The sequence below is a fragment of the Schistocerca nitens genome, chromosome 12 (assembly GCF_023898315.1).
Source record: "Schistocerca nitens isolate TAMUIC-IGC-003100 chromosome 12, iqSchNite1.1, whole genome shotgun sequence".
NCBI classification, from domain to species: domain Eukaryota; kingdom Metazoa; phylum Arthropoda; class Insecta; order Orthoptera; family Acrididae; genus Schistocerca; species Schistocerca nitens.
Window position 1 is genome coordinate 92,921,484 of NC_064625.1, and position 72,089 is coordinate 92,993,572.

The window sequence follows — 72,089 nt, forward strand, 5'->3', positions numbered from 1 at the left end:
AGGTGATAAAAGACGCGCGATACCTCCTAATATTTTGTCGGACTGCCTTTTGTCCGGCGTAGTGCAGCAACTCGACATAGCATGGCTTCAAACGAGTCGTTAGAAGTCATCACCATCATTTAACAGTTCCAGTTTCCCAGGTACTGGTAATGAACCTCTTCCACTTCGTCCTGTCCAAATACACCTTTTCACGGAGAACATCATCCACTGTCTATCCTCTGGTCACTAGATCAGCCTTAAGTCCATCCATCGGGTTCGAGGTCTTCCTTGGGGTCTTTCCCCATCAGCAAGTCGTTAGAAGTCATCATCATCATTTAACAGTTCCAGTTTCCCAGGTACTGGTAATGAACCTCTTCCACTTCGTCCTGTCCAAATACACCTGTTCACGGAGAACATCATCCACTGTCTATCCTCTGGTCACTAGATCAGCCTTAAGTCCATCCATCGGGTTCGAGGCCTTCCTTGAGGTCTTTCCCCATCCGCAAGTCGTTAGAAGTCATCATCATCATTTAATCATTTAACAGTTCCAGTTTCCCAGGTACTGGTAATGAACCTCTTCCATTTCGTCCTGTCCAAATACACCTGTTCACGAAGAACATCATCCACTGTCTATCCTCTGGTCACTAGATCAGCCTTAAGTCCATCCATCGGATTCGAGGTCTTCCTTGAGGTCTTTCCCCATCAGCAAGTCATCATCATCATTTAACAGTTCCAGTTTCCTGGGTACTGATAATGAGTCTCTTCCACTTTGTCCAGTCCAAACACACCTGTTCACAGAGAACATCATCCGCTGTCTATCCTCTGGTCACTAGATGAGCCTTAATCAAGTCCATCCATCGGGTTCGAGGTCTTCCTTGAGGTCTTTCACCATCAGCAAATCGTTAGAAGTCAACATCATCATTTAACAGTTCCAGTTTCCTGGGTACTGATAATGAGCGACTTCGTCCAGTCCAAATACACCTGTTCATGGAGAACATCATCCACTGTCCATCCTCTGGTCACTAGATCAGCCATAATCAAGTCCATCCATAGGGTTCGAGGCCTTCCTTGAGGTCTTTCCCCAACACCAAATCGTTAGAAGTCATCATCATCATTTAGCAGTTCCAGTTTCCCAGGTACTGGTACTGGGCCTCTTCCACTTCGTCCTGTCCAAATACACCTGTTCACAGAGAACATCATCCACTGTCCATCCTCTGGTCACTAGATGAGCCTTAATCAAGTCCATCCATCGGGTTCGAGGTCTTCCTTGAGGTCTTTCACCATCAGCAAATCGTTAGAAGTCAACATCATCATTTAACAGTTCCAGTTTCCTGGGTACTGATAATGAGTGACTTCGTCCAGTCCAAATACACCTGTTCATGGAGAACATCATCCACTGTCCATCCTCTGGTCACTAGATCAGCCATAATCAAGTCCATCCATAGGGTTCGAGGCCTTCCTTGAGGTCTTTCCCCAACACCAAATCGTTAGAAGTCATCATCATCATTTAACAGTTCCAGTTTCCCAGGTACTGGTACTGAGCCTCTTCCACTTCGTCCTGTCCAAATACACCTGTTCACAGAGAACACCATCCACTGTCCATCCTCTGGTCACTAGATCAGCCTTAATCAAGTCCAGCCATCGGGTTCGAGGTCGTCCTTGAGGTCTTTCCCCACCCACCTGTCTTTCCAAATTTATTTTGGCTGTTCTAGTTGAATCCGGTCCCCTCACATGCCAGTACCATCCAAGTCTAGATGCGCCAATTCGATCAAATAGGGATTGTCTTTATTCCGGCTTCTTTCCTTACCTCCTCATTCCTTAACTTGCCCATCTTGGTCATCTGGATGGTGGATCTAAGAAATTTCATCTCTGATTCTTGCATCCTTGACGATTCTCTTTTTGCGAGGGTACATGATGCAATACCATAGGTCAGTATTGGTATGAAATACTGTAGCTATTAAATATCATCAGTTTGGCCGGTTTTGGAATCAAGCCATCGCATAAAATACTGAGCCATGCTGCCTCCATAGCCATCAATAATTGAGAAAGTATTGCTGGTGCAAGATGTCATGCACGAACTGACCTCCGGATTATGTCCCATAAAGGTACGATGCGAGTCCTATCGGGCGATATACACTCCTGGAAATGGAAAAAAGAACGCATTGACACCGGTGTGTCAGACCCACCATACTTGCTCCGGACACTGCGAGAGGGCTGTACAAGCAATGAGCACACGCACGGCACAGCGGACACACCAGGAACCGCGGTGTTGGCCGTCGAATGGCGCTAGCTGCGCAGCATTTGTGCACCGCCGCCGTCAGTGTCAGCCAGTTTGCCGTGGCATACGGAGCTCCATCGCAGTCTTTAACACTGGTAGCATGCCGCGACAGCGTGGACGTGAACCGTATGTGCAGTTGACGGACTTTGAGCGAGGGCGTATAGTGGGCATGCGGGAGGCCGGGTGGACGTACCGCCGAATTGCTCAACACGTGGGGCGTGAGGTCTCCACAGTACATCGATGTTGTCGCCAGTGGTCGGCGGAAGGTGCACGTGCCCGTCGACCTGGGACCGGACCGCAGCGACGCACGGATGCACGCCAAGACCGTAGGATCCTACGCAGTGCCGTAGGGGACCGCACCGCCACTTCCCAGCAAATTAGGGACACTGTTGCTCCTGGGGTATCGGCGAGGACCATTCGCAACCGTCTCCATGAAGCTGGGCTACGGTCCCGCACACCGTTAGGCCGTCTTCCGCTCACGCCCCAACATCGTGCAGCCCGCCTCCAGTGGTGTCGCGACAGGCGTGAATGGAGGGACGAATGGAGACGTGTCGTCTTCAGCGATGAGAGTCGCTTCTGCCTTGGTGCCAATGATGGTCGTATGCGTGTTTGGCGCCGTGCAGGTGAGCGCCACAATCAGGACTGCATACGACCGAGGCACACAGGGCCAACACCCGGCGTCATGGTGTGGGGAGCGATCTCCTACACTGGCCGTACACCACTGGTGATCGTCGAAGGGACACTGAATAGTGCACGGTACATCCAAACCGTCATCGAACCCATCGTTCTACCATTCCTAGACCGGCAAGGGAACATGCTGTTCCAACAGGACAATGCACGTCCGCATGTATCCCGTGCCACCCAACGTGCTCTAGAAGGTGTAAGTCAACTACCCTGGCCAGCAAGATCTCCGGATCTGTCCCCCATTGAGCATGTTTGGGACTGGATGAAGCGTCGTCTCACGCGGTCTGCACGTCCGGCACGAACGCTGGTCCAACTGAGGCGCCAGGTGGAAATGGCATGGCAAGCCGTTCCACAGGACTACATCCAGCATCTCTACGATCGTCTCCATGGGAGAATAGCAGCCTGCATTGCTGCGAAAGGTGGATATACACTGTACTAGTGCCGACATTGTGCATGCTCTGTTGCCTGTGTCTATGTGCCTGTGGTTCTGTCAGTGTGATCATGTGATGTATCTGACCCCAGGAATGTGTCAATAAAGTTTCCCCTTCCTGGGACAATGAATTCACGGTGTTCTTATTTCAATTTCCAGGAGTGTAGGTGGTCAAATCATTCGCTCGAAATGTCTAGAATGTTGCAACAAATCTTGAACAACTGTGGCCCGGTGTCATGCGGGCTTTCCATCCACAGAAGTTCCATAGTTGTTTGGGAACATGAAGTTCATAAATGTCTGCAAATGGTCTCCAGGTAGCAGAACATAGCCACTTCCTGTCGATCATGGGTTCAGTTGGACCAGAGGACACAGTCAATTCAATGTAGACACAGGCCACACCATTATGGAACCACCACCAGCATGGAAATTGCTGTTTCGACAACTTTGGTCTATGGCTTCATGGGGTCCACGCCACACTCGAACCCTACCATCAGCTCTTACGAACTGAAATCGGAAGTCATCTGGTCAGGTCACAGTTTTTCAGTTGTCTAGGTTCTACATCTACATCCATACTTCGCAAGCCACCTGACGATGTGTGGCAGAGGGTACCCTGAGTACCTCTATCGGTTCTCCCTTCTATTCCAGTCTCGTATTGTTCGTGGAAAGGATTGTCGGTATGCATCTGTGTGGGCTCTAGTCTCTCTGATTTTATTCTCATAGTCTCTTCGCGAGATATACGTAGGAGGGAGCAATATACTACTTGACTCTTCGGTGAAGGTATGTTCTCGAAACTTTAACAAAAGCCCGTACCGAGCTACTGAGCGTCTCTCCTGCAGAGTCATCCACTGGAGTTTATCTATCATCTCCGTAACGCTTTCGCGATTACTAAATGATCCTGTAACGAAGCGCGCTGCTCTCCGTTGGACCTTCTCTATCTCTTCTATCAACCCTATCTGGTATGGATCCCGCACTGCTGAGCAGTATTCAAGCAGTGGGCGAACAAGCGTACTGTAACCTACTTCCTTTGTTTTCGGATTGCATTTCCTTAGGATTCTTCCAATGAATCTCAGTCTGGCATCTGCTTTACCGACGATCAACTTTATATGGTCATTCCATTTTAAATCACTCCTAATGCGTACTCCCAGATAATTTATGGAATTAACTGCTTCCAGCTGCTGACCTGCTATTTTGTAGCTAAATGATAAGGGATCTATCTTTCTATGTATTCGCAGCACATTACACTTGTCTACATTGAGATTCAATTGCCATTCCCTGCACCATGCGTCAATTCGCTGCAGATCCTCCTGCATTTCAGTACAATTTTCCATTGTTACAACCTCTAGATACACCACAGCATCATCTGCAAAAAGCCTCAGTGAACTTCCGATGTCATCCACCAAGTCATTTATGTATATTGTGAATAGCAACGGTCCTATGACACTCCCCTGCGGCACACCTGAAATCACTCTTACTTCGGATGACTTCTCTCCATTGAGAATGACATGCTGCGTTCTGTTATCTAGGAACTCCTCAATCCAATCACACAATTGGTCTGATAGTCCATATGCTCTTACTTTGTTCATTAAACGACTGTGGGGAACTGTATCGAACGCCTTGCGGAAGTCAAGAAACACGGCATCTACCTGGGAACCGGTGTCTATGGCCCTATGAGTCTCGTGGACGAATAGCGCGAGCTGGGTTTCACATGACCGTCTTTTTCGAAACCCTTGCTGATTCCTACAGAGTAGATTTCTAGTCTCCAGAAAAGTCATTACGCTCGAACATAATACGTGTTGCCACCGGTATGGTCATGAGCCTGCAAGCAAGGCAAGGGCAAGGGCAAGGGCAAGGGCAAGGGCTCTGAGCACTATGGGACTTAACATCTGAGGTCATCAGTCCCCTATAACTTAGAACTACTTAAGGGGCTCCGGAACGCCCTATACTTGCAATGTTAAAATAACGCTTATAAATTACATCTTTCCTCACAAAGTATTTGAGGTAGGAAGTTGAACTTTTTACAGATTATTTATTGGAATATGGGCTACAACTTAACACAGGGATTTTACAAAATTTTAGTTCAGTTATTAAAGATGATTTTTTTTAATTGTAATGAAAATTCACAACATTTTTTTTTGCAATTTTTTATTTATATATTCAAAAATATTCAGTTTTTTGGAAAAAGGCTGTGTTAAATTATGCAGAAGGCACTGTGTAGCATTTACTGAAAGTTTGAAACAAATATGTTTGGAAGATCCTTAGAAAACATGTAATTAGTATGAGAAAATAAAAGTTTTGGGAATCGAGCGACAAAGATTGGATTAACTTTTTAGTGCATTCCAGGTCCATAGGATGGATTATCTTCATCCTCTGCAAACTCCTCCTCCAGCTTCCTCTGGTTCCTCCTCCTGTTTACTCTTGCTTGTATTTCTAGACTCTTTACAGCCCTGTCTGCAGCCCGAAGGCGTTCCTTGTCTAAAGCAAGCATCGCTCGTTGTTGTGTTCGTAGATTTTGCTACCATTTGCTTCAGTTGCAGTTACTGCAACACTGTTCCAAAAGGTGGTCATGTATGAACACTTATCACATTTCAGTTGTATTTCACTAGCAAGTCCTACGTGCTTTATTATGGAGAGTTCCAGACCAACTTCACTACAATGAATACATCTTACACAGTTTGAAAAAATTCCTTTGAGAACCGACGTATCAAATATTTCATTCACATCCGATTCGCCCATAAAACATTCATAGTTTTCACTCATTGACCCAAGCTTCTTCTGTGAAGTATTTTCTTTCCCACTTTGACTGCTATGGGCAGGTGTACTTGAGAGGTTAGGTTCACCCACTTGGTTATCGTCTTTATTGTTTACAGCAATACCTTTGACTTTCCAACATTTCTCCTTTTCTTAAAAGCCTTCAGAGGATTTCTAATAACTTTACTTTTACTCATTATTATACTTCAACAAAACAGAGACTCAAGAAACAGAATTAATTACGAATATTTTCGAGATAACGACAGAGTAAATAAACATGGAACAATCAACAATCACACCAGCGATATATATTGAACCATCACAGGTTAGCCACAACACATACTTTATCTCACATCACTAAAATGTACCTGATGAACACTGACGTTAATAATAACACCATTTGACAGCAGTTGAACAGCGCCACAGTGGGTCACGCCCATGTAGAACATGTTTCAAAAAAAAATTAAAAATAGTTGTAGTCTTCGGAATTGAATAAATTATATATCTATTAAAAGGTAATAGTCTGCAGATTCAGAAAACGCAAAAAAGTAAAAATTGAACTTTTCATGATTTTGAGCCTTTCCGGATCCCCTTAAAGCTAACTAACCTAAGGACTTCACACACATTCATGCCCAAGGCAGGATTCGAACCTGCGACCGTAGCGGTCGCGCGGTTCCAGACTGAAGCGCCTCGAACCGCTCGGTCACAACGGCCGGCAAGGGCAAGGGCACTCGCATCGGACGTCTACTGCCATAGCCCATCAACAACAAATTTCAACCACACTCTCCTAAGGATACGTTCATCGAAATTCTCTCATTGATTTCTGCGCTTATTTCTCGCAGTGTTGCTTGTCTGTTAGCACTTACAACACTACGCAAACGCCGCTGCTGTCGGTCGTTAAGTGAAGGCCGTCGGCCACTGCGTTGCTCATGGTGAGAGGTAATGACTGAAAATTCGTATTCTCGGCGCAGACACTGTGAATCTCAGGATATTGAATTATCTAACGATATCCGAAACACAGTGTCTCATGCGTCTAGCTCCATTCGGCGTTCCAAGTCTGTTAATTGGCGTCGTGTGGACGAAATTACGTCGAACACCTTCCTACAATAATCACCGAGTATGACAGCATCGCCAATGCGCTGCCCTTTTATACCTTGTGTATGCGGTGCTGCCGACAGCTGCATAAGTGCATTTCGCTACCCGATAACTTTTGTCACCCCAATGAATTCCTTTGAGTCTAGTGCTACAGAAACCTGGACGCTAGATGAACCGCCGCAGAGCGCCAGACACCACGCTGATTGGTGGCGCAACCATGGCGACACCCGGCACTTGGTGTGATTCGGAAAATCACCTCCGGTGTGCACCCATTGCGACATGTCGACTGCCGTACAATGACGCAAAGGCCTGTTTGTCTTGCGGCCAAGGCCGATGCAACTTGAGAGGCGCGCGCCTCTATCCGGGACCAAATACCTGAGTGGCCGGCTTATCTCTCGGGATTTCCTACCCTGCATCGCCGGCGCAACTGTATTCTCTGGTAGGCGCGAGTCCTGAAGCCGAGATTCAAAGAAATCATAATAATTCTTTGTCAATGCCACTCTGAGTCTTAGCCATCCTTCGAAACACGCAAGTGATTAAAATTATTATTTTTTTCGGTAGTAAAAAATTAAATACTTCAAAAAAATGGTTCTGAGCACTATGGGACTTAACATCTGAGGTCATCAGTCCCCTAGAACTTAGAACTACTTAAAGCTAACTAACCTAAGGACATCACACACGTCCATGCCCGAGGCAGGATTCGAACCTGTGACCGTAGCGGTCGCGCGGTTCCAGACTGAAGTGCCTAGAACCGCTCGGCCACACAGGCCTGCTAAATACTTACAGCCGTCGGTTTGATGTTATTTTATTGTATTGCGACTAGTTTCGGTATCTAAATACACTGTTTCCAAGACTGTATTCATAAACAGTAATAATAGCATCATCTATTTACTAACCGTGCAGAATCGAAGACAGATTAAAAACAGAATAAAAAGTCAAGGACAATACTATATAAATGAAAGAGAACAATCGTTTGACAAAAACAAACAGATATATCCATTGTAACATACTTAAAACAGAATTGATTTTAGTAGACCGGAACGAATTTCCACTCTATACGTTGAACAAATGTGATACTTATTAATAAAACAATTAATTAAATATTTCTGGTCAAAAATTGGTCATTTACATGACTGAAATGCAAAATTCTGAATAACCTAGTAAACTACAAAAATAACTATCGAAAATGATAAATATACAGGGTGGTCCATTGATCGTGACCGGGCCAAATATCTCACGAAATAAGCGTCAAACGGAAAAACTACAAAGAACGAAACTTCTATAACTTGAAGGGGGAAACCAGATGGCGCTATGGTTGGCCCGCTAGATGGCGCTGCCATAGGTCAAACGGATATCAACTGCGCTTTTTCAAATAGGAACCCCCATTTTTATTACATATTCGTGTAGTACGTAAAGAAATATGGATGTTTTAGTTGGATCACTTTTTTCGCTTTGTGATAGGTGGCGCTGTAATAGTCACAAACATATGGTTCACAATTTTAGACGAACAGTTGGTAACATTTTAAATTAAAATACAGAACGTAGGTACGTTTGACATTTTATTTCGGTGTTCCAATGTGATACATGTACCTTTGTGAACTTATCATTTCTGAGAACGCGTGCAGTTACAGCGTCATTACCTGTAAATACCACATTAATGCAATAAATGCTCAAAATGATGTCCGTCAACCTCAATGCATTTGGCAATACGTGTAACGACATTCCTCTCAACAGCGAGTAGTTCTCCTTCCGTAATGTTCGCATATGCATTGACAATGCGCTGACGCATGTTGTCAGTCGTTGTTGGTGGATCACGATAGCAAATATCCTTCAACTTTCCCTACAGAACGAAATCCGGGGACGTCAGATCCGGTGAACGTGCTGGCCATGGTACGGTGCTTCGACGACCAATCCACCTGTCATGAAATATGCTATTCAATACCGCTTCAACTAGACGCGAGCTATGTGCCGGACATTCATCATGTAGGAAGTATATCACCATTCTGTCATGCAGTGAAACATCTTGTAGTAACATTGGTGGAACACTACGTGGGAAATCAGCATACATTGCACCATTTAGATTGCCATCGATAAAATGGGGGCCAATTACCCTTCCTCCCATAATGCCGCACCATACATTAACCCGCCAAGGTCGCTGATGTTCCACTGCACACGACGGTCAAAGTCGTCGCCATGTAATTCCTGGTGCATAGAAATATGGTACGGCTACAATCGATGTTGATGTAGCATTCTCAACACCGACGTTTTTGAGATTCCCGATTCTCGGGCAGTTTGTCTGCGGATTAGACGCGACAGCCCCTAAAACACCTACTTGGGCATCATCATTTGTTGCAGGTCCTGGTTGACGTTTCACATGCGGCTGAACACTTCCTGTTTCCTTAAAGAACGCAACTATCCGGCGAACGGTGCAGACATTTGGATGATGTCGTTCAGGATACCGAGCAGCATACATAGCACCCGCCCGTCGGGCATTTTGATCAGAATAGCTATACATCAACTCGATATCGACCTTCTCAGCAATTGGTAAATGGACCATTTTAACACGGGTAACGTATCACGAAGCAAATACCGTCCGCACTGGCGGAATGTTACGTGATACCACGTACTTATACGTTTGTGACTATTACAGCGCCATCTATCACAAAGAGAAAAAAGTGGTCCAACTAAAACATTCATATTTCTTTACGTACTACACGAGTATGTAATAAAAAATGTGGGTTCCTATTTAAAAAAAACGCAGTTGATATCCGTTTGACCTATGGGAGCGCCATCTAGCGGGCCAACCATAGCATCTGGTTTCCCCCTTCAGGCTAGACGAGTTTCGTTCTTTGTAGTTTGATGCTTATTTCGTGAGATATTTGGCCCGGTCAATATCAATGGACGACCCTGTATATAAAAGAAACAACAACATCATAAGTAAAAGGAACCAAAGGCATATACAATGAAGAGCCAAACAAACTGGTACACCTGCCTAATATTGTGTAGGCCCCCTGCGAGCACGCAGAAGTGCCGCAACACAACCTGGCAAGGACTCGACTAAAGTAGTGATGGAGGGAACTGACACTATGAATCCTGCAGGGCTGTCCGTAAATCCGTAAGAGTACGAGGGGGTGGAGATCTCTTCTGAACAACACGTCGCAAAGCATCCCTGGTATGCTCAATAATGTTCATGTCTGGGGAGTTTGGTGGCCGGCGGAAGTGTTCAAACCCAGAAGAGTGTTCCTGGAGCCACTATGTAGCAAGGTGTCACATTGTCCTGCTGGAATTGCCCAAGTATGTCAGAATGCACAGTGGACATGAATGGATGCAGTTGATCAGACAGGATGCTTACGTACATGTCACCTGTCAGGGACGTACCTAGATGTGTCAGGGGTCCAATATCACTCCAAGTGCACAAGCCCCACATCTTTCATAGCCTCAACCAGCTTGAACCGTTGTATCCTGCCTAGTTGTCAAAGATGAGGTGTCTAAGAAACCTGCTTCTCTGATCGCTAGACAAAAGTTCAAGCAAATCGTATTAATGAGTTTTTATTACAATCAGATAAATAATGGTACTCAACTTTGAGAAGTACAGATGTGTCGCGAGCAAAGGGTGACAGACAACAAGAAAGCTCTTCAGTATATACAATTCCTACTACAAGTGTGGTAATACAGTTCACGGTACTATCCAGGTTGCTGGTCTTGAAGCTTCTCTAGAACGCGTAGAACTGGCAGCAGCGGTCGGCCGCTGTGGCCGAGCGGTTCTAGGCGCTTCAGTCCCGAACCCCGCTGCTGCTACGGTCGCAGGTTCGAATCCTGCCTCGGGCATGGGTGTGTGTGATGACCTCAGATGTTAAGTCCCATAGAGCTTAGAGCCATTTGACCCATTTTGAACCGCTACCATCGCGTTGTCATCCTAGGGAGGGGTAGATGTGTGTGCAATTGGTTGACGTCTTCTTCACAGTCCTCTATGCTCTAACGTTCCCGACCGGCATACCGGTTCTTGACTTTACGCAGGAAAATGAACAGTCCCCTGCTGACATGCAGGGTCAATAGATTCATGAGGTCTTCTCCCTACCTGTACACGTCCGACCGCCCGATATAATTTCAAACGAGACTCGTCCGAACAGGCTACATGTTTCCACTCATCAACAGTCCAATGTTGATGCTGACGGGCCCAGGCGAGGCGTGCAGTTATCAAGGGGACTCGAATGGGCCTTCGGCTCTGAAAGCTCATATCGATGATGTGTCGTTGAATGGTTCACACACTAACACTTGTTGAGGCCTAGCATTGATATGTGGAGCAGTTTGCGGAAGGTTTGCACTTCTATCACGTCCTCTTCAGTCGTCGTTGGTCCAGTTCTTCCACGATGTTTTTCCGGCCGCAGCGATGTCGGAGAATAGGGAGATTAGATGTTTTACCGGCTTCCTGATATTCACAGTACACTCATGAAATGGTCGTAAGGGAAACCCCCCAACAGGCCGAGCGGTTCTTGGCGCTTCAGTCCGGAACCGCGTGACTGCTACGGTCGCAGGTTCGAATCCTGCCTCGGGCATGGGTATGAGTGATGTCCTTAGGTTAGTTAGGTTTAAGTAGTTCTAAGTTCTAGGGGACTCATGACCTCCGATGTTAACTCCCATAGTGCTCAGAGCCATTTGAACCATTTTTTTTTTACAAAGTTTTTGGATAAATACTGTGCCCTTTGGGTTAAACTGTTGATCAGTAATAAAATATGCTGTATCTTGCAAGTCCTCTGTACTTATTATTTCACTTGTCACCAGTTTGCACGTAACCACCGCGTTGCAGTAGGTAAAGGTATCAAAATGACAATGCAAATATAAAATTATGTCACGTCTAAGCTATAAAATGCTTAGGTGAATACCGCATATGGGCATATTTGTGTCATACGCATACAATGAATGTCCAAGAACGTGTCAAAAGACCAACTGTAGAAAACCATCTGTGTCATACGATAACGGAGAATATACAAAACCCAGTGGTATGAAATATATGATTTTCTACATTTGGTCTTTTGATGCGTTCTTGAACGTTAATTTTATGCATATGACGTAAATATGTCCATATACGGTTTTCACCTCAACATCTTATAGCTTCGGCGTGACACACGGTCATTTTGATATCTTTACCTATAGTGACACTAAGACATGGTTGATGCTGTCCTTTTGCAAGGACTACTTGTACCTGGTAGATGCGACCTGCCACGGCCCGCACCCAGCACATTTCAGCATTGTGGACCTTAGCCAGGGCGCTACATGTGCATGCGGGATGTACGGGTCTACTGGACACGTGGTATTACATTGCAACACCCTCGCACATACCCATGGTTTGTCACCTGTGGAGAGTGAAATGAGGCATGAGGATGACAGTAGATTCGTTTAGTTAACTTCCTTATTCTGGTTGTTGTTGTTGGTTGTGGTTAGTGTTTAACGTCCCGTCGACAACGAGGTCATTAGAGACGGAGCGTAAGCTCGGGTTAAGGAAGGATTGGGAAGGAAATCGGCCGTGCCCTTTCAAAGGAACCATCCCGGCATTTGCCTGAAACGATTTAGGGAAATCACGGAAAACCTAAATCAGGATGGCCGGAGACGGGATTGAACCGTCGTCCTCCCGAATGCGAGTCCAGTGTGCTAACCACTGCGCCACCTCGCTCGGTCCCTTATTCCGGCCCTCAGCCGTAGTATATCAGGAACAGCTTGGTAGAGGCGTCCAGTTGCCTCACATGTGAAACAATAGATGTCCATCACTGCTGGCAGAACAAAGGCGACACAAAGCATGACGCCGGCCGCGGTAGCCGTGCGGTTCTGGCGCTGCAGTCCGGAACCGCGGGACCGCTACGGTCGCAGGTTCGAATCCTGCCTCGGGCATGGATGTGTGTGTTGTCCTTAGGTTAGTTAGGTTTAAGTAGTTCTAAGTTCTAGGGGACTGATGACCTAAGATGTTGAGTCCCATAGTGCTCAGAGACATTTTTTTTTTTTTAACAAAGCATGACGTCTCTGAAATGCCTCTGCCATCTCGTTGTTCACCCTAAGAATATGTAACAAAACACAACAACGGCCGGCCGCTGGTGGCCGTGCGGTTCTGGCGCTACAGTCTGGAACCGCGGGACTGCTACAGTCGCAGGTTCGAATCCTGCCTCCGGCATGGCTGTGTGTGATGTCCTTAGGTTAGTTAGGTTTAAGTAGTTCTAAGTTCTAGGGGAATGATGACCTAAGATGTTGAGTCCCATAGTGCTCAGAGCCATTTTTTTTTTTTTTAACAAAGCATGACGTCTCTGAAATGCCTCTGCCATCTCGTTGTTCACCCTAAGAATATGTAACAAAACACAACAACGGCCGGCCGCTGGTGGCCGAGCGGTTCTGTCGCTACAGTCTGGAACCGCGCGACCGCTACGGTCGCAGGTTCGAATCCTGCCTCCGGCATGGCTGTGTGTGATGTCCTTAGGTTAGTTAGGTTTAAGTAGTTCTAAGTTCTAGGGGAATGATGACCTAAGATGTTGAGTCCCATAGTGCTCAGAGACATTTTTTTTTTTTTTTAACAAAGCATGACCTCTCTGAAATGCCTCTGCCATCTCGTTGTTCACCCTAAGAATATGTAACAAAACACAACAACGGCCGGCCGCTGGTGGCCGAGCGGTTCTGTCGCTACAGTCTGGAACCGCGCGACCGCTACGGTCGCAGGTTCGAATCCTCCCTCCGGCATGGCTGTGTGTGATGTCCTTAGGTTAGTTAGGTTTAAGTAGTTCTAAGTTCTAGGGGAATGATGACCTAAGATGTTGAGTCCCATAGTGCTCAGAGACATTTTTTTTTTTTTTTAACAAAGCATGACCTCTCTGAAATGCCTCTGCCATCTCGTTGTTCACCCTAAGAATATGTAACAAAACACAACAACGGCCGGCCGCTGGTGGCCGAGCGGTTCTGTCGCTACAGTCTGGAACCGCGCGACCGCTACGGTCGCAGGTTCGAGTCCTCCCTCCGGCATGGCTGTGTGTGATGTCCTTAGGTTAGTTAGGTTTAAGTAGTTCTAAGTTCTAGGGGAATGATGACCTAAGATGTTGAGTCCCATAGTGCTCAGAGACATTTTTTTTTTTTTTAACAAAGCATGACCTCTCTGAAATGCCTCTGCCATCTCGTTGTTCACCCTAAGAATATGTAACAAAACACAACAACGGCCGGCCGCTGGTGGCCGAGCGGTTCTGTCGCTACAGTCTGGAACCGCGCGACCGCTACGGTCGCAGGTTCGAATCCTGCCTCGGGCATGGCTGTGTGTGATGTCCTTAGGTTAGTTAGGTTTAAGTAGTTCTAAGTTCTAGGGGACTTATGACCTCAGCAGTTGAGTCCCATAGTGCTCAGAGCCATTTGAACCATTTGAACCACAACAACGTTCATGAATAAATATCAACAAAATGGTTCAAATGGCTCTGAGCACTATGGGACTTAACATCTGAGGTCATCAGTCCCGTAAAACTTAGAACTACTTACACCCACCTAACCTAACGACATCACACACATCCATGCCCGAGGCAGGATTCGAACCTGCGACCGTAGCAGTAGCGTGGTTCCGGACTGAAGCGCCTAGAACCGCTCGGCCACAGCGGCCGGATAAACTTCTGTACCCCTCCTTCTCGTCTCTATATACAGGCTGCCCACAATTAAAGTTTCAGTTTCAAAATTTGAACAGCGAATTACTGACGCAGGGGAGAACGTCATGGAACGTAAAAAGATAAGGGGAATTTTACCAGTATATGGCTCTGTGAGCGTCTTAACGTAAGTGGGATCGGCTAGAAATGACAGATGAATTGCAATAAGACGGCTGTGGTTTTTGTTGCACATTACAGCATCCGTACTGTCGGAAGTTCGGAAATCAACAGTTGTGGCATTGTTAGGGCGAGCGAGCACGAGAGACTTTTTGTCGCGCAACTGTCTCGTCTTTTCCACAGATCTCCACAATCATGCGTAAGAGCGCACACAGAGCGATGCGACAGCGACACATTTCAGTTGCTCTGGCCGCCGACAGAAGGGCGACGCAACTGTCTCCGTCCTGTCTCTCTCCCCCCCCCCCACCCCCACCCCCTACCCCACCCACCCACCCACCCACACACACACACACACACACACACACACAGGTCACACGTGTACACGTGCGCGCGCACACGGCCGGAAATGTAGTTTCCGCCTCTGTTTCCTGCGGTTGGAAACTTTGAAATGGCAGTTGTGAGGGATCTACATATCTACATATATACCCCGCTAGCCACTAAACGGTGTGTGGCGGAGTGCCCAATTCGCGCCTAATCCATATCCCCCCTCCCTCTGTTCAACTCGCAGATCGCGGAAGCCAAAAACGACTGTCTGAACGCCTCAGTACGAGCTCTAATTTCCCTTATCTTTGAATGGTGATCACTGCGCAGTTTGAAAGTTGGTGGTAATAATATATGCTCTACATCCTCGGCGACGATCGGATTTCGGAATTTAGTGAGCAGCCCCTTCCGTTTGGCGCGTCGTCTATCTGCAAGTGTGTCCCACTTCAAACTTTCTATGAGATTTGTAAAGCTCTCCCGATTGCTAAATGTACCAGTCGCGAATCTTGCCGCTCTTCTTTGGGCCTTGTAATGCTATTGTAAATATAATACTGCCATTAATCTGTATATCTTAATCTTTTTTTTTGCTCCATAATAATTTTGAAAAATTAAGCAAATACTATTACGAGTGTAAGCTTTTGTTAAGTGTAGTTTATCTGTTTAAAATAACCTCTTTGATGTAGGTGGAATAAATGTATTAAAACATATTTTGTAAATAATTATGTAATATTTCAAGTACAACTGTAATTAATTATGTCAATTTTGTATGTATATGCTGTCATGCAATTGTAGATGGTTCATACTTAGGTTTTTTGAAAGCAGAAATGTAAATTGAAAAGATGTAGTGATCATAGGTGGAATGGAACTCCGTTCTGTAGTGGAATGGAGAAGGTGGTGGGGCGCGCGAGTGAGATTTGCCGCGCAAGTGGCTCACACAGTCGGTAGCTGCCCTGCAAGTGGTGAACACGCATTACGTTCGTCAAGCACAAGAGGCCACGAATTTACCTGCAAGACTGGGTTTTGGCCTCGGACGTGTTCTACATGATTGGCGCAGTACGGCAATAAATTAATAGCTCAGAAATTTGTAATTTTATCGTCGCCACCAAGAGGAAGACAGATATATGTAGAATGAGATTTTCACTCTGCAGCGGAGTGTGCGCTGATATGAAACTTCCTGGCAGATTAAAACTGTGTGCCCGACCGAGACTCGAAGTCGGGACCTTTGCCTTTCGCGGGCAAGTGCTCTACCATCTGAGCTACCGAAGCACGACTCACGCCCGGTACTCACAGCTTTACTTCTGCCAGTACCTCGTCTCCTACCTTCCAAACTTTACAGAAGCAACTCCTGCGAACCTTGCAGAGCTAGCACTCCTGAAAGAAAGGATACTGCGGAGACATGGCTTAGCAACAGCCTGGGGGATGTTTCCAGAATGAGATTTTCACTCTGCAGCGGAGTGTGCGCTGATATGAAACTTCCTGGCAGATTAAAACTGTGTGCCCGACCGAGACTCGAAGTCGGGACCTTTGCCTTTCGCGGGCAAGTGCTCTACCACCTGAGCTACCCAAGCACGACTCACGCCACGTCTCCGCAGTATCCTTTCTTTCAGCAGTGCTAGTTCTGCAAGGTTCGCAGGAGAGCTTCTGTAAAGTTTGGAAGGTAGGAGACGAGATACTGGCAGAAGTAAAGCTGTGAGTACCGGGCGTGAGTCGTGCTTCGGTAGCTCAGATGGTAGAGCACTTGCCCGCAAAAGGCAAAGGTCCCGACTTCGAGTCTCGGTCGGGCACACAGTTTTAATCTGCCAGGAAGTTTCAGATATACAGTATGTACATTAAGAGCCGTACCTGAGCAATGTTACTACGCAGCACCGCCTCACGCCACCTTCGACATCAGTAACAGGCAAAGTATTTTATTTAGACGTGTATCACAGTATGAACCATCCATCTTCAATCAGTGGAATATAAGTGTTAAATGTACCTTTGTGTTTAACGGTGATTTTCCTATGTCATTTACCTCAGTAGGGTCCTTACCTAAACGAATTTGGCCGGCTGGAGCGGCCGTGCGGTTCTGGGCGCTACAGTCTGGAACCGAGCGACCGCTACGGTCGCAGGTTCGAATCCTGCTTCGGGCATGGATGTGTGTGGTGTCCTTAGGTTAGTTAGGTTTAATTAGCTCTAAGTTCTAGGCGACTGATGACCTCAGAAGTTAAGTCGCATAGTGCTCAGAGCCTAAACGAATTTATTCCGAGTATCCTGATGTTGATTGAAGCAATTACTGGCAAGAGTACTGTTTTGGTAGTAAATTCTGAAAATCGTTATTAAATACTAAAGTTTGCACGTATCAGTTTAAGGACCACCGCTGTGCGTGACCATGAGGATAAGTTTTCAATAGTATTTCTGAAACTAAAGTAACATAATCGTTTAACTGCAACAATCTTAACAGTAATTCTTCGTGCTGCTTCTCCATGTCAAAGAAAGCCAGGCAAATTATGGTGTTAGTAAAACGTTAACAAATAACAGTCCTAAAGAAATGATGTTTAGTCATGTTAAATAATAGTTTTGGTCATATGACTGATAGCTGTAAGTTTAATATTTTTTTATCCTTGTTGAAACATATGTGTGTCTTCTTTAAATAATTACTGAAGTATAGTGATAAATTCCATAAGTAAAAGAAAGTGGGATTAATAGTACATATTGCCATGTGACCGTAGTAAATGGAAGTAGTTATTTATTCAGTGTCGAAAATTGACTTCATCTTTTTGGGTAGACACTGTGCCCGATTTGGGCTGGCGGCCGTTTTATTAAGCGAAACAGTTTATTGTTATAACAGGCTTTGTCTGATTAAAGGTTTCCAAAAGTAATTATTCTCACTGCTTTTCCCCCAAACTGTATATTCGGGGAAAAATAGTTCGATACTTTACCATTAAGTTGAACACGGTTAAAATCACTCTCCGAGAGTCGATGGTTTAGAGTGTTAGTGCTGCGTGATTTTGTGGTGGCGTTCCTGCCGCTACTTGCTGCACAGTTCTAAGATTCCGAATCGCGGACACTCCGTCTTTACAGTGGTAGAACTTAAATGCTTTGGTACCGTAATGACGAGAACGCGAAAGTACCGTTGCAACCTTCTCAGTCTCTTGAATCGGACTCAACTGGTAAGGGTCCCATACAGACGAACAATACTCTAAGACTGGACGAACTAACGTATTGTAAGCAATTTCCTTTGTTGAGAGATGAAGACATCGATAGTGAATTGCTCACAAATGAAGTAGATAAGAGGCCTGCATTGTTCAATAAAACTTTAAAAGATTATTCTGACGATAATTTGAAAAGCAAACTATGGGAAGTAAGGCATTTGACACCGTCCCGCATTGCCGTTTAGTGAAAAACATACGAGCTTACATAGTATCGGAGCAGACCTGCGACTGGATTCCAGACTTTCTTGCACACACAACTCAACACGTCGCTCTTAACGGAATTAAATCGGCAGTTGTAAAGGTAATTTCCGGAGTACCACAGGGAAGTGTGATAGGACCGTTTCTGTTCACAATATGTATAAATGACCTAGTAGAAAGCGTCGGATGCTCTTTAAGGCTATTCGCGTATGATGCAGTTGTCTATATCAAAGTAGCAACGCCAGAAGATAGTAAGAATTTGCAGAACGACCTGAAGACAATTGATGAATGGTGCAGACTCTAGCAGTTGACCCTGAACGTAAATAAATGTAACATATTGCGCATACATAGGAAAAGAAATCCACTGCTGTACAGCTACACTATTGATGACAAACAGCTGGAGACAGGGTCTGCCGTAAGATATCTAGGCTTAACTATCCAGAGCGACCCTAAGTGGAATGACCATATCAGACAGGTAGTGGGAAAAGCAGACACCTGACTCAGATTCATCGGAAGAATCTTAAGGAAATGTAACTCATCCACGAAAGAAGTGGCTTATAAGGCACTTGTTTCTCCGATTCTTGATTAATGTTCGTCTATCTGGGGTCCCTATAGGGGAGGACTGATAGAGAATATCCAACGCAGAGCGGCGCGTTTCGCCACGGGATCGTTTAGCTGGCGAGAGAGCGTTACGGAGATGCTAAACAAACTCCTCTAGCAGACGTTACAATAGAGGCGTTGTGCATCATGGAGAGATTTACTATTGAAATTTCGGGACAGCAGTTTTCAGGAGGAGTCAGACAACATATTACTTCCACCCACATATAACTCGCGTATTGACCACGAAGAGAAAGTTCGAGAAATTAGAGCCAATACATAGGCTTACCGACAATCATTCTTCGCACGCACTATTCGCGAGGGTTGGAGGGATCAGATAGTGGTACCGAAAGTACCCTCCGCCACGCACCATTAGCTGACTTGTGGAGTATGATGTAGAAGTAGATGAAGTGTGTATAAACGTGTGGAGTATGATCTGGGAACAACTGTGACAGAACAAAAAAATGAAAAACAAGCAGGTAAGTTTTTATTTTACAAAGTTGCTTTTATTGACATATTTTTAACATTATTATTATATTACACTTCTTAATATTTTTTGGGGGATAGAACAAGTAAGTTTTTCAATGTTGTTGAGTCTTAGGAAATAAGAGTCCATCGTACCGCCACGGAACAGATACTCCAGCGGACGTAAAATAGGTTCAAAATACACTCCTGGAAATGGAAAAAAAACACATTGACACCGGTGTGTCAGACCCACCACACTTGCTCCGGACACTGCGAGAGGGCTGTACAAGCAATGATCACACGCACGGCACAGCGGACACACCAGGAACCGCGGTGTTGGCCGTCGAATGGCGCTAGCTGCGCAGCATTTGTGCACCGCCGCCGTCAGTGTCAGCCAGTTTGCCGTGGCATACGGAGCTCCATCGCAGTCTTTAACACTGGTAGCATGCCGCGACAGCGTGGACGTGAACCGTATGTGCAGTTGACGGACTTTGAGCGAGGGCGTATAGTGGGCATGCGGGAGGCCGGGTGGACGTACCGCCGAATTGCTCAACACGTGGGGCATGAGGTCTCCACAGTACATCGATGTTGTCGCCAGTGGTCGGCGGAAGGTGCACGTGCCCGTCGACCTGGGACCGGACCGCAGCGACGCACGGATGCACGCCAAGACCGTAGGATCCTACGCAGTGCCGTAGGGGACCGCACCGCCACTTCCCAGCAAATTAGGGACACTGTTGCTCCTGGGGTATCGGCGAGGACCATTCGCAACCGTCTCCATGAAGCTGGGCTACGGTCCCGCACACCGTTGGGCCGTCTTCCGCTCACGCCCCAACATCGTGCAGCCCGCCTCCAGTGGTGTCGCGACAGGCGTGAATGGAGGGACGAATGGAGACGTGTCGTCTTCAGCGATGAGAGTCGCTTCTGCCTTGGTGCCAATGATGGTCGTATGCGTATTTGGCGCCGTGCAGGTGAGCGCCACAATCAGGACTGCATACGACCGAGGCACACAGGGCCAACACCCGGCATCATGGTGTGGGGAGCGATCTCCTACACTGGCCGTACACCACTGGTGATCGTCGAGGGGACACTGAATAGTGCACGGTACATCCAAACCGTCATCGAACCCATCGTTCTACCATTCCTAGACTGGCAAGGGAAGTTGCTGTTCCAACAGGACAATGCACGTCCGCATGTATCCCGTGCCACCCAACGTGCTCTAGAAGGTGTAAGTCAACTACCCTGGCCAGCAAGATCTCCGGATCTGTCCCCCATTGAGCATGTTTGGGACTGGATGAAGCGTCGTCTCACGCGGTCTGCACGTCCAGCACGAACGCTGGTCCAACTGAGGCGCCAGGTGGAAATGGCATGGCAAGCCGTTCCTCAGGACTACATCCAGCATCTCTACGATCGTCTCCATGGGAGAATAGCAGCCTGCATTGCTGCGAAAGGTGGATATACACTGTACTAGTGCCGACATTGTGCATGCTCTGTTGCCTGTGTCTATGTGCCTGTGGTTCTGTCAGTGTGATCATGTGATGTATCTGACCCCAGGAATGTGTCAATAAAGTTTCCCCTTCCTGGGACAATGAATTCACGGTGTTCTTATTTCAATTTCCAGGAGTGTAGTTGCGTATATTGACCGCAGATACAGTTCCAGCCTGGTGTTCAGTGTCTATACTCTGAAGTGGATATTCTTAAGTCATATCTCTAAATTTGATTCCATCTCTTCTGCGCACAAAATTGTGGAGCACACAATGTGCTTTTATTATTGTATCGCAGAAATCGATGGTAACATCAAGAGGTCTATGGAAAATACGCCGTTTGTTCTCCAGTATGCCAAATTTTCATGAACCTTACGACGAGTAGTTGTATGCCTACGGCTGAAAATTTTCTTTCATGGGATTGTTTTTTGCGAATGGGCGCAAAATGTGCCTCGATAAACTAAATGCGTCATCAGCAGCCAAACAAAAAGGCATTGGTTCGCCATCTGGATGTGCCTTCAGATGGATCAGAAACTATGTAGGCTGCGATATCACTACACGCAACAGTGTTTAAACTTAATACCTGCACTCATTTTCTGCCGTTTCAATAAGTTACTTTGAACATATTCCAACAAGCTACTCCAGGCGCGTGGCCGGCCGGAGTGACCGAGCGGTTTTGGCGCTTCAGTCTGGAACCACGCAACCGCTACGGTCGCAATTTCGAATCCTGCCTCGGGCATGGATGTGTGTGGTGTCCTTAGGTTAGTTAGGTTTAAGTGGTTCTATGATCTAGGGGAATGATTACCTCAAAAGTTAAGTCCCATAGTGGTCAGAGCCATTTGAACCAATTTTTAACCAGGCGGGTCTAAAATGTATATGTGCAACGGAAAATACTGAACGCGAAAATAAAGATTTGGCGCTGTTTGACAACCTCCTGAAACAGATTTTAGGATCTATTAATGGTGATAGTATCTCCTCCTTCTTGCTTTTTAACACATAAATTATAATATAAACATAAATGAATGATTAATGGAACTAGTAACTACAAAATGTTAATGCTGTTTCTGCTTATACATTTATTGCAGATTAAAACCCCTTCATATATATTACAAATGTTTATACACTCCTGGAAATTGAAATAAGAACACCGTGAATTCATTGTCCCAGGAAGGGGAAACTTTATTGACACATTCCTGGGGTCAGATACATCACATGATCACACTGACAGAACCACAGGCACATAGACAGAGGCAACAGAGCATGCACAATGTCGGCACTAGTACAGTGTATATCCACCTTTCGCAGCAATGCAGGCTGCTATTCTCCCATGGAGACGATCGTAGAGATGCTGGATGTAGTCCTGTGGAACGGCTTGCCATGCCATTTCCACCTGGCGCCTCAGTTGGACCAGCGTTCGTGCTGGACGTGCAGACCGCGTGAGACGACGCTTCATCCAGTCCCAAACATGCTCAATGGGGGACAGATCCGGAGATCTTGCTGGCCAGGGTAGTTGACTTACACCTTCTAGAGCACGCTGGGTGGCACGGGATACATGCGGACGTGCATTGTCTTGTTGGAACAGCAAGTTCCCTTGCCGGTCTATGAATGGTAGAACGATGGGTTCGATGACGGTTTGGATGTACCGTGCACTATTCAGTGTCCCCTCGACGATCACCAGTGGTGTACGGCCAGTGTAGGAGATCGCTCCCCACACCATGGTGCCGGGTGTTGGCCCTGTGTGCCTCGGTCGTATGCAGTCCTGATTGTGGCGCTCACCTGCACGGCGCTAAACACGGATACGACCATCATTGGCACCAAGGCAGAAGCGACTCTCATCGCTGAAGACGACACGTCTCCATTCGTCCCTCCATTCACGCCTGTCGCGACACCACTGGAGGCGGGCTGCACAATGTTGGGGCGTGAGCGGAAGACGGCCTAACGGTGTGCGGGACCGTAGCCCAGCTTCATGGAGACGGTTGCGAATGGTCCTCGCCGATACCCCAGGAGCAACAGTGTCCCTAATTTGCTGGGAAGTGGCGGTGCGGTCCCCTACGGCACTGCGTAGGATCCTACGGTCTTGGCGTGCATCCGTGCGTCGCTGCGGTCCGGTCCCAGGTCGACGGGCACGTGCACCTTCCGCCGACCACTGGCGACAACATCGATGTACTGTGGAGACCTCACGCCCCACGTGTTGAGCAATTCGGCGGTACGTCCACCCGGCCTCCCGCATGCCCACTATACGCCCTCGCTCAGTCCGTCAACTGCACATATGGTTCACGTCCACGCTGTCGCGGCATGCTACTCGTGTTAAAGACTGCGATGGAGCTCCGTATGCCACGGCAAACTGGCTGACACTGACGGCGGCGGTGCACAAATGCTGCGCAGCTAGCGCCATTCGACGGCCAACACCGCGGTTCCTGGTGTGTCCGCTGTGCCGTGCGTGTGATCATTGCTTGTACAGCCCTCTCGCAGTGTCCGGAGCAAGTATGGTGGGTCTGACACACCGGTGTCAATGTGTTCTTTTTTCCATTTCCAGGAGTGTATTTACAAAGTGTACGTGACAATGTCAGTCTTCTCTAAATATTCAAATGTACGATGTACAACCTATCAAATGATACCTAATTCCGGTTGTAAATCACGGCAAAATATGTAGATGAGTGCTTGTAAGGTGCGAAATTATAGCTCCCTTAGAAAATTTTATACAAAATGTAACGATAACTGTTACTAACCGGTTTTCTCGAATAATAAATAATATCAAAATAAATAAAAAATGCATAATTTCATGCAGCTTACCTTAATGTAGCACCGGGGCTCTCTTCTGTTGGAATCACCAGTCGCATATTTGAATTTTGGTAGATGATTGACTAGCTCTGAAGAATTTCTCTTAGTAACATCTTAACTGTTGAAATATTAAAGTGAATTTCCCTTTATTTAGTCTTTCAGACATAAGGGGTGAATCCAATACTTCCTTTTCCGTTGTTTTGTCCTACACCACGCTACAGAAACCCTTGGAAATGGGTCAGCTGTCAGGAAACAGTTGCTCATGGTGTGCGAGCTCTCAAAAACCGAAGCAACAGGAAAGCAACAAAGAGGAAATGAAACTTTCTGGCTGATTAAAATTGTGTGCCGGACAGAGGCTCGAACTCGGGAGCTTCGCCTTTCGCGGGGAAGTTGGTACAGCACTTGCCCGCGAAAGGCAAATGTCCCGAGTTCGAGTCTCGGTGCGGCACACAGTTTTAATCTGCAAGGAAGTTTCATATCAGCGCACACTCCGCTGCAGAGTGAAAATCTGATTCTGGAAAGAGGAAATGGTTGCGCGACAGTAAGTCCCCTGTTTGCGCCCCCCCCCCCCCCCCCGAGTTAGGTAAGGCCACCCACGATGGCAAGGTAGTACCACAAAGACTGGGAAACACTGGTTTTCGTACTGAGGATAAAAACCTCTTAAACAGCAAAATGACCGCTTTTTAATTGTCCTGGGTTCAAAAATCGCGTAAAAAGCAAAATGACATCTATTTTTGTCATGATACTGTCCCAAGACACGTTCCATTTGCTGTCAACGTTTTCAGCCACAAGTTGAAGATAAAGAAGGAAATGAAGATGAGGAGAAAGAAGCAGAAGAAAAAGAAGATACGAAAGCTTACGAAACTTTTAATTTTGTTACTAATATATAATTTCTGTAATAAATACTGTAACAGAAGTAATTTTGTAATAAAGTTTAGCATTAAAATTACAAATGTGCACAGAAAATATCTTTTTCACACCATTAATTTTATCCAGATTCCTTATGTCGTATTGGATCTGCCATTTCGGAGTTTCCCATTTTTACATAAAGAACAGTAATCAGAAAGGTCGGAAATCTAACTACACCTACTTTTGGCCATAATGGAGCAAATTTTGCTGCTTTGGTCTCCAGGATTCTGGCCCACTGTGAGTCGCACAAGCGATTCGGGAAGGGACGGATGTCGTTGGCTGTTGATGCACGGTGTGGAACGCCACGCCGCATTACCGAAGCCATCGCCCAAGTGAACGACCTCATTACTCAACACCGGCAAGTTACGGTAGACGCCATTTCCGCAGGCATAGGGGTTGAGTATCGGAAATGTTCCCGCCATCAATAGAGACAGACTGAAATTTCGCAGAGTGTGCACACGGTGACTGTTTCCAAGTCTTCAACCAGCGCAGAAAGCATGTCGAATTGGTTCCTGTCACGAATCCTGGAGACGAGACATGGAGTCTTTGCTTCGAACGAAAGCAAAACGACGAAATCTCCAGTAGGAAACTTCCTGGCAGATTAAAACTGTCTGCTGGACCGAGACTCGAACTCGGGACATTTGCCTTTCGTGGGCAAGTGCTCTACCAACTGAGCTACCCAAGCAGAAGAGCTTGTGTGAAGTTTGGAAGGTAGGAGACGAGGTACTGGCAGAAGTAAAGCTGTGAGGACGGGGCGAAAGTCGTGCTTGGGTAGCTCAGATGGTAGAGCACTTGCCCGCGAAAGGCAAAGGTCCCGAGTTCGAGTGTCGGTCCGGCACACAGTTTTAATCTGCCAGGAAGTTTCATATCAGCGCAAACTCCGCTGCAGAGTGAAAATCTAATTCTCTCCAGTAGGAGTTTGCATGATGGCCACCTCTACAACCCTTCGCCGTTCTTCTGAAGTCTTCATTCCACTGTTTTCGACTGAATGTGTGGATGGTCGACGCAGGCAAGTGCTCACGCTTTCATTACATGCATGTATGCAGGTGCACCACGAGTGCCGAGTTTGGGACCTCAGCGCTCTTATGCGGACCACAATTTCTTCTTCGGGCAGTGACATTACAACGCTTTCCAGGGTTTTCATTTCACAGCCTCAGGCCCGTTTATTTTTGAACTAGTAGAGTATTTAGTGTTACCTAGCTATGCATTTATCCCAGTCTTCTATTAGACCATCTCCCCCCTCTGTCCGTCCTTCTCTTTCCTCTACCTACTCCTCCCCCTCTAACCATCTCCTCCACAAACCCTCAGTCCATCTGCTCATCCCCCTCTGTCCATATCATCCTTCCCCTCTACCTCCCCCTCAACTCTTATTTTCTCCTCACCCATGTCTAGTCGCGCAGGGTAGCTACGCGGTCTAAGGCGCGTTGCTACGATTCGGCGGCTGCCCCCGTCGGAGGTTCGAGTCCTCCCTCGAGCATGGGTGTGTCTATTGTCCTGAGCGTAAGTTAGTTCAAGTTAGATTAAGTAGAGTGTAAGCCTAGGGATCGATGACCTCTTCAGTTCGGTCCCATAGGAACTTGCCACTACCACCCATCTCTCTCTCTCTACCTCTAACTCGCTCTTCTTCATGTCCATCTCTTCCTATCTCTCCGTCTATCTCCTCCTTCCTCTCACCCTGTACATCGCCTCCTCCCCATCTTTCTGTCCCTGTTATCCTCCGCCGCTCTGTCTGTCCATCTCCTCTCCTCTTTCTCCACATCATCACCATCACTCCAGTGGGAAGTTGCAGTTTCCTACTCCAACTGTATTTCTTTCCTGATAGTAAGCAATATGTATGAAACGTTTAGCTGAAATCGATCCAGGGGATTAGGAGGATCTTTTTACCCGCAGCTTTAGTTGCACGTGCACTTGCCAAAATATTTAACATTTTTAACTCATACTTGTAGACGTACACTACTGGCAATTAAAATTGCTACACCAAGAAGAAATGCAGATGATAAACGGGTATTCATTGGACAAATATATTATACTAGAACTGACATGTGATTACATTTTCACGCAATTTGGGTGCATAGATCCTGAGAAATCAGTACCCAGAACAACCACCTCTGGCCGTAATAACGGCGTTGATACGCCTGGGCATTGAGTCAAACAGAGCTTGCATGGCGTGTACAGGTACAGCTGCCCATGCCGCTACAACACGATACCACAGTTCATCAAGAGTAGCGACTGGCGTATTGAGACGAGCCAGTTGCTCGGCCACCATTGACCAGACGTTTTCAGTTGGTGAGAGATCTGTAGAATGTGCTGGCCAGGGCCGCAGTCGAACATTTTCTGTATCCAGAAAGGGCCGTACAGGACCTGCAACATGCGGTCGTGCATTATCCTGCTGAAATGTAGGGTTTCGCGGAGATCGAATGAAGGGTAGGGCCACGGGTCGTAACACATCTGAAATGTAACGTCCACCGTTCGAAGTGCCGTCAATGCGAACAAGAGGTGACCGAGACGTGTAACCACATGGACACCATACCATCACGCCGGGTGATACGCCAGTATGGCGATGACGAATACACGTTTCCAATGTGCGCTCACCGCGATGTCGCCAAACACGGATGCGACCACCATGGATTCATCCGAAAAGTGACGTTTTGCCATTTGTGCACCCAGGTTCGTCGTTGAGTACATCATCGCAGGCGCTCCTGTCTGTGATGCAGCGTCAAGGGCCACCGCAGCCACGGTCTCCGAGCTGATAGTCCGTGCTGCTGCAAATGTCGTCGAACTGTTCGTGCAGATGGTTGTTGTCTTGCAAACGTCCCCATCTGTTGACTCAGGGATCGAGACGTGGCTGCACGATCCGTTACAGCCATGCGGGTAAGATGCCTGTCATCTCGACTGCTAGTGATACGAGGCCGTTGGGATCCAGCACGGTGTTCCGTATTACCCTCCTGAAACCACCGATTTTATATTCTGCTAACAGTCATTGGATCTCAACCAACGAGAGCAGCAATGTTGCGATACGATAAACCGCAATCGCGATAGGGTACAATCCGACCTTTGTCAAAGTCGGAAACGTGATGGTACGCATTTCTCCTCCTTACACGAAGCATCACAACAACGTTTGACCAGGCAACGCCGGTCAACTGCTGTTTGTGTATGAGAAATCGGTAGGAAACTTTCCTCATGTCATCACGTTGTAGGTGTCACAACCGGTGCCAGCCTTGTGTGAATGCTCTGAAAAGCTAATCATTTGCATATCACAGCATCTTCTTCCTGCCGGTTAAATTTCGCGTTTGTAGCACGTCATCTTCGTGGTGTAGCAATTTTAATGGCCAGAAGTGTATTTCACCTGCATCTCTAGCAAATTTTGCCTTACTGTTCCATTTTCACGCAGATCGATATTTGTTGTTGCCTTCTTCTGTCCGAAGACTGGCCTGATCCAGTTCTCCATGCTGCTCTATCCCGTTCAAGCCTCTTCATCTCCGAATAATTATTCCGTCCTGCTAAATATCTTTATTGCATTTATGCCTTGGCCACCATCTACGATTATTACTCTCCCAGCCCCCTACACTTCCCTCCTGTACTTAATTGATGTCTAAGGATGCGTCCCGTCAACCGATCTCTTATTCTAATCAGGTTGTGCTCCACATATATTTCTTCAAAATCCTATTCAGAGCCGCCTCATTAGCTACGTGATACATCCATCTGATCTTCAGCATTCCTCTGCAGCACCGCATTTCAAAAGCTTCTATTTTCTTCTTGCCTAATTTATTTACTTTGCATGTTTTACTTTCACATCGCTACACTCTACATCACTACTGTCAGAAAAGTTTTACTGGCACTTAAATCTACAGGCTGTTACAAAAAGGTACGGCCAAACTTTCAAGAAACATTCCTCACACACAAATAAAGAAAAGATGTTATGTGGACATGTGTCCGGAAACGCTTAATTTCCATGTTAGAGCTCATTTTAGTTTCGTCAGTATGTACTGTACTTCCTCATTCCAACGTGATCAAATTGTAAATTTTCACAATCAATATGTGTGAACTGACGAGAATCCGCACGCAATTGTGCAATCACGTCATCAACACAGATTTTCTGTGAACGTTGGGGCAGGCATTGTTGGTGATGTCTTGATTGGGCCCCATGTTCTTCCACCTACGCTCAATGCAGCACGTTATCATAATTTCATACGGGATACTCTACCTATGCTGCTAGAACATGTGCCTTTACAAGTACGACACAACATGTGGTTCATGCACAATGGAGCTCCTGCACATTTCAGTCGAAGTGTTCGTACGCTTCTCAACAACAGATTCGGTGACCGATGGATTGGTAGAGGCGGACCAATTGCATGGCCTCCACGCTCTCCTGACCTCAACCCTCTTGACTTTCATTTATGGGGGCATTTGAAAGCTGTTGTCTACGCAGCACCGGTGCAAAATGTAGAGACTCTTCGTGCTCGTATTGTGGACGGCTGTGATACAATACGCCATTCTCCAGGGCTGCATCAGCGCATCAGGGATTCCATGCGACGGAGGTTGGATGCATGTATCCCCGCTAACGGAGGACATTTCCTGTAACAAAGTGTTTGAAATCACGCTGGTACGTTCTGTTGCTGTGTGTTTCCATTCGACGATTAATGTGAAGAGAAGTAATAAAATGAGCTCTAACATGGAAAGTAAGCGTTTCCGGAGAAATGTCCACGTAACATACTTTCTTTCTTTGTGTGTGAGGAATATTTCCTGAAAGTTTGGCGTACCTTTTTGTAACACGCTGTATATTCGTCATATCGTCTGAACTGTGTGTCGGACTACGCCATAATTTTGCAGGTACGTCCAGCGGTATATGCGAATACTGTCTGCGAAATGTGCTGCAAATGGAGTTAACAGTAAAGAAGTAATAAAGTAAAACGTTATGAATTATGCTGCAGTTTTTCATGCCTCACTCTATTTATGACGTCATATGTCCTGTACTGTGTACAGTCCGCAACTAGAGGTCTAGTGGTTAGGGTTGCTGCCTCTGCATCTCGGGGTTCCGGGTTCGATTCCCGGCCTGGTTGGGGATTTTCTCTGCCTGGGGACTGGGTGTTTGTGTTGTCCTCATCATTTCACCATCATCATCATCCGTGACAGTGACTAGATTGGTCTGTGAAAAAATTTGGACTGTGTAAAAACTGGGACTTTGTATAGGCGCTTTTAACCGCGCAGTTGCGAGCCCCACAAACCAAACCAAACCAAACATCATCGTCTATCATATAATTCTGTAGTAAATTCAGCAGCATATAAAGATACAGCCTGCGAAATGTGTTGTGAACAGAGTTACCTACAGAGAAGAAATAAATTTTAACGTAATGCAAGATGCGCCATTTTTTCACGGATCCCAGTATTTATGATGTCATACCTCCTGCAATACCTGTCAATGCAATAATGTTGCAGGTGCATTTAGTGGTATTGTGAATATTTCCTGCAAAATGTGTCGCGTACACAGCTAGTCGTAATGAATTAAAATTTAGAACTTCGTCCCAGAAGTGGCAGTTATACTACACGAACAGCGAAAATCTCGTAAGCGACAAAGTCTGTTTCCGTTCATCGTTTTGTGGGGGTTGTCAGCAATAAAAAGTTCCGTACAGGCTTGAGATTATGTATAAAGCTGTTGCAAGGCACTAAGTGCCTCCATTCTCAAATACTGCGCATTCCCGCATCGTGGTTTACACTGATTTATAACCAGCACTCCTTTTATAGGTAGCTGGTTCTTACTCCCACAGTGATTCTTTCCACACGGTAAAATGCACACATCAAAAAAAGTTTTGCATCACCCTGTTCCCAGAACTCCTGAAGATAGACATTGACTGTGGATATTGTATCACAGACATAGTCCCTTTGACTGTTCAGAGATGTCACTAAACCCGCCCAGACACGTAAACAACCATGCATGAGCAGCGCCTATTAGATGGAGGGAGTCCGACAGACGATCAGTTCCAGTCATTCCACCAGGAAGGAGGTACACGGCTGTTTGTCGTTCCACCATGCCTAGATGATCAACGCCGCGGTTCGATCGTATCCGCATTGTTACTTTGTGCCAGGAAGGGCTCTCAACAAGCGAAGTGTCCAGGCGTCTCGGAATGAACCAGATGTTGTTCAGACATGGAGGAGATACAGAGGGACAGGAACTGTCGATGACATGCCTCGCTCAGGCCGCCCAAGGGCTACCTACGGATAATGGCTCGGAGGAATCCTGACACCACCACCACCTTGTTGAATAATTCTTTTCGTGCAGCCACAGGACGTCGTGTTACGACTCAAACTGTGCGCAATAGACTGCATGATGCGCAACTTCATTCCCGACGTGGCGAGGTCCATCTTTGCAACCACGACACCACGCAGCGCGGTACAGGTGGGCCCAACAACATGCCGAATGAACCGCTCAGGACTGCTATCAAGTTCTCTTCAGTGATGTCGCATATGTCTTCAACCAGACAATCGTCGGAGACATACTTGGAGGTAACCCGGTCAGGCTGAAAGCCTTAGACACGTAGTACAACAAGTGCTGTTTTGGGGTGGTATTGTGTGGGGCCGACGTACACCGCTCGTGGTAATGGAAGGTGCCGCAATGGCTGTACGATACGTGGATGTCATCGTCCTTCCGATAGTGGAACCATACCGGCAGCATACTGGCGAGGCATTCGTCTTCATGGACGATAATTCACGCCCCCATCGTGCACATCTTGTGAATGACTTCCTTCAGGATGACGACATCGCTCGACTAGAGTGGCCAGCATGTTCTCCAGACATGAACCCTATCGAACATGCCTGGAATGAGCAGAAAAGGGCTGTTTATGGACGACGTGACCCGCCAACCACCCTGCGGGATCTACGCCGAACCACCGTTGAAGAGTGGGTCAATCTGGACCAAAAGTTGCGTTGATGAAATTGTGGATAGTTTGCCACGACGAATACAGGCATGCATGAATGAAGAGGACTTGCTACTGGGGTTTAGAGGTTCTAGTGTGTACAGCAATTTGGACCACCACCTCTGAAGGTCTCGCTGTATTGTGGTACGATATGCAATGTATGGTTTTATGGGCAATAGAAAGGGCGGAAATAATGTATACGTTGATCTCCATTCCAATTTTCTGCACAGGCCGGGCTCTGAGCACTATGGGACTTAACAGCTGAGGTCATCAGTCCCTCTAGAACTTAGAACTACTTAAACCTAACTAACGTAAGGACATCACACACATCCATGCCCGAGGCAGGATAAGAACCTGCGACCGTAGCGGTCGCGCGGTTCCAGACTGAAGCGCCCAGAACCGCTCGGCCACATCGGCCGGCTTCTGCACAGGTTCCGGAACTCTCAGAACCCAGTTGATGCAAAACTATTTTTTTGATGCGTGTATACACATACACACTGAAGCGCCAGAGGAATTGGTATAGGCAGGTGTATTCAAATACAGAGAGATGCAAACAGGCAGAATAAGGCGCTTATATAAGACAACAAGCGTCTGGCATAGTTGTTAGATCGCTTACTGCTGCTACGATGACAGGTTATCAAGATTTAAGTGAGTGTGAACGTTGTGTTACAGTCGGCGCACGAACGATGGGACATAGCATCTCTGAGGTAGTGATGAAGTGGGGATTGTCTCATGTGACCGTTTGACAAGTGTACCGTGAATATCAGGAACCCGGTAAAATATCAAATCTGCGACATCGTTGCACCCTGAAAAAGTGCAGGAACAAGACCAACGACAACTGAAGAGAATCGTTCAATGTGGGCCATCAACAACAGTCAGCGTGCGAACCATTAAACGAAACATAATCGAAATGGGCTTTCGGAGCTGGAGACCCACTTGTGTGCCCTTGATGACTGCACGACACAAAGCTTTACGCCTCGCCTGGGCCCGTCAGCACCGCCATTGGACTCTTGATGATATGTTGCCTGGTTGGACGAGTCTCGTTTCAAATTGTATCGAGCGGATGGACATGAACGGGTATGGAGACCACCTCATGAATCCATGGACCCTGCATGCCAGCAGGGCACTGTTCAAGCTGGAGGAGGCTTTGTAATGATGTGGGGCGTGTGCAGTTGGAGTGATATGGAGCCCACTCTGACAGGTGGCACGTACTTAAGCTTCCTGTGTGATCACCTGCATCCATTCATGCCCATTGTGCATTCTGAAGGACTGGGAAATTCCAGCAGGACAATGCGACACCCCACACGTCCACAATTGCTGCAGAGTGACTCCACGAACACTCTTCTGAGTTTAAACACTTCCGCTGGCCACCAGACTTCCCAGATATGAACACTATTGAGGATGTCTGGGATGCCTTGCAACGTGCTCTTCAGAAGAGATCTCCACCCCCTCGTACTCCGTCGAATTTATGGACAGCGCTGCAGGATTCATGGTGTCAACTCCCTCCAGCAGTGCTTCAGATGTTAGTCGAGTCGATGCCACGTCGTGTTGCGGCACTTCTGCGTGCTCTTTGGGTCAGGTGTGTCAGTTTCTTTGGCCGTTCAGTGGAGATGCGCCTGCGACATTCTGGGCACTCCAGAGCATATATCGTGGGATTGCGCGCGCTACAGAGACGCAGTGGGTAAAGACCGTCGGGCATTAAGCATGTTCGATAGCTCTTGTTTAGGTTTGGGAGCCCGCATTGTCTTCAGCTACATTACGTTCTACTGAATTTCACAGTAAACCTAGAACGACTGAAGACACAGCAGAAATTGTTAAAAGTTATACGGAAGTAAGGAGGAGGAGGAGATTAGTGTTTGACATCTACATCTACATCCATACTCCGCAAGCCACCTGACGGTGTGTGGCGGAGGGTACCTTGAGTACCTCTATCGGTTCTCCCTTCTATTCCAGTCTCGTATTGTTCGTGAAAAGAAATATTGTCGGTATGCCTCTGTGTGGGCTCTAATCTGATATTATCCTCGTGGTCTCTTCGCGAGATATACTGCTTGACTCCCCAGTGAAGGTATGTTCTCGAAACTTCAACAAAAACCCGTACCGAGCTACTGAGCGTCTCTCTTCCAGAGTCTCCCACTGGAGTTTATCTGTCATCTCCGTAACTCTTTCGCGATTACTAAATGATCCTGTAACGGAGCGCGCTGCTCTTTGTTGGATCTTCTCTATTTCTTCTATCAACCCTATCTGGTACGGATCCCACACCGGTGAGCAGTATTCAAGCAGTGGGCGAACAAGTGTACTGTGACCTACTTTCTTTGTTTTCGGACTGCATTTCCTTAGGATTCTTCCAATGAATCTCAGTCTGGCATCTGTTTTACCGACGACCAACTTTATACGATCATTCCATTTTAAATCACTCCTAATGCCTACTCCCAGATAATTTATGGAATTAACTGCTTCCAGTTGCTGACCCGCTATATTGTAGCTAAATCATAAAGAATCTTTCTTTCTATGTATCCGCAGCACATTACACTTGTCTACATTGAGATTCAATTGCCATTCCCTGCACCATACATCAATTCGTTGCAGATCCTCCTGCATTTCAGTAGAATTTTCCATTTTTACAACCTCTCGATATATATTACAGCATCATCCACAAAAAGACTCAGTGAACTTCCGATGTGATCCCCAACGTCATTTATATATATTGTGAATAGCAACGGTCCTACGACACTCCTCTGCGGCACACCTGAAATCACTCTTACTTCGGAAGACTTCTCTCCATTGAGAATGACATGGTGCGTTCTGTTATCTAGGAACTCTTCAATCCAATCACGCAATTGGTCTGATAGTCCAAATGCTCTTACGTTGTTCATTAAACGACTGTGGGGAACTGTATCAAACACCTTGCTTGGTCATTAGAGGCGGTGCACAAGTTCGGATTAGGAAGGGATGGGGAAGGATAGCGGCTGTGCCCTTTCGAAGGAACCATCCCGGCATTTGCCTTAAGCAATTTAGGAAATCACGGGAAGCGTAAATCAGGATAGTCGGACGCGGGTTTGAACCGTCGTCATTCTATATGCAGGACCGGTGCGCTAACCACTGCGCTACCCCACCCGATTACAGAAGTAAACTGAAGAGTTTTTCCAGAAACTGAGAAAAAGAGAAATGTGCGACTGAACTAGACGTCTTCTTCTTGTCCTCTCTTGGCAACATGTAAAAAGTAGCTGTAAACGCCGATCAGTACTGGTAGCGCTTTATCAATAAAACAATACGGGCCTGTGGAAAAACGCCTTTAAACTGCGGTACACTTAATGCAGTGGCAACGGCCTTGCCGCAGTGGATACACCAGTTCCCGTTAAGCGCTGTCGGGCGTGGCCGGGTCTTGGATGGGTGACCATCCGGGCTGCCATGTGCTGTTGCCATTTTTCGGGGTGCACTCGGTCTCGTGATGCTAATTGAGGAGCTACTCGAACTAATAGTAGCGGCTCCGGTCAAAGAAAACCATCATAACGACTGGGAGAGCGGTGTGCTGACCACACGCCCCTTCTATCCGCATCCTCAACTGAGGATGACACGGCGGTCGGATGGTCCCGATGGGCCACTTGCGGCCTGAAACGGAGTGCTACACTTAAGGCAGTGAAAAACAGTAAACTTTAAGTGTTATAAGAGAAGCAATAAATACTAATTGTTATATTGTCATTTGAATGCGTAACAATTTACTTCGAGCTGGACAGAACAGAGGTACTTGAATGTCGGGTTATTAAAAAGTAATGGGTGCAATCGTACTACGGATTGTTGGGAAATGCGAAGTTAAGAAAAGATCTACCAAAATATAGATGATACATCAGAAGCAATGTGCCTCGTGATGACTGGGTGTTGTGTGCTGTCCTTAGGTTAGTTAGGTTTAAGTAGTTCTAAGTTCTAGGGGACTGATGACCATAGATGTTACGTCCCATAGTGCTCAGAGCCATTTTTCAAAAGTAATGGCAAACATTAATCTTCTTTCGACATCCGTACCGAATGAATGAGAACAGGCTAACGAAACAGATATTCCTGTATTTCTCGAATAAGAAATCTACAGGAACACGGATTACAGAAATAAGAAAATATTAAGAAAGAAACGACACCAAAGAATCGTAAATGATAGTAAGAAATCTTTTTAAGAACGAAATACTAAATTTAGAAGCCTTTTAAGTGAGAGGAAACAAGAAATTGGGAACAACATGGCTTGAAGAAAGGAAAAAAAAACATGGGGAGAAGATGAAGGGCCGGCCGGAGTGGCCGTGCGGTTCTAGGCGCTACAGTCTGCAACCGCGCGACCACTGCGATCCCAGGTTCGAATCCTGCCTCGGGCATGGATGTGTGTAATGTCCTTAGGTTAGTTAGGTTTAAGTAGTTGTAAGTTCTAGGGGGACTGATGACCTCTGAAGTTGAGCCCCTTAGTGCTCAGAGCCATTTGAACCATTTTTTTGAGGATGAAGGAATATTGCAAAAACAGGAAACAACGAAGAAAGGAAGAAAAGGAAGTGAATTTCTTATGCGATTCTGGTTGGTCAACACGAAGTTCGAAATTGTATTATATAGTTTCCGATATTGAGCCATTTCGGCAAAGGGAGCCGCTAAGCAAAATTTATTGGACTATTGTATCATCGTTCCATCCTCCAAACAATTAGCCTTTTATTCTTGTTAACAAGACAGATACTTCTTCTGACATTAAAACATTCCCAGAATTCTCGTCTGTCACTTCGAGATACTTGCGATACAGCAGTCGTTGACAGACGTTTCTTGGAATGGAACAGTTACTCATTCGTGAGAGTTTCCAAAAACTATTTCGACGGTGGTCCCTTCTGGTAAAAGTGTTCTATCGGTCGAGTTTCCGACTGTACGGATGTGGACACGCGAAGGAGGAAAATATTTCCCACTGCGTAGAAACGCCTTGTTTTGAAAACAGGTTAGGTGAAACTTGTTATCCGCCCGAAAGCCGGATTACGGGGCCCACACGAGATACTGGATAATTGCCACGTGACAAGCATGTAGGTAGGTGACGTTAAGATGTCCCGAATTGCTCTGAAACCAGATGTTCGCAGGTATCACAACGTGCACCAAGTTTGCAGAAGCAAGGTCCGTGATACTGCTAACGCAACATCGTAAGCATGTAGATTTAGAAACGTGTGCGCAATTGTTGGATACGAGAAGCAAGATATTGTCGATTACGAAAAGAAAAGACTGGCTTTCTAAGTTGGAGATACTACTCAGAGTAAGTATTTTTTCCACGGAACTTAACAGAACAATGTTTAGAATTCAGCTGTTCACATAATTCTAAACTTACAAGGGGAGGCCGCCAATTGTGAAATTCAGATTCGATTCATACTGCGCATAATAAAAGCTCATGGCCAGAGGTATAATGTGGCAAAGCACCAAGATGCACTTCTCAGCCGTCGTCGAGAAAATCGACAGTTAAAAGAAACCGTTGCGGTGAAATACTTTATACGACTAATAATTTTCTACAGCGTCGTGGCTCAGCGGTAAGCGCTCGGGTTCGTAATTCGAAGGTCGCCGGATCGAATTCCGCGCCATGCAACTTTTTTTCATTATTAGTTTATTGTAATTCATATATATATATATATATATATATATATATATATAAACTATTAATGAATTGCTTATGCATGTTGGTGAAGGCGGATCGCTCTCCAATTGTACCGCCTCCATTTTTCCGTTTGTTTAACAGGGTGTACCAAAGATCTCACGTCCACACTGATTTTCGACAATGTTGTAAGTTGCGCTAGGGACCGCATCTACCTTCTTTCGAAGTTAGCAGGCAACTACGCTGTTATGCGGCGGCTCGTTTCGGCCCATTCAACATCTGTCCATCAAGTGTGACGAGCGACTAACGGAGTTTATATTTCATACCTGCCACAGCAAATTTGTGTTCGTGGGGTCTCTATTCTAATTCGAACGTTTTGACTTACGCTATACGTATTCGTTTCGGAATATCGTTTCTACGTCTTCCGTTAACTATACGTGGTAAACATTATGAAGACAATTAATAACATTTGTGAAATACAACTTTATTTGCGGAAAACATAATGATGTTCGAAGTCGCCAGTTTTTCCACGACAAACGACTTTCAACAACTTATTATATGCATAATTGTAGCAACTGATTGCCGGGAATTTTATATATATATATATATATATATATATATATATATATATATTTGAATTACAAAAAACAAATACTAAAAAAAAAGTTGCATAGCGCGTGATTCGATCTGGCGACCTTCGCATTACGAACCCGAGCGCTTACCGCTGCGCCACGACGCTGTAGAAAACTATTAATCGTATAGAGAATTTCACCGCAACGGTTTCTTTTAACTGTCGGTTTTCTCGACAACGGCTGAGAAGTGCATCTTGGTGCTTTGCCACATTACACCTCTGGCCATGAGCTTTTATTACGCGCAGTATGAATCGCATCTGAATTTCACAATTGGCTGCCTCCCCTTGTTAGTTTATTTAAAAAAAATCTTTTGACAATAAGTAAGCTAAGGTACAGCGAATTCCTAACTCCCTCGTTGATGTTTCCAGATACCTGTATAAGAACAGAAGATGGGAACACGCCTTTCTTTAGCGTTCGACAGGCGTCGAAAGGGTATATCTTGTCACCACTCCTTTTGTGGAAAATTTGATAAATTTTGATTTTGTCCGTCTTAGCTACATGAATAGACAATTCATTGCTGCAGAAGTTACCGGTTTCTGGATGACTCGCAAATTCTCAAACCACACGCCTTGTTATTAAGCGTAACGGTAAAAATCGCAGAACCAAAAAATAATTAATGTAGAGTAACGAAATTCCGGAAATACGTTTGTCTGGATAACATATTCAAGCGATGAACATTGCAAGAGCAAGAGTTAATGTAAGCGCGAGATAAGTCATTGCAAAAGTGAAATCCTGGTACATTAATAACCGATGTAAGCGCCACAATGTTGAATGCAAGGATGTATTGTAGAGGTGCCGGATGCCAGTTTATGGCATGGAGTTCTACGCGAGCTGTACCTGCTGCATTTGTTCGCTCAATACTGGGACAGTTAATGCTGGTTTTGGATGACGTTCGATGATGTCTCATATGTGCTCCACCGGGGACAGATCTGGAGATCGAGCAAGCCGAGGCAACGTATCGATACTCGGCAGAGCATGTTGACTTACAACAGCGGTATGTGGGCGAGCATTATCCTGTTGGAAAACATCCCATGGAATGCTGTTCCAATCAAGAAAAGGACGCACAAATTTGCAGTTAGGTTGCGTTGAGTAACCGCGAGGGAGCTCCACCTGTCATACGGAATCGCAACCCAGACTATAAGTCCAAAGCGTAGGTGAAGTGTGTCTAGCATGCAGCTGATGATGATGATGATGTTTGGTTTGGCTTGTGGGGCGCTCAACTGCGCGGTTATCAGCGCCCGTACAAATTCCCAACCTTTGCTCAGCCCAATCTCGTCACTTTCATGAATTATGATGAAATGATGAGTACAACACAAACACCCAGCCATCTCGAGGCAGGTGAAAATTCCTGACCCTGCCGGGAATCGAACCCAGGACCCCGTGCTTGGGAAGCGAGAACGCGACAGCGAGACCACGAGCTTCAGACAACATGCAGCTGGGTTGGTTACAAGCTCTCAGCTGGCATCCTTCTAACGAACACACAGCCATCACTGGCAGCCAACCAGCTTTTCCCTCCAATGAGTTCTTGCTTGGCACCACTGAAGTCATAAATTGCTGTCGTTTAGCGTCAGTGTAATGTACTTAACAGGGTGTCTGGTTCGGAGCTGTCCTTAAAGTACCCAGTTTGTAGTGGTCTCGTCGCCACTGTAGAGTCTTGTACCGTACGAAGCAAGGGAGAGGATGTTCTTATGGGTGGCTGGTACTCTGTTTCTATAACACAAATGCACACGTGAATTAATACGCTTCTTTATTTACTTGTGCTGGATGCTTTAATAGAGTCCGTGTGCTGTGGTACAAGCTCATCAGTAACTGTCCTCTTGCAGACAGTATCGGTGTTCTCGCTATTGCAGACTTCAGTCTCACAAAGGGTAAAGTACAAGTCCCGTTATCAACAACAATCTGGTCGCAGTCTACTGTAGTAGCCTGTGATGTGGACTGACAGACGCCACCTGGATGTGTGGGTCAGTGACAGTGAGTTAGTGAGGCCCTCCGCTCAGCAGTGGCGGTTTAAGTACCTTCTGTCTAGTTGGCGTTGCCCGCGCGTTGCTTGCGGGTATGTCTCTGGCCCCTCTCGTGACGGTCGCGACTTAATCCTGCGCCTGCTTATCGATCTGCAAGAAGAATTTGACACAGCTCTCAAAGAACTACAGGACAACAAAGCAGCAGGTATTGATGACAACCCTGCAGAACTAATAAAGAACGCTGGTGACAGCATGAAAAGGATGCTGCTTATCCGGCCACTTTGACCGAGCGGTTCTAGGCGCTTCAGCCTGGAACCGCGCGACCGCTACGGTCGCAGGTTCTAATCCTGCCTCGGTCATGGACGTGTGTGATGTCCTAAGGTTACTTAGGTTTAAGTAGTTCTAAGTTCTAGGGGACTGATGACCTCAGATGTTAAGTCCCACAGTGCTCAGAGCCATTTGAGCCAGTTTTTTGATGCTGCTTAAACTTATTAGGTCCATCTATAACACAGGAGAGAAATGTATCATTGTTCCTATACCAAAGAAGGCAGCAGTTACAAAATGTGAACAGTACCGAACTCTAAGCCTAATATCACATGCATCAAAAATTCTCATAAAAATAGTTCTGAAGAGAACTGATGGTGGGGGATATGCTGAGTGAAGGTAAGTGTTTCAGAAGGGGATTGGGAATAAGAGAGGCGATTCTGGCACAGAGACTCATTATCGAAAAGCAACCACAGAAAAATAAACCAACTTGTATTGCCTCTGTAGACATGGAAAAGGCATTTGATAACGTTATTTGGCAAGAGATGTTCAGAGTGCTGAGGAAAAGAGGAATGAAGTGCAAAGACGTCCGTGTGATAGTTTCTACAAGAATGAGGTGGAAGTGATTAGAAATTGTCACCAGGAACACGAAGCAAATATCAGAAAAGGGGTAAGACAAGGACGTGCTCTCTCTCCTCTTATATTCAACACTTACATCCAGGAAGCTATACACCGAGTTCGAGAAACTACTGAGGTGGGGATCAAAATTAATAGGCAGAAAATAGACATGCTACGCTATGCAGATGATATTGCTATAGTCAAGGAGACAAAAGAAGATCTAGAGGAAGTCCTCAGAACAGTACGTCGTCCTCGATGGTGAGTGTTCATCGGAGGTGAGGGTATCATCTGGAGTGCCCCAGGGAAGTGTGGTAGGTCCGCTGTTGTTTTCTATCTACATAAATGATCTTTTGGATAGGGTGGATAGCAATGTGCGGCTGTTTGCTGATGAAGCTGTGGTGTACGGGAAGGTGTCGTCGTTGAGTGACTGTAGGAGGATACAAGATGACTTGGACAGGATTTGTGATTGGTGTAAAGAATGGCAGCTAACTCTAAATATAGATAAATGTAAATTAATGCAGATGAATAGGAAAAAGAATCCCGTAATGTTTGACTACTCCATTAGTAGTGTAGCGCTTGACACACTCACGTCGATTAAATATTTGGGCGTAACATTGCAGAGCGATATGAAGTGGGACAAGCACGTAATGGCAGTTGTGGGGAAGGCGGATGGTCGTCTTCGGTTCATTGGTAGAATTTTGGGAAGATGAGGTTCATCTGTAAAGGAGACCGCTTGTAAAACGCTAATACGACCTATTCTTGAATACTGCTCGAGCGTTTGGGATCACTATCGGGTCGGATTAAGGGAGGACGTAGAAGCAATTCAGAGGCGGGCTGCTGGATTTGTTACTGGTAGGTTTGATCATCACGCGAGTGTCACGGAAATGCTTCAGGAACTCCGGTGGGAGTCTCTAGAGGAAAGGAGGCGTTCTTTTCGTGAATCGCTAATGAGGAAATTTAGAGAACCAGCATTTGAGGCTGACTGCAGTACAATTTTACTGCCGCCAACTTATATTTCGCGGAAAGACCACAAAGATAAGATAAGAGAGATTAGGGCTCGTACAGAGGCATATAGGCAGTCATTTTTCCGTCGTTCTGTTTGGGAGTGGAACATGGAGAGAAGATGCTAGTTGTGGTACGAGGTACCCTCCGCTACGCACCGTATGGTGGATTGCGGAGTATGTATGTAGATGTAGAACAATGCAAAAAATTCTATGCAATCAGTATGGAATGAGAATAAACAAGAAAAAGACTAAAGAGATGGTATGCAGTACAGGAGCAAAATATGAACCTCTGAGAATGTAAGAGAGGAGCTGGAAGTGATAGAGGAATTTACCTACCTGGGAAGCAAAATCACAAGAGATGGTAGAAGCCGGAAAAAAAAATCCGAGCAAAATACAAAAGGCCAAAATTGAATTTAATCTGAGAAGGAACTTACTCAGCAGCAACAACATCAGTCTGAAAATACGGAAACGTATCATGAAAGGTTTCGTTTGGAGTGTGGCCCTTTACAGATGTGAAACTTGGACAATTGAAAGAGAAGACGGCTAGAGGCCCTGGAGATGTGGTGCTATAGAAGGATGATGAAGATCAGCTGGAGAGACAAAATAACAAATGAAGAGGTGCTTAGAAGAGTTCAATAAACCAGATATCTGTGGAGGCACATCCAAACAAGAAGAGACAAACTAGTAGGGCACATCCTACGACACAACAACATCATTGGAACAATAGCACAACGCACTATTAAGGGACGGAATCGGAGGGGGCGACCAAGGACATCTTACATGCAACAGATCACGAGTGACGCTGGATGTAACACATAGGTGGAAGTGAAGAGGGAGGCAGACAGAAGAGAGGAATGGCGCTCTGCTGCAAACCAACCACAGGGTTGAACACTAAAAGAAAAGAAACTTATCGATCTTTGCGCTACATCTTTGCCGTCCGGTGTACTGGCCACAGCTTACGCCAGCAGACGATTTGTAACAGTTCCTTGTGTCATTGTAGTGCCAACTGCTGCTCAGATTACCGCTGCAGATGCAGTACAATGAGCCAGAGCCATGTGCTGAACACGGTAGTATTGCGTCTCGGTAGCGTCACTTGGCAGTTTGGAGTCAGGTCTTCTTGCGAATGTACATTCTCTCTGCCTACCGCTGCCATCAGTCATGTACAGTGGCTACATCCCTGCAGTCATCAATAGTCCAATGTCGGTGTTGACGGGCCCAAGGGAGGCGTAAAGCTTTGTGTCGTCCAGTCATCAAGTACACACTAGCAGGTCTTCCGTTCCGAAAGCCCATATTGATGATGTTCCGTTGAATGGTTCGCACGCTGACACTTGTTGGAGGCCCAGCACTGAAATCTACAGTAGTTTGCGGAACGCTTGCACTTTCGTCACTTTGAACGATTCTCTTCAGTCGCCGTTGGTCCCGTTCTTGCAGGATCATATTTCTGGCAGCAGCGACATCGGACATTTGATGTTTTACCGAATTCCTGTAATTCGCGATACACTAGTGAACTAGGCGTACGGGAAAATCCGCACTAGCTTGTGCGGCGACTAACATCACGATCAAACTAACCTAAATCTTGATAACTTGCCATTGGAGCAGCTGTAACCGATCAAACAAGCGCGTCAGGTACTATTCTTACAGGGTGTTTCAAAAATGACCGGTATATTTGAAACGGCAATAAAAACTAAACGAGCAGCGATAGAAATACACCGTTTGTTGCAATATGCTTGGGACAACAGTACATTTTCAGGCGGACAAACTTTCGAAATTATAGTAGTTACAATTTTCAACAGCATATGGCGCTGCAAGTGATGTGAAAGATATACACTCCTGGATATGGAAAAAAGAACACATTGACACCGGTGTGTCAGACCCACCATACTTGCTCCGGACACTGCGAGAGGGCTGTACAAGCAATGATCACACGCACGGCACAGCGGACACACCAGGAACCGCGGTGTTGGCCGTCGAATGGCGCTAGCTGCGCAGCATTTGTGCACCGCCGCCGTCAGTATCAGCCAGTTTGCCGTGGCATACGGAGCTCCATCGCAGTCTTTAACACTGGTAGCATGCCGCGACAGCGTGGACGTGAACCGTATGTGCAGTTGACGGACTTTGAGCGAGGGCGTATAGTGGGCATGCGGGAGGCCGGGTGGACGTTCCGCCGAATTGCTCAACACGTGGGGCGTGAGGTCTCCACAGTACATCGATGTTGTCGCCAGTGGTCGGCGGAAGGTGCACGTGCCCGTCGACCTGGGACCGGACCGCAGCGACGCACGGATGCACGCCAAGACCGTAGGATCCTACGCAGTGCCGTAGGGGACCGCACCGCCACTTCCCAGCAAATTAGGGACACTGTTGCTCCTGGGGTATCGGCGAGGACCATTCGCAACCGTCTCCATCAAGCTGGGCTACGGTCCCGCACACCGTTAGGCCGTCTTCCGCTCACGCCCCAACATCGTGCAGCCCGCCGCCAGTGGTGTCGCGACAGGCGTGAATGGAGGGACGAATGGAGACGTGTCGTCTTCAGCGATGAGAGTCGCTTCTGCCTTGGTGCCAATGATGGTCGTATGCGTGTTTGGCGCCGTGCAGGTGAGCGCCACAATCAGGACTGCATACGACCGAGGCACACAGGGCCAACACCCGGCATCATGGTGTGGGGAGCGATCTCCTACACTGGCCGTACACCACTGGTGATCGTCGAGGGGACACTGAATAGTGCACGGTACATCCAAACCGTCATCGACCCCTTCGTTCTACCATTCCTAGACCGGCAAGGGAACTTGCTGTTCCAACAGGACAATGCACGTCCGCATGTATCCCGTGCCACCCAACGTGCTCTAGAAGGTGTAAGTCAACTACCCTGGCCAGCAAGATCTCCGGATCTGTCCCCCATTGAGCATGTTTGGGACTGGATGAAGCGTCGTCTCACGCGGTCTGCACGTCCAGCACGAACGCTGGTCCAACTGAGGCGCCAGGTGGAAATGGCATGGCAAGCCGTTCCACAGGACTACATCCAGCATCTCTACGATCGTCTCCATGGGAGAATAGCAGCCTGCATTGCTGCGAAAGGTGGATATACACTGTACTAGTGCCGACATTGTGCATGCTCTGTTGCCTGTGTCTATGTGCCTGTGGTTCTGTCAGTGTGATCATGTGATGTATCTGACCCCAGGAATGTGTCAATAAAGTTTCCCCTTCCTGGGACAATGAATTCACGGTGTTCTTATTTCAATTTCCAGGAGTGTAGAAGACAACGCAGTCTGTGGGTGCGGCATTCTGTACGTCGTCTTTCTGCTGTAAGCGTGTGCTGTTCACAACGTGCAAGTGTGCTGTGGGCAACATGGTTTATTCCTTAGAACAGAGGATTTTTCTGGTCTTGGAATTCCACCGCCTAGAACACAGTGTTGTTGCAACAAGACGAAGTTTTCAACGGAGGTTTACTGTAACCAAAGGACCGAAAAGCGATACAATAAAGGATCTGTTTGAATAATTTCAACGGACTGGGAACGTGACGGATGAACGTGCTGGAAAGGTAGGGCGACCGCGTACGGCAACCACAGAGGGCAACGCGCAGCTAGTGCAGCAAGTGATCCAACAGCGATCTCGGGTTTCCGTTCGCCGTGTTGCAGCTGCGGTCCAAATGACGCCAACGTCCACGTATCGTCTCATGCGCCAGAGTTTACACCTCTATCCATACAAAATTCAAATGCTGCAACCCCTCAGCGCCGCTACCATTGCTGCACGAGAGACATTCGCTAACGATTTAGTGCACAGGATTGATGACGGCGATATGCATGTGGGCAGCATTTGGTTTACTGACGAAGCTTATTTTTACCTGGACGGCTTCGTCAATAAACAGAACTGGCGCATATGGGGAACCGAAAAGCCCCATGTTGCAGTCCCATCGTCCCTGCATCCTCAAAAAGTACTGGTCTGGGCCGCCATTTCTTCCAAAGGAATCATTGGCCCATTTTTCAGATCCGATATGATTACTGCATCACGCTATCTGGACATTCTTCGTGAATTTGTGGCGGTACAAACTGCCTTAGACGACACTGCGAACACCTCGTGGTTCATGCAAGATGGTGCCCGGCCACATCGCACGGCCGACGTCTTTAATTTCCTGAATGAATATTTCGATGATCGTGTGATTGCTTTGGGCTATCCGAAACATACAGGAGGCGGCGTGGATTGGCCTCCCTATTCGCCAGACATGAACCCCTGTGACTTCTTTCTGTGGGGACACTTGAAAGACCAGGTGTACCGCTAGAATCCAGAAACAATTGAACAGCTGAAGCAGTACATCTCATCTGCATGTGAAGCCATTCCGCCAGACACGTTGTCAAAGGTTTCGGGTAATTTCATTCAGAGACTACGCCATATTATTGCTACGCATGGTGGATATGTGGAAAATATCTTACTATGGAGTTTCCCAGACCGCAGCGCCATCTGTTGTTGAAAATTGTAACTACTGTAATTTCGAAAGTTTGTCTGCCTGAAAATGTACTGTTGTCCCAAGCAAATTGCATCAAACGGTGCATTTCTATCGCTGCTCGTTTAGTTTGTATTGCCGTTCCAAATATACCGGTCATTTTTGAAACACCCTGTATATAGGCGTTGCCGTCTGCAAGTCTGTATTATGCCTGTTTACGTATCTCTGTATTTGGAAACGCATGCCGCTATCATCTTCTTTGGCACTTCAGTGTATATGAGATGGCCGGATGCGGGTTTGAACCGCCGTCCTCCCGAATGCGAGTCCAGTGTGCTAACCAATGCGCCACCTCGCTCGATACACACAAGAAAAAGAGGCGTTTACCTCTCGTCTTAAGCAACACAGGACGAATTGTCGTCTAGGCAACACGGAGAAATTGGCAGCAGAAGATAATGCACGTGGACTAGGGAACCGCCAAATCCGATTCTCGGTTGCCACAGTTTCATCAATATTCAGTCATTACTGTGCTACAATGTACAGGAATGTCACAGAAGTGCCAAAGCACGAAATCAACTCTAACAGGAAGGAAAAGGGATTGACATCGTACAAATGTGGCTTAGGAATGGCACGACTCGAGCTCTGCTTTTCACTTCTGTGCAGCAGCCTCCAGATGGCATCCACAAACACGGACATCTTTCTGTTTCTGAGCCATTTCCTTCATCGCTTCGTGTAAGTTTGCTGACAATGCTGGAGTTACACACCATTTTGTAGCATACTCTTAATAAATGTTGTTGGTTAATTGTTACTGTATTGCCACATTTTTGTTACAGTGAGCACTGTCAAGGAAGTGTTTAATTAGCAACCATCCAACCAACGACCTTCAAGGAAACACTTATCTACTGCTATGCATATTCGGGATGAATTGATAGTACTATTCAGTCACCACATTCACAACTCAAACAAATAAAACCAGAAATAACGAAAATTGAAATTTATTAAATTTATTCTGGAAGGCTTTTCTTGGAACCTGTGGATTACATTCCAGAACTCATATTTGATGAACGCAATGTTGGTTGTGTACATCTTTCCAGTATGTTAATGCAGTTCCTTTTTCATTCATTAGTCGTGTAGTTTAACGTAAGTGCACAATGCTTTTCCAATTTTGATATGTCTACAGAAATGTTGCCAATAGTAGCATTGCTGATTTCTATAGCTCTGGATGTAAATAGCTTTGATAAATACGAGGGGCACTCCAAAAGAAATGCACAATTTTTTTTTAATCCGTCTTTTATTCTACATGTCTGAAAGTTTTACAGTGTGTAGATACTTCCTTTAGGAACAATATTTTCATTTCTCCACATAATTTCCATCCCTCTCAACTGCCTTACGCCATCTTGGAACCAGCGCCTGTATACCCGCACGGTAAGATTCTCGACCAACCTGTTGGAGCCACTGTTTGGCAGCGTGCACAAGGGAGTCATCGTCTTCAAACCTTGTTCCACGAAGAGAGTCTTTCAGTTTCCCAAAGAGATGATAGTCACATGGAGCCAGGTCAGGACTGTAAGGCGGGTGTTTCACTGTTGTCCATCCGAGTTTTGTGATAGCTTCCATGGTTTTTTGACTGACATGTGCCCGTACCTTGTCGTGCAACAGCAAAACATCCTGCTTTTGACGATGTGGTCCAACACGACTCAGTCGAGCTTGAAGTTTCTTCAGTGTCGTCACATATTCATCAGAATTTATGGTCGTTCCACTTGGCATGATGTCCATAAGCAAGAGTCCTTCGGAAACGAAAACCACCGTAGCCATAACTTTTCCAGCAGAAAGTGTGGTTTTGGACTTTTTTCTTGGGTGAATTTGCATGATGCCACTCCGTTATTTGCCTCTTAGTCTCTGGTGAAAAATGATGGAGCCATGTTTCATCACCTGTCAAAATTCTTGCAAGAAATTGATCTCCACCATTCTCGTACTGTTCCAAAAGTTCGCTGCATACCGTTTTTCTTGTTTCTTTGTGGGTCACTGTCAACATTCTGGGAACCCACCTGGTGCAAACCTTTATTTAAGACCAACACTTTCAGTATTCTGCAAACACTTCCTTCCCCTATCCCAACGTATCGTGACAATTCGTGTGCAGTACGAGGCCTGCCGCTGCGAGGACAATCCTCAATATTGCCGTGCCCGCTTTCATCACCTAACCTGCTTGCCCACCGACTAACTGTACTGCGATCAACAGCAGCATCCCATAGACCTTTTTCAACCTCTCGGGGATGTTTCCCACTGTCTCGTTTTCACAGTACAGGAATTCTATGACAGCACGTTGCTTCTGACGAACGTCAAGTGTAGCAGCCATCTTGAAGACTGCGCGACTCACGGGAACAAGTTGAACTAAGTTTGCAAACAACACACTGTAAAACTACACACTGTAAAACTGTGACATATGCAGAATGAAAACTGTATTTTTACAAAAATAGTGTGCATTTCTTTCGGAGTGACCCTCGTAGTACAAAATTACCAGATGGAGCCCAGTATATCCAGAATATTACCACTAACCTTTCATGAAAAACTGCATGTACAACACCAGCATCAAAATGCTGATCTCTGCAAAATTTGAGGGTCTCAACAATTTTATGTTTGTACTAGCTGAGCAGTCAGCGTTACCAGGGTATGTATTTATTCCAACAGCTAATCTCCTCCTTCCCTCTCCTCTGTATCATCCTCCTTCTCTCCCATCTCTCTGTCTATCTCCTCCACCTTCATTGTCTATCTCATCCTGTTGCTCTGTCGACCTGCTACTTCCCCTCTCTCTGTTCATCTGCGGCTTCCACTCTTTCCATCTCCTCCAAACCCCCTTATGAGTCCATTTCCTCCTGTCCCTCTTACTCCCTCTATCTTCTCCTCCTTCCTCTCTCTGTCCATCACCTCCTCCCCTTCTCTGTCTGTCTCCTCTTCTCATTATCCATTCATTTTCTCTTCTCCTCTCCATTCATCACCTCCTCTTTTCTTCCTCTGTACATCTATTTCTCCCCATCAATCCATCTCCTCCTCTTCAATTTCACTGTCTATTTTCCCCTCCTCCTCACTGTGCATCTCCTCCTCCTTATTATCTGTTGTTCTCCTTCCCACTCTCTGTCAGTCCATTTCGTTCTCTGTGCTTGACTCTCCATTTTATCACCTCTGCCCGAATAGGAGGTTCCTGGCCCTTACGTCCACCTTAGAATGTGTACCTCATTAGGTAGAAGTCGATACAAGAATTTAGGAGGAGCTATTTAGCCGCGGCTTTGCCAGAATAAACGGTCAAGGAGGAGGGGTGGGGGTGCCCCAGGGATCAGTGTTGGGGCCACTCCTGTTCCTTATTTATATAAATGATATGCGCTCTAGTGTTACAGGTAACTCTAAAATATTTCTGTTTGCTGATGAAACTAGCTTGGTAGTAAAGGATGTTGTGTGCAACATTGGCTCGGTTTCAGATAGTACAGTTCATGACCTAAGTTCATGGCTTGTAGAAAATAAACTAACGCTGAATCTCAGTAAGATTAAGTTTTTACAGTTTCTAACAAACATTTCAACAAAACCTGACGTTTTAATTTCACGGAATGGGCATATGATTAGTGAAACTGAACAGTTCAAATTTCTAGGTGTTCAGACAGATAGTAAGCTGTCGTGGAAAGCCCACATTCAGGATCTTGTTGACTTAATACTGCCATTTTTACTATTCGAACCGTGTCTGAAGTGTGATTGTTCGACACGAAAATTAGTTTACTTTGCTTATTTGCATTCGCTTATGTCGTATGGTATTATATTTTGGGGTAATTCTTACCATGCTAAAAGGATATTTTTGGCTGAGAAACTGGCGGTTCGGGCAATCACGAACCTCTTGTCGACCCCTGTTCACGAATCTGAATATTTTTACATTGGCCTCTCAATATATATATATTCCTTACTGTCATTTCCTTCCCCCATGAACCATGGACCTTGCCGTTGGTGGGGAGGCTTGCGTGCCTCAGCGATACAGATGGCCGTACCGTAGGTGCAACCACAACGGAGGGGTATCTGTTGAGAGGCCAGACAAACATGTGGTTCCTGAAGAGGGGCAACAGCCTTTTCAGTAGTTGCAGGGGCAACAGTCTGGATGATTGACTGATCTGGCCTTGTAACATTAACCAAAACGGCCTTGCTGTGCTGGTACTGCGAACGGCTGAAAGCAAGGGGAAACTACAGCCGTAATTTTTCCCGAGGACATGCAGCTTTACTGTATGATTAAATGATGATGGCGTCCTCTTGGGTAAAATATTCCGGAGATAAAATAGTCCCCCATTCGGATCTCCGGTCGGGGACTACTCAAGAGGATGTCGTTATCAGGAGAAAGAAAACTGGCGTTCTACGGATCGGAGCGTGGAATGTCAGGTCCCTTAATCGGGCAGGTAGGTTAGAAAATTTAAAAAGGGAAATGGATAGGTTAAAGTTAGATATAGTGGGAATTAGTGATGTTCGGTGGCAGGAGGAACAAGACTTTTGGTCAGGTGATTACAGGGTTATAAATACAAAATCAAATAGGGGTAATGCAGGAGTAGGTTTAATAATGAATAAAAAAAATAGGAGTGCTGGTTAGCTACTACAAACAGCATAGTGAACGCATTATTGTGGCCAAGATAGACACAAAGCCCATGCCTACTACAGTAGTACAAGTTTATATGCCAACTAGCTCGGCAGATGATGAAGAAATTGATGAAATGTATGACGAGATAAAAGAAATTATTCAGGTAGTGAAGGGAGACGAAAATTTAATAGTCATGGGTGACTGGAATTCGTCAGTAGGAAAAGGGAGAGAAGGAAACATACTAGGTGAATATGGATTGGGGGGAAGAAATGAAAGAGGAAGCCGCCTGGTAGAATTTTGCACAGAGCATAACTTAATCATAGCTAACACTTGGTTTAAGAATCATGATAGAAGGTTGTATACATGAGATACTAAAAGGTATCAGATAGATTATATAATGGTAAGACAGAGATTTAGGAACCAGGTTTTAAATTGTAAGACATTTCCAGGGGCAGATGTGGATTCTGACCACAATCTATTGGTTATGAACTGCAGATTGAAACTGAAGAAACTGCAAAAAGGTGGGAATTTAAGTAGATGGGACCTGGATAAACTGAAAGAACCAGAGGTTGTAGAGAGTTTCAGGGAGAGCATAAGGGAACAATTGACAGGAATGGGGGAAAGAAATACAGTAGAAGAAGAGTGGGTAGCTCTGAGGGATGAAGTAGTGAAGGTAGCAGAGGATCAAGTAGGTAAAAAGACGAGGGCTAATAGAAATCCTTGGGTAACAGAAGAAATATTGAATTTAATTGATGAAAGGAGAAAATATAAAAATGCAGTAAATGAAGCAGGCAAAAAGGAATACAAACGTCTCAAAAATGAGATCGACAGGAAGTGCAAAATGGCTAAGCAGGGATGGCTAGAGGAAAAATGTAAGGATGTAGAGGCTTACCTCACTAGGGGTAAGATAGATACTGCCTACAGGAAAATTAAAGAGACCTTTGGAGAGAAGAGAACCACTTGTATGAATATCAAGAGCTCAGATGGCAACCCAGTTCTAAGCAAAGAAGGGAAGGCAGAAAGGTGGAAGGATTGTATAGAGGGTTTATACAAGGGCGATGTACTTGAGGACAATATTATGGAAATGGAAGAGGATGTAGATGAAGATGAAATGGGAGATACTGCGTGAAGAGTTTGACAGAGAACTGAAAGACCTGAGTCGAAACAAGGCCCCGGGAGTAGACAGCATTCCATTAGAACTACTGATGGCCTTGGGAGAGCCAGTCATGACAAAACTCTACCATCTGGTGAGCAAGATGTATGAGACAGGCGAAATACCCACAGACTTTAAGAAGAATATAATAATTCCAATCCCAAAAAAAGCAGGTGTTGACAGATGTGAAAATTACCGAACTATCAGTTTAATAAGTCACAGCTGCAAAATACTAACGCGAATTCTTTACAGGCGAATGGAAAAACTGGTAGAAGCGGACCTCGGGGAAGATCAGTTTGGATTCCGTAGAAATGTTGGAACACGTGAGGCAATACTAACTTTACGACTTATCTTAGAAGAAAGATTAAGGAAAGGCAAACCTACGTTTCTAGCATTTGTAGACGTAGAGAAAGCTTTTGACAACGTTAACTGGAATACTCTCTTTCAAATTCTGAAGGTGGCAGGGGTAAAATACAAGGAGCGAAAGGCTATTTACAATTTGTACAGAAACCACATGGCAGTTATAAGAGTCGAGGGGCATGAAAGGGAAGCAGTGGTTGGGAAAGGAGTGAGACAGGGTTGTAGCCTCTCCCCGATGTTATTCAATCTGTATAATGAGCAAGCAGTAAAGGAAACAAAAGAAAAATTCGGAGTAGGTATTAAAATTCATGGAGAAGAAGTAAAAACTTTGAGGTTCGCCGATGACATTGTAATTCTGTCAGAGACAGCAAAGGACTTGGAAGAGCAGTTGAACGGAATGGACAGCGTCTTGAAAGGAGGATATAAGATGAACATCAACAAAAGCAAAACGAGGATAATGGAATGTAGTCTAATTAAATCGGGTGATGCTGAGGGGATTAGATTAGGAAATGAGACACTTAAAGTAGTAAAGGAGTTTTGCTATTTAGGGAGAAAAATAACTGATGATGGTCGAAGTAGAGAGGATATAAAATGTAGACTGGCAATGGCAAGGAAATCGTTTCTGAAGAAGAGAAATTTGTTAACATCGAGTATAGATTTAAGTGTCAGGAAGTCGTTTCTGAAAGTATTTGTATGGAGTGTAGCCATGTATGGAAGTGAAACATGGACGATAACCAGTTTGGACAAGAAGAGAATAGAAGCTTTCGAAATGAGGTGCTACAGAAGAATGCTGAAGATAAGGTGGGTAGATCACGTAACTAATGAGGAGGTATTGAATAGGATTGGAAAGAAGAGAAGTTTGTGGCACAACTTGACTAGAAGAAGGGATCGATTGGTAGGACATGTTTTGAGGCTTCAAGGGATCACAAATTTAGCATTGGAGGGCAGCGTGGAGGGTAAAAATCGTAGAGGGAGACCAAGAGATGAATACACTAAGCAGATTCAGAAGGATGTAGGTTGCTGTAGGTACTGGGAGATGAAGAAGCTTGCACAGGATAGAGTAGCATGGAGAGCTGCATCAAACCAGTCTCAGGACTGAGGACCACAACAACAACAACAACAACAACAAAGTGTCATTTCTTGTTAACAATCTTAGTTTATTCCCAAGAATAAGCTGCTTAGTTAATGCTCGGCAGAAAGCAAACCTGCATTTGGATCGGACTTCCTTAAATCTTGTGCACAAAGGTTGCAGTATACTGCTGCATCCATTTTCAATAAGCTACCACTCGAATTCAAAAATCTTAGCAGTAATTCACGTGCTTCCAAATCTAAACTGAAGAGTTTCCTCATGGGTCACTCCTTCTGTTCTGTCGAGGAGTTTCTTGAAAAATTAAGCTGGTTCTTATTGCATTGTTGACTGCGATTGCTTAAACTTCAGGAGTGACTCTTTTCGAGTTCATAAAGATTTATTTTTATCTGTTATTTTATGTTGTAATATCATGTATTGATACGTTCCATGACCTTGGAGATTTGCTCCTCAATTTGGCCCTACGGAAATTGACGTGTAAATAAATAAATAAATACATACATAAATATAAGTAACCCATATTTCACACATATTTGGACACACATTTCAGCTGGGTCTGTAGCGAATTTCGGCCTGCAGTTTCGATTTCGGGCAGCTCAGTGTGTATGGCGTCATATCTTCTGAACAATGTGATGTAGAATGATTATTCGACACGAAAATTAGTCTGCTTTACTTATTTGCATTCGCTTTTGTCGTATGGTATTATAGGTGGTACCTCCGCCTTCAGCTTCACTTCTCAATCTCAGAGTGGCTCCAGATTCCTGGATAACTGCAAATCGCAAGTCTTCCACCGCTCTTGCTGTCATACTGGATCCCACATGTCTTCAGACTGACTTTCATTTTTTTTTCTATCACTCTATCAGGTAAGCTGTGCCCTTCGTAGAGGCCTTCACTGTATTTTTCCGACCCATCCGCCACTACTCTCAGCTCAACGGTGAAACTAGAACAATATTTAACACCGCTGGCAACCACACGTTCGCTGTTAACTCGTAAATGGGTTGTTCGGGGACCCATGCACACCGGATAGGTTTTGCTTCTGCAGCAGTATACTTTCACGTTAGTAATCATTTTGAAGTGAGAGGCATCGAAGGGCACATCCACACGTGAGAAAATGTTCTACTTAGCTGACTGATGTTAGCTGTCTTCTTTGGAGGCATGTTAATGGTTTTGTCCCAGTGTGGAGAATGTTAACTGATGTAAGGATTGTGAAAATCTAATTGAAGTAAGGAATCTGAACTTTTAAACATTTGTATTTTGCAAAATTTCACTTACACTAACGGAAAAACATCCAAACACTTGGCCGGCCACTGTGGCTGAGGGGCTCTAGGCGCTTCAGTCAGAAACCGCGCAGCTGCTACGGTCGCAGGTTCGAATCCTGCCTCGGTCATGTATGTGTGTGATGTCCTTAGGTTAGTTAGGTTTAAGTAGTTCTAAGTTCTATGGGACTGATGACCTCAGATGTTAAGTGCCATAGTGCTCAGAGCCATTTGAACTATTTTGAGGTAAAAAAATATCTGGCCCTATTCAAAATTTCTACTTACCTCGCGTCTTGACAATATTGTTGAAGTTTTCTCGAAATCACAACAGTAAACAGCAAGCAGGAATCGGCTGATTTCTATTTCTAAATAAAATTTTCAAACTTTACTCACACTTTTCATATCGCAAGGTGTTCGCCCCGATACGTGAGTGGTCAGCGTGTCGGATTTGCCGTCCTACGGGTCCGGGTTCGATTCCCGGCTGGGTCGGGGATTTTTTCCATTCAGGTCCTAGGTGTTGTGTTGTTTTCATCACCATTTCATCCCCATCCGGCGAACAGATCGCTTAATGTCGCGTCGAATGTAATTCCAAGACCTGCGCCAAGGTGGCCGCAGCTGCCTCGTAAGGGGCCTCCCGGCCAACGGCGCCAAATGCTCATTTCCATTTATCCGTACCACATGGTAAATGTGGTAATGCGCAGTGATTAACAGTGGGATGGGGAGAGTAACTATTCCTATGAAATGGTTTTGCAAGACAACGATTTTATAATGAAGTATGTATTCAGAAAATCAGAGCAAAACTTCGCGTGATCTTCACACTTAACATAGGTCTAAACAATACTATGCTTAACAAAGTGAACAATGATTTAAAGAGGGTACAATATCGACAGGGAAATCTACAAAAATGAAACAGCTTAATCAATTAATATGTTAACGCTTGACTCAGGGAAGTCGGGTGGTCTTTGTATCAGCTCTGAGCAAGTAAACCAAGTTAACTACCTCCCAATAGTCATTTCTACAAATTAGGTGCGCAGTACTGCAGCCTTACCTCAAACTTCTTCTCTTTAAAAAAATACACTACTGGCCATTAAAATTGCTACACCACGAAGATGACGTGCTACAAACGCGAAATTTAACCGACAGGAAGAAGATGCTGTGATATGCAAATGATTAGCTTTTCAGAGCATTCACACAACGTGCTGACATGAGGAACGTTACCAACCGATTTCTCATTCACAAACAGCAGTTGACCGGCGTTGCCTGGTGAAACGTTGTTTTGATGCCTCTTGTAAGGAGGAGAAACGCGTACCATCACGTTTCCGACTTTGATAAAGGTCGGATTGTAACCTATCGCGATTACGGTTTATCGTATCGCGACACTGCTGCTCGCGTTGGTCGAGATCCAATGACTGTTAGCAGAATATGGGATCGGTGGGTTCAGGAGTGTAATACCGAACGCCGTGCTGGATCCCAACGGCCTCGTATCACTAGCAGTCGAGATGACAGGCATCTTATCCGCATGGCTGTAATGGATCGTGCAGCCACGTCTCGACCCCTGAGTCAATAGAGGGGGACTATTGCAAGGCAACAAACATCTGCACGGACAGTTCGACGACGTTTGCAGCAGCATGGACTATCAGCTCGGAGACCATGGCTGCTGTTACCCTTGACGCTGCATCACAGTCAGGAGCGCCTGCGATGCGTGCACGAATGGCAAAACGGTGAACGCACATACTGGCGTATCACCCAGCGTGATGGTATGGGGTGCCATTGGTTACATGTCTCGGTCACCTCTTGTTCACATTGACGGCACTTCCACTGGACGTTACATTTCAGATGTGTTACGACCCATGGCTCTACCCTTCATTCGAACCCTGCCAAACCCCACATTTCAGCAGGATACAGAAAATGTTCGACTGCTGCCCTGGCCAGCACATTCTACAGATCTCTCACCAATTGAAAACGTCTGCTCAATGGTGGCCGAGCAGCTGACTCGTCACAATACGTCAGTCACTACTCTTCATGAACTGTGGTATCGTGTTGAAGCTGCATGGGTAGCTATACCTGTACACACCATCCAAGCTCTGTTTGCCCAGGCGTATCAAGGCCGTTATTATGGCCAGAGGTGGTTGTTCTGGGTACTGATTTCTCAGGATGTATGCACCCAAATTGCGTGAAAGTGTAATCACATGTCAGTTCTAGTATGATATATTTGTCGAATGAATACCCGTTTATCATCTGCATTTCTTCTTGGTGTAGCAATTTTAATTGGCGCTAGTGTGATATTAGCCAAATTTTCGCTCCCATCGCTTTCTAATATATGCATCTTATTAGTTCTTGCTGTCTTTTACAATCAATCTTTCTTCATCTAACAGACACAATCACAAGTCAACTCAGCACCACAAAATTCGTCCATCACCTGCCACACGTGAAAGAAGAACGTGTCAGACTGCGCAGAGGCAAAGACTGTGCCACGAGACCATAGATTGCTTAACAGCAACGTAAGTTGCTTTGTCTCTCACGTGTACGTCGGTAACACACAAAAGTCAAAATTACATGGCCACGTTACAAATTTTTACATGAATTTTTCTTTAGGTAAACGGTATCACAGGACTAATAATGTATCATTGGCTTGATTACATCACAGTCCCTCATTATATGTGTTTGTTGACAATTCGTAAAGAAATAGTGAAAATATTCGGTGCAAGGTGAAACCAAACACAACATAACAAGCATACTGCACAAGTTACCTAAAATGGCTGAAAAGCTCTAAAACGGGGAAAATTCGCACCGACGATGACTGCCGTAGCAGGCTACGAAACTTTGGATTGCCAGTGGTACGTACCGTCGACTATGGCGAACACTTGCTAACGGTACTTACGAAGGTTTGGTATAAGTGCAGGTACGGTCACGTGTTTCCGAAAATAGAGGCAGTGCATTAGCGTCTAGCTAGCTGATAAGGTTCCGCCTGTTATCAGCTGCGATAATGGCTTCGGCTGGAAAATTCCACGCCGCGCAACAAGCGGTACCTGTGAATGGATGAAGTGCTGCAGTCTCTTCGCCTTAGTTGTTACTCTGGATGATATTTGTCAGAACTGTTAGGCTACAAATTCACACATTTTACACACACACACATGACTCAACAGTATATTTACCTTGGTTGTAAACATACGAGGTGTGGCTAGAAAAAAACCGGACTAGTACTGGTGAAACAATAAAACGAATGCAATAAGGCTGAAAGTCGCGTGGCCTGTCACGTGACACTCGCTCCGCCTACTGCTCGAGTTTCATCTGCCTCCTGCACTCAGTCTGCCCGTGGCGTCTGTTTTAAGTAGTTGACGTTTTGTCTGTGCGTCGGAAAATGTTGAGTGTGCAGAAAGAACAGCGTGTTAACATCAAATTTTGTTTCAAACTAGGAAAATCTGCAAGTGAAACTTTTGTAATGTTACAACAAGTGTACGGCGATAATTGTTTATCGCGAACACAAGTGTTTGAGTGGTTTAAACGATTGAAAGATGGCCGCGAAGACACCAGTGATGACACTCGCACTGGCAGACCATTGTCAGCAAAAACTGATGCAAACATTGAAAAAATCGGTAAACTTGTTCGACAAGATCGCCGTTTAACAATCAGAGCAGTGTCTGAGTTAACAGGAGTTGACAAGGAAAGTGTTAGGCAGATTCTTCATGAAAGTTTCAACATGAACAAAGTGTGTTCAAAAATGGTTCCAAAGTGTCTCACAATTGAACAGAAGGAACGCCGAAGAATGATTTGTTCTGACATCCTGGAAAACATTGAAAGTGATCCCACCTTCTTACAAAATGTTATTACTTGCGATGACTCGTGGTTTTTTACTTACGATCCCGAAACTAAACGCCAATCGATGCATTGGAAAGCTCCTGGTTCTCCACGACAAAAAAAAAGCACGAATGTCAAAATCGAAATTCAAGGCAATGATGATTGTTTTTTTTTTTTTTTTTTATCAAAGGGATTGTGAACATTGATTGGGTACCAGAGGGACAAACAGTGAATCAGCATTACTACATTAGCGTCCTGGCTACCCTACGTGAGCGAGTACGGAGAAAACGGAACGATTTGTGGAGAAAAAAGTCATGGATCCTTCACCAAGACAATGCCCCAGCTCACAGTGCGTTGTCAGTGAAGACGTTTTTGGCAAAACACAACATTCCCATCTTAGATCATCCACCCTACTCACCTGATTTGGCCCCCTGTGACTTTTTTCTTTTCCCTAAAGTCAAGTCAGCTTTGAAAGGAACTAGATTTGAGACTGTTGAAGCAGTAAAAGTAAAAGCGACGGAAGTAATGTATGGACTTACCGAAAATGATCTGCAGCATTGCTATGAACAGTGGAAAATTCGTATGGAGCGGTGTAGAGACCGAGGAGGAGAGTACATTGAAGGAGATAACATGAAATTGTAAATAATTGTAAATAAATGTTTTTTTCCAGCATCAGTCCGGTTTTTTTCTAGCCGCACCTCGTAGTTGTTGTTGTGGTCTTCAATCCAGAGACTGGTTTGTCTCAGGTCTCCACTCTTACAGTAAAGCTGCATGCCCTCGGGAAAAATTACGGCTGTAGTTTCCCCTTGCTTTCAGCCGTTCGCCGTAACAGCTCAGCAAGGCCGTTTTGGTTAGTGTTACAAGGCCAGATCAGTCAATCATCGGAGAAGTCGTCCGTTTCTAGGCGCTACAGTTTGGAACCGCGCTATCGCTACGGTCGCTGGTTCGAATCCTGCCTCGGGCATGGATGTGTGCGATGTCCTTAGGTTAGTTAGGTTTAATTAGTTCTAAGTTCTAGGCGACTGATGACTTCAGCAGTTAAGTCGCATAGTGCTCAGAGGTAGTCAATCATCCAGACTGTTGCCCCTGCAACTACTGAAAAGGCTGCTGCCCCTCTTCAGGAACCACACGTTTGTCTGGCCTCTCAACAGATACCCCTCCGTTGTGGTTGCACCTACGGTACGGCTATCTGTATCGTTGAGGCACGCAAGCCTCCCTACCTACGGCAAGGTCCGTGGTCGGTAGGAGGGGTGGGGAGGGAGAGAGGTAAACATAGCGTAAGTAGGCCGTTTAGGTTTTTATGTTGGTAACGCCACATAGCGCTCTGTATGAAAATCACTGGCTGTGCTCTGAGCAGTCTGGGGCTGGTTTGCATTGTTGGAATTTTTGCTATTGTAGTGTGCAGTTGGATGTGAACAGCGAGTAGCGCTGCGCAGTTGGAGGTGAGCCGCCAGCAGTGGTGGACGTGGGAAGAGAGATGGCAGAGTTTTAAGAGCGGACGATCTGGACGTGTGTCCGTCAGAAAAACGAAATTTATAAGACTGGAAGTCATGAACTGATATATATATTATGACTTTTGAACACTGTTAAGCTAAATACATTGTTTGTTCTCTACCAGAATCTTTCATTTGCTATGCCTAACAGTAGTTAGTGCCTTCAGTATTGGCGCTCACTGTATTGCAAAAGTTCAAGTAACGAAGAATTTTGTGACGTAAGTGATTCATGAAAGTTTAGGTTATTGTTAGGGCCATTATTTTGTAGGGATTATTGAAAGTCAGACTACGTTGCGCTAAAAATATTGTGTGTCAGTTTAGTGTTGATCACAATAAGTAAAGAGAGAAATGTCTGAGTACGATCAGTTCTGCTCAGCTGTTTAAAAATCAAATAAAGTAAGAGATTTATCAGCACAGTAATTCATTAATTTTTCTAAGGGGATGTTTCAAAATGGTTCAAATGGCTGTGAGCACTATGGGACTTACCATCTGTCGTCATCAGTCCCCTAGAACTTAAACATAACTAACCTAAGGACATCACACACATCCATGCCCGAGGCAGGACTCGAACCTGCGACCGTAGCAGCCGCGCGGTTCCGGACTGCGCGCCTAGAACCGCTAGACCACCGCGGCCGGCGGGATGTTTCATAATAGTAATTACAGGAAATAGACGAAGTACGGAAACTCCAAAAACATACGGTCTGGTCACGTTTATGTGACCACGCTCTATTTTGAACGCCTCAAATGGTTCCAATGGCTCTACTATGGGACTAAACATCTGCGGTCATCAGTCCTCTATACTTAGAACTACTTAAACCTAACTAATCTAAGGAGATCACACACATCCATGCCTGAGGCAGGATTCGAACCTGCGACGGTAGAGGTCGCGCGGTTCCAGACTGTAGCGCCTAGAACCGCTCAGCTACGCCGGCCGGCCTATCGCTGAGACACGCAAGCCTCCCCACCAACGGCAAGGTCCACGGCTCTTGGGGGTAAGGGGGAGGGGGGGATAAACATAGTAATTACAGGAAATAGCCAAAGTATGGAAACTCCAAAAACATACGGTCCGGTCACGATTATGTGACCACGCTCTATTTTGAACCTCTCAAATGGTTGAAATGGTTCTAAGCACTATGGGACTTAACATCCGAGGTCATCAGTCCCCTATACTTAGGACTACATAAACCTAACTAACCTAAGGACGTGAAACTTCCTGGCAGATTAAAACTGTGTTCCGGACCGAGACTCGAACTCGGGACCTTGCCTTTCGCGGGCAAGTTCTCTACCAACTGAGCCACCCAAGCACAACTCACGCCCCGTCCTCGCAGCTTTACTTCCGCCAGTACCTCGTCTCCTACCTTACAATCTTTACAGAAGCTCTCCTGTGAACCTTGCAGAACTAGCAGTCCTGAAAGAAAGGATATTGAGGAGACATGGCTTAGCCACAGCCTGGGGGATGTTTCCAGAATGAGATTTTCACTCTGCAGCGGAGTGTGCGCTGATACGAACCTTGCTGGCAGATTAAAACTGTGTGCCCGACCGAGACTCGAACTCGGGATCTTTGCCTTTCGCGGGCAAGTGCTCTACCAGCTGAGCTACCCAAGCCCGACTCACGCCCCGTCCTCACAGCTTTACTTCTGGCAGTATCGTCCCGAGTTCGAGTCTCGGTCGGTGCACACAGTTTTAATCTCCCAGGAAGTTTCATATCAGTGCACACTCCGCTGCAGAGTGAAAATCTCATTCTGGAAACATCCCCCAGGCTGTGGCTAAGCCATATCTCCTCAATATCCTTTCTTTCAGGAGTGCTAGTTCTGCAAGGCTCGCAGGAGAGCTTCTGTAAAGTTTGGAAGGTAGGAGACGAGGTACTGGCAGAAGTAAAGCTGTGAGGACGGGGCGTGAGTCGGGCTTGGGTAGCTCAGCTGGTAGAGCACTTGCCCGCGAAAGGCAAAGGTCCCGAGTTCGAGTCTCGGTCCGGCACACAGTGTTAATCTGCCAGAAAGTTTCAAACACACTGCATGTTTCATGGTCTGGGGAATGTTTATGTAGCATTATCTGGGTGATCTCGTCATTCTGGAATGCACAATAAATCAACGCAAGGATGCATCCATCCTTGGGGACCATGTGCACTCCTACATGCTGTTGGTTTTTCCTTGGCACGAAGGCATCCCCGAGCAGGACAGTGCAATGAGTCACTCAGCTCGCCGTGTACATTTGTGGCTCTAAGAGCCCCTGGACGAGTTTACCGTACTCCCTTGGCCACCAAACACCCGGAGCTAAGCCCTGTCGAAAATCTGTGGGACAACCTCGATGGGGCTTTCCGCGACATGCATGTGTACAGCACGTTTCCATGCTAGTCATCTCGGAATGGATCAAAAACTTAAAAATCGAAGTGTTGAAGCTGTCAATTCAATAACAAAGGAACTGCTGATTCGTGTGTTGAATGAAATGGCCTACTGTTTCGACGTTTCTTGTGCAACACATGGTTCTAATGTTATGTGTATGGTATACGAGGTGTGGCTAGAAAAAAACCGGACTAGTACTGGTGAAACAATAAAACGAATGCAATAAGGCTGAAAGTCGCGTGGCCTGTCACGTGACTCTCGCTCCGCCTACTGCTCGAGTTTCATCTGCCTCCTGCACTCAGTCTGCCCGTGGCGTCTGTTAAGTAGTTGACGTTTTGTCTGTGCGTCGGAAAATGTTGAGTGTACAGAAAGAACAGCGTGTTGACATCAAATTTTGTTTCAAATTAGGAATATCTGCAAGTGAAACGTTTGTAATGTTACAACAAGTGTACGGCGATGATTGTTTATCGCGAACACGAGTGTTTGAGTGGTTTAAACGATTTAAAGATGGCCGCGAAGACACCAGTGATGACACTCGCACTGCAGCAAAAACTGATGCAAACATTGAAAAAATCGGTAAACTTGTTCGACAAGATCGCCGTTTAACAATCAGAGCAGTGTCTGAGTTAACAGGAGTTGACAAGGAAAGTGTCGAACAAGTTTACCGATTTTTTCAATGTTTGCATCAGTTTTTGCTGACAATGGTCTGCCAGTGCGAGTGTCATCACTGGTGTCTTCGCGGCCATCTTTAAATCGTTTAAACCACTCAAACACTTGTGTTCGCGATAAACAATCATCGCCGTACACTTATTGTAACATTACAAACGTTTCACTTGCAGATTTTCCCAGTTTGAAACAAAATTTGATGTTAACACGCTGTTATTTCTGTACACTCAACATTTTCCGACGCACAGACAAAACGTCAACTACTTAAAACAGACGCCACGGGCAGACTGAGTGCAGGATGCAGATGAAACTCGAGCAGTAGGCGGAGCGAGAGTCACGTGACAGGCCACGCGACTTTCAGCCTTATTGCATTCGTTTTATTGTTTCACCAGTACTAGTCCGGTTTTTTTTCTAGCCACACCTCGTAGTAAACAGGACATAAAATCCTGTCTGAAGCCTGCGATCATTTTAATGTTACTATTTGGCAACCAACGCAGTACAATCGCGGTAAAGTCATGCGACGTTCAATTGACTCATTTATTAGAACATGTTACGCGTTTCGGGATTACACTCATCTTCAGACATCACAAACTTCAACTCCTTCCTAACCAACCAGGCGCACAGCCTTGCAACTCAAAGAAAGTGTCCAATAACATATGACTATAACTGCGACACAAGCAGTTTTGAAGCAGAGCATATGGTACAGTGTTTGTGCCAACATAAATCTTAGACCCTTCCTCTCTCCAGAGACATGGGTAATACGTACATATCTTTCATAGTTTGTAATACACAATCGAAATCTGTTCTTTCTTTTTCAGTCATTCTGAAAGTCATACACTGAAGAGCCAAAGAAACTGGTACACATGCCTAATATCGTGTAGGCACCCCAGAGCACGCAGAAGAGCCGCAAGACGACGTGGCATGGACCCGACTAATGACGGAAGTAGTGCTGGAGGGAACTGACAGCATGAATCCTGCAGCGCTGTCCAAAAATTCGTTAAGAGTACGAGGGGGTGGAGATCTCTTCTGAACAGCACGTTGGAAGGCATCCCAAATATGCTCAGTAATGTTCATGTCTGGGGAGTTTGGTGCCTAACGAAAGTGCTTAAACTCAGAAGAGTGTTCCTGAAACCACTCTGTAGCAGTTCTGGGGATGTGGATGTCGCATTGTCCTACTGGAATTGGCAAGGCCGTCGGAATACACAATGAACACGTATTACGTTCGAGTATAATGACTTTTCTGGAGACTAGAAATCTACTCTGTAGGAATCAGCATGGGTTTCGAAAAATACGGTCGTGTGAAACCCAGCTCGCGCTATTCGTCCGCGAGACTCAGAGGGCCATAGACATGGGTTCCCAGGTAGATGCCGTGTTTCTTGACTTCCGCAAGATGTTTGATACAGTTCCCCACAGTCGTTTAATGAACAACGTAAGAGCATATGGGCTATCAGACCAATTGTGTGGTTGGATTGAAGAGTTCCTAGATAACAGAACGCAGCATGTCATTCTCAATGGAGAGAAGTCTTCCGAAGTAAGAGTGATTTCAGGTGTGCCGCAGGGGAGTGTCGTAGGACCGTTGCTATTCACAATATACATAAATGACCTTGTGGATAACATCGGAAGTTCACTCAGGCTTTTTGCGGATGATGCTGTAGTATATCGAGAGGTTGTAACAAAGGAAAATTGTACTGAAATGCAGGAGGATCTGCAACGAATTGGCGCATGGTGCAGGGAATGGCAATTGAATCTCAATGTAGACAAGTGTAATGTGCTGCGAATACATAGAAAGAAAGATCCTTTACCATTTAGCTACAATATAGCAGGTCAACAACTGGAAGCAGTTAATTCCATAAATTATCTGCGAGTAGACATTAGGAGTGATTTAAAATGGAATGATCATATAAAGTTGATCGTCGGTAAAGCAGATGCCAGACCGAGATTCATTGGAAGAATCCTAAGGAAATGCAATCTGAAAACAAAGGAAGTACCACAGTACGCTTGTTCGCCCACTGCTTGTATACTGCTCAACAGTGTGGGATCCGTACCACATAGGGTTGATAGAAGAGATAGAGGATCCAACGGAGAGCAGCGCGCTTCGTTACAGGATCATTTAGTAATCGCGAAAACGTTGCGGAGATGATAGATAAACTCCAGTGGAAGACTCTGCAAGAGAGACGTTCGGTACGGGCTTTTGTTGAAGTTCCGAGAACATACCTTCATCGAGGACTCAGGCAGTATATTGCTCCCTCCTACATATATCTCGCGAAGAGACCATGAGGGTGCAATCAGAGAGATTAGAACCAACACAGAGGTATACTGACAATCTTTCTTTCCACGAACAATACGGGACTGGAATAGAAGGGAGAATCTATAGAGGTACTCAAAGTACCCTCCGCCACACACCGTCAGGTGGCTTGCGGAGTATGGATGTAGATGTAGATGTAGAATGGATGCAGGTGATCAGACAATATGCTTCATACGTGTCACTTGAAAAAGTCGTACCTAGGGGTATCAGGGGTCCCATATCACTCCAACTGCACACGCCGTACACCATGAGTTTTGGCACGTCAGTGTATATGCAGTCTGGACCCACAAAGGAAAATTTGTACCAACGCTGGGATTCGAACCCGGGTCTACTGCTCACTTCACAGATGCACTGACCACTATGCCACCCTGGCACAGTGATATGTTTGTAAACATATGTATTGTTAAAGCAAACACGCAAAAAATAGTTTCAACCCCAAGATGATTTTTGGCATAGTGCCTTTGCACAGCTACATGGCCGGCCAGTGTGGCCGAGCGGTACTAGACGCTTCAGTCTGGAACCGCGCGACCGCTACGGTCGCAGTTTCGAATCCTGCCTCGGGCATGGATGTGGTTTAAGTTCTAGGGGACTGATGACCTCCCATAGTGCTCAGAGCCATTTGAACCATTTTTGAACAGCTACATAGAATACCCTATCAGGCCCCTTCCTCAGTCCAAATTCCCATTCACGCCTCAGCTCACATCCTATACTCGAACAACATTTCAGAGGATCTCCTGCTGTATTGCAATAGCAACTAAGCATCGACTGCAGCGAGGGATCCTGTCGGAAACCCAGACATAGATGCTTTAATCAAATGAAACTACTTGGCTCCAGGAACCTTCAAAAATGGCTCTGAGCACTATGGGACTCAACATCTTAGGTCATAAGTCCCCTAGAACTTAGAACTACTTAAACCTAACTAACCTAAGGACATCACATACACCCATGCCCGAGGCAGGATTCGAACCTGCGACCGTAGCAGTCCCGCGAGCTCCAGGAACCTTTTCAGCTCTCAAACACCTGCAGTGTGTATATGGAAACTGAAGCGACAAATGAAAGTTTGTACCAAGGCCAGCATGTGAACCCAGGTCGCCTGCTCATTAGACAGATGCACTAACCACTACTCCACACTGGCACAGCGACTTTGTAAAACTGCCTGGCATGTCTCCATCCTCAATCCAAATTTCCATTTACCGCTACCGAGCGAGGTGGCGCAGTGGTTAGCACACTGGACTCGCATTCGGGAGGACGACGGTTCAATACCGCGCCCGGCCATCCTGATTTAGGTTTTCCGTGATTTCCCTAGATCAATCAAGGCAAATGCCGGGATGGTTCCTTAGAAAGGGCACGGCCGCCTTCCTTTCCCATCCTTCCCTAATCCGAGCTTGTGCTCCGTCTCTAATGACCTCGTTGTCGACGGGACGTTAAACACCAATATCCTCCTCCTCCTCCATTTACCGCTAAGCCTACTTGATATTTCCCCTAGGGAGGCATGCTAAGGTAGTCCGTGCAGGTTGAAATGCTGTGGCAGGTCGGCGTAGTTTGGTTATCTCATCTGCTCAGTGAACAGGAAACCTGGGTTCGAATTACGACCTTCGTACAAATTTACGTCCGTCATTTCACTCTGCATTTATATATCACAGATGTCTGAGACTTGAAATGGTCTCTGTATACAGGGTGGTCCATTGATAGTGACCGGGCCAAATATCTCACGAAATAAGCGTCAAACGAAAAAACTACAAAGAACGAAACTCGTCTAGCTTGAAGGGGGAAACCAGATGGCGCTGCGGCTGGCCCGCTAGAGGGTGCTGCCATAGGTCAAACGGATATCAACTGCGTTTTTTAAAAATAGGAACCCCCATTTTTTATTACATATTCGTGTAGTACGTAAAGAAATATGAATGTTTTAGTTGGACCACTTTTTTCGCTTTGTGATAGATGGCGCTGTAATAGTCACAAACATGTGGCTCACAATTTTAAACGAATAGTTGGTAACAGGTAGGTTTTTTAAATTAAAATACAGAACGTAGGTACGTTTGAACATTTTATTTCGGTTGTTCCAATGTGATACATGTACCTTTGTGAACTTGTCGTTTCTGAGAACGCATGCTGTTACAGAGTGATTACCTGTAAATACCACATTAATGCAATAAATGCTCAAAATGATGTCCGTCAACCGAAATGCATTTGGCAATACGTGTCACAACATTCCTGTCAACAGCGAGTAGTTCTCCTTCCGTAATGTTCGCATACCGAGCGAGGTGGCGCAGTGGTTAGACACTGGACTCGCATTCGGGAGGACGACGGTTCAATCCCGCGTCCGGCCATCCTGATTTAGGTTTTCCGTGATTTCCCTAAATCACTCCAGGCAAATGCCGGGATGGTTCCTCTGAAAGGGCGCGGCCGACTTCCTTCCCCATCCTTCCCTAATCCGATGAGACCGATGACCACGCTGTCTGGTCTCCTTCCCCAAAAACAACCAACCATGTTCGCATATGCATTGACAATGCGCTGATGCATGTTGTGAGGCGTTATCGGTGGATCACGATAGCAAATATCCTTGAACTATCCCCACAGAAAGAAATCCGAGGACGTCAGATCCGGAGAACGTGCGGGCCATGGTATGGTGCTTCGACGACCACTCCACCTGTCATGAAATATGCCATTCAATACCGCTTCAACCGCACGCTAGCTATGTGCCGGACATCCATCATGTTGTAAGTACATCACCATTCTGTTCAAAAATGGTTCAAATGGCTCTGAGCACTATGGGACTCAACTGCTATGGTCATAAGTCCCCTAGAACTTAGAACTACTTAAACCTAACTAACCTAAGGACAGCACACAACACCCAGCCATCACGAGGCAGAGAAAATCCCTGACCCCGCCGGGAATCGAACCCGGGAACCCGGGCGTGGGAAGCGATCACCATTCTGTCATGCAGTGAAACATCTTGCAGTAACATCTCTAGAACATTACGTAGGAAATCATCATACACTGCTCCATTTAGATTGCCATCGATAAAATGGGGGCCAATCATCCTTCCTCCCGTAATGCCGCACCATACATTAACTCGCCAAGGTCGCTGATGTTCCACTTGTCGCACCCATCGTGGATTTTCCGTTGCCTATAGTGCATATTATGCCGGTTTACGTTACCGCTGTTGGTCAATGACGCTCCGTTGCCAAATAGAACGCGTGCAAAAAATCTGTCATCTTCCCGTAATTTCCCTTGTACCCAGTGGCGGAACTGTGCAGGACGTTCAAAGTCGTCGCCATCCAATTCCTGGTGCATAGAAATATGGTACGGGTGCAATCGATGTTGATGTAGCATTCTCAACACCGACGTTTTTGAGATTCCCGATTCTCGCGCAATTTGTCTGCTACTGATGTGCGGATTAGCCTCGACAGCAGCTAAAACACTCACTTGGGCGTCATCATTTGTTACAGGTCGTGCTTGACGTTTCACATGTGGCTGAACACTTCCCGTTTCCTTAAATAACGTAAGTATCCCGCGAACGGTCCGGACACTTGAATGATGTCGCCCAGGATACCGAGCAGCATCGGATTCCCGTTGGGCATTTTGGTCACAATAGCCATACATCAACACGATATCGACCTTTTCTTCAATTGGTAAACTGTCCATTTTAACACGGGTAATGTATCACGAAGCAAATACCGTCCGCACTTGCGGAATGTTACGTGATACCACGTACTTATACGTTCGTGACTGTTACAGAGCTATCTACCACAAAGCAAAAAAGGTGGTCCAACTAAAACATTCATATTACTTTACGTACTACACGAATATGTTATAGTAAAAATGGGGGTTCCTATTTAAAAAAAACCCAGTTGATATCCGTTTGACCTATGGCAGCGCCATCTAGCGGGCCAACCATAGCGCCATCTGGTTTCTCCCTTCAAGCTAGACAAGTTTCGTTCTTTGTAGTTTTTTCGTTTGACGCTTATTTCGTGAGATATTTGGCCCGGTCACTACCCATGGACCACCCTCTGTATATCATAGATGCCTGAGACTTGAAATGGTCTCTGGAACCATATAGTTTCACTTCATAACTGTGTTGCTAAATGTGCATGGATGACGAGTGCATCAGCCAGCGATGTGGCGCAATACGTAGCACACTGTATTCGTGCTCGGGAGGACGCCGGTTCAAATCCTCTTCGAGACATCCAGATTTTAATTTTCCGTGATTTCTCCAAATCGGTCCAGGCAGAAGGGCGGCACACATCCGATTTCGTTTGACATCCTCTCGTAATCCGAGCTTTCGTTCCGTCTCTAATGACTGCGCTGTAGACCGGGCGTTAAACTGAAATCTGCCTTCCTTCCTTCTTTCCTTGACAGTATTAGCTCTCATACTGCGCTGTCCTGGGGCATCGTTTCTGTGGGACATTTGCCGTCCAGTATAACGCAATGGGATATACACTCCTGGAAATTGAAATAAGAACACCGTGAATTCATTGTCCCAGGAAGGGGAAACTTTATTGACACATTCCTGGGGTCAGATACATCACATGATCACACTGACAGGACCACAGGCGCATAGACACAGGCAACAGAGCATGCACAATGTCGGCACTAGTACAGTGTATATCCACCTTTCGCAGCAATGCAGGCTGCTATTCTCCCATGGAGACGATCGTAGAGATGCTGGATGTAGTCCTGTGGAACGGCTTGCCATGCCATTTCCACCTCGCGCCTCAGTTGGACCAGCGTTCGTGCTGGACGTGCAGACCGCGTGAGACGACGCTTCATCCAGTCCCAAACATGCTCAATGGGGGACAGATCCGGAGATCTTGCTGGCCAGGGTAGTTGACTTACACCTTCTAGAGCACGTTGGGTGGCACGGGATACATGCGGACGTGCATTGTCCTGTTGGAACAGCAAGTTCCCTTGCCGGTCTAGGAATGGTAGAACGACGGGTTCGATGACGGTTTGGATGTACCGTGCACTATTCAGTGTCCCCTCGACGATCACCAGTGGTGTACGGCCAGTGTAGGAGATCGCTCCCCACACCGTGATGCCGGGTGTTGGCCCTGTGTGCCTCGGTCGTATGCAGTCGTGATTGTGGCGCTCACCTGCACGGCGCCAAACACGCATACGACCATCATTGGCACCAAGGCAGAAGCGACTCTCATCGCTGAAGACGACACGTCTCCATTCGTCCCTCCATTCACGCCTGTCGCGACACCACTGGAGGCGGGCTGCACGATGTTGGGGCGTGAGCGGAAGACGGCCTAACGGTGTGCGGGACCGTAGCCCAGCTTCATGGAGACGGTTGCGAATGGTCCTCGCCGATACCCCAGGAACAACAGTGTCCCTAATTTGCTGGGAAGTGGCGGTGCGGTCCCCTACGGCACTGCGTAGGATCCTACGGTCTTGGCGTGCATCCGTGCGTCGCTGCGGTCCGGTCCCAGGTCGACGGGCACGTGCACCTTCCGCCGACCACTGGCGACAACATCGATGTACTGTGGAGACCTCACGCCCCACGTGTTGAGCAATTCGGCGGTACGTCCACCCGGCCTCCCGCATGCCCACTATACGCCCTCGCTCAAAGTCCGTCAACTGCACATACGGTTCACGTCCACGCTGTCGCGGCATGCTACCAGTGTTAAAGACTGCGATGGAGCTCCGTATGCCACGGCAAACTGGCTGACACTGACGGCGGCGGTGCACAAATGCTGCGCAGCTAGCGCCATTCGACGGCCAACACCGCGGTTCCTGGTGTGTCCGCTGTGCCGTGCGTGTGATCATTGCTTGTACAGCCCTCTCGCAGTGTCCGGAGCAAGTATGGTGGGTCTGACACACCGGTGTCAATGTGTTCTTTTTTCCATTTCCAGGAGTGTACTAGTTAAAAATTTATCTGGCTGTCGACTATCTTCGAATCATCATCCTGAATTTTAATGAATAGTGTGATCCAGTGTTGAAGGCTTTTCTGAAGTGTAGGGAAAATCAACCTTGTAAGCTTCTCCTAAAAAAAAATTAAAGTTTGATAGAAAGTGTGTTTTACACGAGTGGCATTTCTTGAATCTGTAGTACCTCTTTGAGAGAAGGGTCTGTTCATTCAATAAACTGCTAATGTTTGACCACAGAATGTACCGTAGTATCCTTCAACAGAACGATGGAATTGGTATTGGTTTGCAATTCTGCGTGTATTGCTAGGCAAATCAAAGCCAGAATTTCTGAAAGTGACTTCCTACTCGGATGACCTACTGTACGCCGGCAGTAAAAAAATAAAACCAACTGAAATTCCACAGGTTCCCACGAAAATTTTCCAGACTTTTGCTTCGTTGATAAACAGATTCCGGAAAAGGAAATTCCTTTCAGTTATGGACCTAGAAACGTTCGAACTTCTAAGGGTGGAAGCAACTCGTGTGTAGGTTGCGTTCAGAAGAATTTTCTGGTGGGGCGTTTTTTTTTTTAATGTGGTGTTTTCCGGCCACACTGTCTTCGGACACCTCAGATATCATCTCGCGTTTTTATTGTTGCACAGATGAGTGAACATCTTTGTACACTGATGAGCCAAAACGTTATGACCCCCTGCTTAATGGCTTGTTTGTCCGTCTTTGGAACGAAACAAATCACCGATTCCGCGCATCAGGGATCTGACAGTTTGTTGGTAGGTTTGTTGAGGTGTGTGACCCTAGATTTTTCCGCACAGGTCGTGTAATTC